Here is a 72089-nt window from a genome sequence, read left to right as displayed (position 1 = left end):
ACAGCAGAGCGTGTGACCCTGGCCCACTCACTGAAGAAGTTTGTTGAGTTGCTGCTGACAGACAGGGTTGGCCAGCAGGAAACTGCAGGCTGGGGCGCTGAGGAAACTGGCTAGGACGTGCTGGGCTACCGCTGAGACCCTGGGCTGCAGCTCACAAGGCTGCTGATAGAGCTCAATTGGAAGACTCTCCCCCACACCATAGGGGTGCTGTTGATGGCAAGATGCTCAGGGGCGATGCTGTAGAAACTCCATGGTAGGTGAGCAGCACTGGGTGTCCCTCAGTGGAAGAAAGGGAGGGAGGGAGGGAGAGAGAGACGGAGAGAGGGGTGAGAAAATAAAGAGAAAGAAAAGAGAGGAAGAAAAGAGAGGATAAAGGAAAAAAAGAAAAGGAAAGCACGCTGGAACCAGGAAGAGACTCCTTCCGTCCCTCCAGTGCCCTCTACTGGTAAAGCTTAACACCGTATCAGCTGGCAAAGGAGAAGCGCTAGAATACCCAGTATCACAAAACAGGGCAGTGAAGGGTAAATTTGGAGCTGCGGTGTTATAAATTAATAAGTGGCACAGATACACAGCTTACTTTTTTCACTTAGTATCTTAGGGAATCCTCCATCTTGATACATATAGATCTATCTTATTCTTTTAGTAATTGCGTAATGTTCTGCATGCCTTAATTTCATTCATTGATAGACATTTGGGTTGTTATCAGGTTTTCGCTGCCATAGTGAACATCTTTATACGTAGTACCCTGTAGACATGGCAATTATTTCTTTAGGGTTAGTTTCTAGAAGTGAAATTGCTGGATTAAGAACATGTTTTAAACCTTGTAGATATAATACAAATTGATTCTTCCACTTGTTGTATATAACAATGTTAGTTTTGTCAAGTATTCACCAAAATGGATACTATAATTCTTTTTTTGCTAATCTGATGAGCAGAAAATTATATTGTTATTTTAATTTGTATTTTCATGATATTGAGTATCTTTTCATATGTTTTGGACATTTCTATTTCTCATTCTGTGAATGTTGTTTTTTTTTTTTCAGCTTATTATGGGGGTACAAAAGTTTAGGTTATGTATATTGCCCATTCCCCACGCCCCCCCAGTCAGAGCTTCAAGCGTGTCCATTCCCCAGACAGTGCACATTGCACTCATTATGTAGGTATACACCATCCCCTCCCCCCACCCCGCACATCTGTGAACGTTGTTTTTTAATTACAAAAGTAATTTCTGTAATAATTCAGTGTCAAAGTATATAAATGAAAATGATAATAGCTAACATGTAATGAGCATTAACTATGTGCCAGGCACTATTCTGAAGGTGTTACATAGATTAATTTAAGCATACTCAATCACTGTCATCTGAAGTAACTCCTGTTAACAGTTGGGTGTGTTGACTGGGTTCGGTGGCTCATGCCTGCCATCCTAGCACTCTGGGAGGCCAATGCAGGAGGATCACTTGAGCTCAGGAGTTGGAGACCAGCCTGAACAAGAGTGAGACCCCAGTCTCTGCTAAAAACAGAAAGTTTTTAGCTACTCAGGAGGCAGGAGGATCACATTTCATTAGTTGCATCACTTTGTAATTGTTCTCAAGTCATAAATTGGCCAATAATATAAAAAATATTAATTATCCAAGAATATCACTAACTTCCTGAGCACAATACTTTTTTCTCTTCTTTATCATATCTAGTACAGCATTCTCTCCATTCATATTATAGGTATTCAGTAAATTCTTATTAATTTACCAATTTTGATTCATTACTTTAAAAAATGCAAAATCATATCATGTAAATATCTACCCATGCGTTTTTTCTATCCCTATCGGCATTACTTACAATTTCTCCCTGTGGGATTTTCAGGTTTCTTAGTATTGTCTCTGCTTCCTTTAATTTATCCTTACAGTTGATACCAAAGTTTCCTACATTACCTTTCCTTTCATTACCTTCCCCATAACATGTCATGACCTAAATTTTGACGATTACTTCTTTTTTCAGTCTGGATCAAGATCAAGATTGCTGCAGGCTTTGTCAGCTTCTCTTTGGTTCACCCCTGCTGCTCTTAAGAAAGTGAGAACAAGAGCGCGAGTGGCAGGCTTCAGTTTCAGTCCTTACAAGATTTTGTTTTGCCTCTTCCATGAAGCTTCCCCCAGACTGATTATTGAAAAGCTACAGCTAATTGCCTCTCTTTTCCTATCTCATTTGCATGAGATTGCCAAGTTGTAATCTCTCCAGTACCATATCTAATTATGTACTCACTCTTGCCTTAATTAAAATGTATTTAAATCACAGAATTAGAAGTTGGAGAGGACCTTGGGAATACAATGGGCCTTCCAGTTAAATGTGGTTGAACTAGCACATTCACTTATCTCTACTGCCTATCCAAAGCCCTCTAAAATATGTTCAAGATGCATAAACCCACCAGGACAAAGAAACTGGGTAAGAAAATAACAGTGACCACATTTTGGAAGTTGTAAAGTAGATGGAAGAATGGAAACTGAACTAGCAGAGTGGTAACCCACTAAACTATTAATGAGGGAAGCCCAGGGCGAGCCAATTCTCAGAACCCCAGAAAAGCTTAGTCATTAGAGGTACTAGGTGTCTCTGAAAGGGGGAAAGTGATATAAAAATAGGAGCCATAGCTGTGGACAGGGATACTGTACTGAAAATGTGAATTAGATGAAAGTCAGTATTACACAGAGACAACCCAGCCCCCTTCCAATTCAGCTCTGAGAATTCTGCAGCCAGGCTTACTCTCTTCAACCCACAGGCAATTGGAAATTTCCTCTTTGGGAAAACTTTCCAGCCCACGACGGGGGCGGGGGGGGGGGGTACCCTCCAAGCTTAGTAAGATCATCCTATACTAACCAGCCCACCTTCTACCCTGCCTCACCCCTACTGGTTGGTCTCATTGTTCTTTTTTGTTCAAATTTCATTTTATTGGTAAGAACACTTAACACGAGATCTACCCTCTTAACTAATTTTTAAGTATATGATACATTTTTGCTGCCTATAGGAACAATGTTGTGCAGCAGATCTCTAGAGCTTATTCATCTTATTTAACTTTATGCCTGTGATTAGTCATTGCTCTTAAATGGATGGCCAAGGATCACCTTCAGACAATCAAGGAATTTCTCCAGCATGAAAGATAAAATGAACAAAATGAAACTCAGAGGAAATAAAGGCAGTGAATTTAGAAAGAAAACATGTTTTAAAAAACCCTACTATCTATTCTTGTCGCTAAGAAAAGATGTTCTATCTCCCCTCCCCCTAAAGCAAGGAAGCTTTAAAAAAGAACTTTCAGAAGAAAAAAGACTCTTGGAAATTGAAACTACTACAGTAGAAATAAAAATTTTGAATGGGTACAGTGATTCACACCTGTAATCTTAGCACTTTGGGAGGCCAAGGTGGCAGAACTGCTTGAGGCCAGGAGTTTGAGACCTTGTCTCTACAAAAAGAAAAATAGAAAAATTAGCCAGGCATGGTGGTGGCCACCTCTAGTCCCTAGTTACTTGGGAGACTGAGGCAGGAGGATTGCTTGAGTCCAGGAGTTTGAGGTTGCAGTGATCACACCTCAGACAATGGAGCAAGACTTTGTCTCAAAAAAAAAAAAAAAAGGAAGAAATTCAATAGAAGGAAGGAAAATGAGGCAAGGAGACCTCTGAAAACTAAAACCATGTACACCCACACAACTTACCGTTTATATTTACAAGACTTTATTCTTTCAGTCTCATCGCCAATATCATTTTGTTATTACAGGGAACTCTCTCAAAAAAAGGATGCAAATAACTTTATTCTGAGATCTCCCCCCAAAAAACATTAAAATGAACATCAAACTGTCCAATTTACCAATCGATAGCATTAAGCAACAGTTCACTGCCCAAGAGTCTTTGGACCCCTCGCCTCAGAATTCTTGCTTGGTGTGTTCACCAACCCTAAACTATTATCCTTGTCCAATCCTGATCAAGCCCTAGCACTGAAAAGACCTGCCTTAAGCCAGGCTTCAAAACTTCATGAACATCTTAAACGTTTCCCTTCTCCCTCTGAGAGGCTACTAAGGCTCTGTCATTAGTACTCTTCCTTACTTCAGTAGGAATAAACTTACCTTGGTTTAGTCAACGGGTTGTTTTGGTTATATTGGTGGAGCCAAAATCACCACCTTTCAAAAAGTAGTATGAAAAAGACAGATGGGGAGAAATGGGAGAATAATGATAAGCAAGTTAAAAGATCAGAGATCTAACATCTGAATAATAGAAATTCCAAAAAGAGAAAGAGAAAATGGTGGGGAAAAAAATATTAAAGAAATAATACGAGAAAAATTTTCAGAACTGAAAGACATACATTTTCAGAATAGATGACATGATGACTCAAAGGAGACCCACACCAAGCTTAAAAATCATTGCAAAATTTCAGAAAAATTGAGACCTATAGAAAGCAGAGGTAAAAGTTCCTGGTTGCCTGAAGTTAAGACTATTGCCACCAGATGGCAGGAATGCCCTAAAGGCTGTAATTCTAAGTTTTTGTTGTTGTTGTTTAGTTTTTCCTTCATTTTTTTTTCTTTCTTCCTTTCTTTTTTTTTACTGCTGCCAGCTGAAACTAGTTGATCCTTCATATCTTTCCAAAGCTTTAGAAAAAGTTTTCTAATTTGGATTCTCTCTATCTAGTAGTGAGGCTCGGTCAGAGCTCTGACTGATTTCTTCTTAAAAGGCTCTACTAAAAGGTCACCATGCAATCAGCCTGGAGAAATAAGTATATTCTCTCTAAGGAAATGGCTTATGTGGCTCTGAGGGAAAAAAGACTTTTAAAAGAAGGGACTCTGAGTGTAATGTCTATTGTGGACAGAAGAACTTCTGTCGTGTAGGGATTCTATAAAGCATTCATTCATTCGTTCATCTCCTCAAGTTTTATTGATGCCTACAAAAACAAAAACAAATGGAAATTGAACCCCCCTCCTCAATTCCCTCCTTTCATATTAAAAAAAAGAAAAAGAAAAAAAGAAGTTAGACATGGACTTTGTCTTCATGCACCTTAAATTCTGCAGAGAGAAACATCCACTAAATAAATATGTTAATACATACATGTAAAAACAAGTATATATATAACTATATATATATATACATACATATATATTTAACTAAATTTTGGTAAGTGCTATGAAAAACTAGGTACTCAGAGAAGAAGAGACCAATTAGGTCTCTTTGAGGAATTTGCTAGACGTTAGAGTGGACGTAAACAGACCAGGTAGGAAGCTACTGCAGCCGTCTAGGTAGGAGCTGACTTGGATGAGGGTGAAGCTTAGGGAAAGAGAAGTGGGTGAATCCAAGAGAGGTTAAAGATAGAATCGACATGGTCATTGTCTGGATCTGGGAGGTCAGAGAGCAGATGCATTAAGGGTGACTCCCAAGTCTCCGGAGCAGGCCAAGTGGCTGGGCTGCTGTGGTTGCTGTTTTCCAAGGTGGAGAAGGCTTGGGGAAGACGAGCTTTTGGAGGAGAGGATGGTGGACAGAATCAAGAGTTCAGCATGGAATGTTAATTAAATTGGTCTTTCTCCCCCTTCTTCTCCCTATGAACTGCTGGAAGGCACTATTTCTCCAAAACAGTGCAGCCCATGGGGGACCTCCCAAGTAGATGACGGATACCCCTTCTGTGCCTCTTCCAGGCTTCTTGTGAAGCCACGCCCAGCCTGGTAACACATCACCTGTCTTACTTTCCATTCTTGCCTTGCTCCCATTTTGCACTCCCAATGCCTTGGGTTTGCACCTCCCAAATAAAACATCAGCATTTAGTTCTTGTTTTTAGGCTGTGTTTTCTAGATGACTTGATGAGGACATTATACAAGGGCAGATAAGGATGGCTCTCCTCCTCCCTCCTATCCCAGGACAACCAAGCACCAGATATTAAGGGGTTTATCCTGCCGACTTTCCCTTGGGGTCCAGGGGAGAATGACTATCCTGGTAACTCAGCCAGGTAGTTTAGAACCTCGTTTCTAGACTCAGCAGACCATTTTACTGGCCAGCAAGCTAATAGTGAGACAAGAACTTGGCCAGGCTATCAAGTCAGAGCTGAGATCCCACCAGCATCTGTCTGCTCCAGAGGTAGTCTCTCCCCTAAGGGATGGTGCCTTCTCTAGGTGTTTCCTGGACCCAGTCTGGTGCCAAGCACAGCCAGGTGGTAGCCACAGAGAGATTAATCAGGTCTAGTGTCTGTGCTCAAAGGACCATCTTGGTCTAGGGGCTAAGAAGTCCCACTAGGAGCAGTGGCCATGGGGAGGAGATGCCACTAAAGGGAGGGTCAGGAAGGCTTTCTGGAGGAGGTGACCCTGGAGCCCACTAGGAGAGTGTAACATCTAGTAGTCCCTCAAATGTTGAAATAAACTGAGCAGGTGAATGAAGAGGGAAGAGGACTCCAGGCAGAGAATACTGGACCTGGCAACTGCTCAGAGGAGAGTCAGCCTGCAAGTTTCCATTCTTCAACAAATGTTTTCTGAGCTCACATTACAGAGAGCACTGAGGCTGTGGGGACCCATGGTGAGGAGCACAGAGACAACTAAGGGATGTGTCAGGGAAGACAGACCTCTCAACGAGGTGCCGGAGTCAGACCTGAAGGACTCACGAGGGTTAGCTTACCTCCCGTATCCTGGACATAAACCCTTGGCCATGCCCTCTGCTGGACACTAAGGATTCAGAGGTGAATGACACTTGCCTCTGTTGTGGAGCAGAAAGGTCATGTACAAAAATTCTGAATGTGCTCAGTGCTGCCAAGGAGACGGGCCGGCCCTCTGCAGGCTCGAGCTTATTCTGGGCCACTGGGGAAGCTCCACAGCCTCAGCTGTGCCTGTCTCCACCCTCCTACCCCTACCCTGACCCCATTCTGCTTGGCTGCCTCGGTCTATGTTGCTAGTGGCCCCAGTGTGCCAGAGGTGGACATCTGGGTTCCTTCCACCGGAGCTCCAAGTGAGGGAAGTGGGCATGATTTAAAAAACAGGGGCAGAGAGGACTTATTTGCAATCCATTTGCTGGCCCCAGGGATTGAGGTCTTGAGTGCCCCACATCTCTGTCATTCCCATTGGGTCTTGTCCATGGAGCAGGCCATCTCAGGTTTGATGGGCCTTGGCTGGTTTCTGTCCCCCACCCCACCTGGCTCACATACAGGCCTGCAGGTGGGGTCAGCAGACCAGATGCTTGTTGTTGGAATGTAAGATGAGAGGTCTGGTTCATGACTTTTGCTGAGGAATGGACATGGAGAGGAGCCAAAGTGGGGAAGGGTGTGCGATGTGCACTACAGTGGTGGGCGAAACAGGCCCCTGCCCTTGTGGAGGTCACAGTCTATCGGAGGAGAGATGTTATTGGTAACATACAAAGTGTTGGGAAGACAAATATTGGGGACTTGCTGTCATAGGACATGGGATTCAGGAAGGCATTTTTTGGAAACTGTGGTTTGAGTTCAGAATCAAAGATAACTAGAAGTTAGGCAAATAAAGGAGGTGAGGTGGTGATTGGAAGAGAGAGAAACCTGTCTTTATCCTGAGATTACACTATGCTAGGCAGTGCTAAACCTTTCCCAGTGTCACCCAAGGTGGGATAGTGGATGGATAAGACATGTGGACTCACAAGTTAGACTAGCAGATTTTGAATCCTGCCGCTGCCATTTCCTGGCTGTGTGGCCTCGGGCAACTCACTCCTCTCTCTGCCGCTTGTGATAGAAAGGAGGTGGAGAGATAGATTCAAGCTGAAGAGAGACAAGGTTAATTACAGTTAAAAGTGTTTTCTTTTGGCCAGGCACAATGGCTCACACCTGTAACCTTGGCACTTCGGGAGGCCCAGGTGGGAGGATCGCTTGAGCTCAGGAGTTCGAGAGTTTGAGACCAGCCTGAGTAAGAGTGAGACCCACTCTCTATATCTCTACTAAAAATAGAAAAATTAGCTGGGCATCGTGACTTGCACCTGTAGTCCCAAATGCTCGGGAGGCTGAGGCAGGAGGATCCCTTGAGCCCGGGAGTTTGAGGTTGCTGTGAGCTATGATGATGCCACTGCCCTCCACCTGGGGCAACCAAGTGAGACTCTGTATCAAAAAAAAAAAAAAAAAAAAAAAAAAAGTGTTGTCCTTGGCTGCAGTGCCATGTTGGGATTGTTTTTTTTTTTATTTTTTTGAGACAGAGTCTTGCTGTGTTACCCGGGTTAGAGAGCCGTGGCACCAGCCTAGCTCACAGCAACCTCAAACTCCTGGGAGTACTGGCCACTGCACCCAGCCGCCATCTTGGGATTGAATTAGAGCAGGGGTTTAAGGGAGATGAAGGGATTTTAGTGTTTCAGGTGAGTCAAGGTGGGTTGAGTCAGGGTGAGACCCTGGAAGTAGGCAGAGGTAGAAAGCGGTAATTAATTGGATTTGGTTGGTGAGGGAGTGGTCAAGGGTGACTCCCAGGTTTCTGGCTTGTGTTATTATAAGTAACACAGAAGAAGAATGAATGAAGTTCATTTATTTTCCATCTATTGTGATATCTATCATACATGCAAAAATATTTTGTGTTTATATATTCAATTTGAAGAAGAATAATAAAATAAATACTTATTTATCCCTTAGGTCACTTAAGAAAAAGAATTCACTAATACACTTAAAACCTTTGAGTTCCTCATCTTTCTCCCCAGAGGTAACCACTATCCTGAATTTTGGTTAATCATTGAACTTTTTCAATCCAAAGGTTTATAGTCAGAAAAAATTTGGAAAAAAAAATTTTAAGTTTATGATTATAAATAAAAGCATACTTAGAAAACCACATTATTTTTTACTGTAGTGTAACATGCACTCTAAGTAAAAACAGTGTGCTTACTGCAGCCTTGAGACAAGTCCTCTCGCTTCCGCTTCCCACCAGATTGCTACTCCTAAGCGTTTCTCATGTGAAAAATCTGACACTCCCACTGCTCAAGAGCGTTGACAAAATGTGGTTGAAGAGTGGGAGCCAAGGCCTGGCGAAGGCCGCCGCATTCCTCTGAAAGCTGAGCCTCGTCTTTCCTAACTCCCACGGGCTATGTTGTTTTCGTGCTGGCGGTCTGTTCTCTGGATTTGCGGAGGACTCGTCTTTATTTATCTTTCTGTGTGATTCTTGTTTTCCTGATTCAAAGCTTGTTATTTAATAAACTTTTTGGGAAAATGATATGTCTGAAGCCCTGTGAAAAGTCCCCCTTGAACTTTTGCCTGAAATGCTAGGTAAGGAGAAAGTCGGGCTGCACCTGGATCTGGACTCGGTTGGAAATTCTTGCAAAACAATGCAGATATGGGATATTCAAACAAACGATTCTGGGAAGCTTTTTAAGTAGAAAGTTTTGCTTCAAAGCTTTGGGGGAGGGTAGTTTGGAAACAACATATCACAGTTACACCCCAATCTCAATAATAAAATGTGTAAAATAGTTTTCCTTTGGTCAGAAAGAGATTGCTGTAAAAAAAAAAAATAGTTGTCCTATTTATTATTTCCCCCCAATTCAAAACATTTTGTCCTAGTCCCAATTTTTTTTCATAAAAATTATATCTGCATGATAGTGTAATCAGTCAAAAGAACAAAAGAAGAGATTAAAATATTGAAAAGGAGGTGGTAAAATTGTCATTATTTGCAGATGACATTATCATTCATATACCTGGGAAGCCTAAGGGAAACAACTCAAAAGTGGATTAGAAGTAATAGGAGCATTCACTAAGGCAGGCATTGCAAAATTATGTAAAATTTAATAGGATTTTTATATTCCAACAAAACCAGTTTAAAAATATCACAGGTAAAATTATTTTAAGCACAAATCAAAACAACAATAATAAGAAATCCTAAAGGAAGAATTTCTCATTTTTGTGCAATCTAGACCCCTCAGGCTAAGATGGCTTACATGGTCTTAGAGCTGAATAGTTTGCATACAACCCACAGCTGAACTTCCCTGGAAATAATGCATGACTTCTTCAAGGAAGAGGAGGGTGAGTTCTTGATCTCTTTTAACACTTCCACTAGGCAAATACTGTGGACGTTTGGTCATATTGATCGTACCTCTCTTAATCTTACGTAAGACGTTTTCAATAGTGACATCCACATACAACTTTGTTCTGTCCTTGAAAGCACTAAAGGGCAAGTGTGTTTCAACTTTCTAACAGAAACATTAAATAGCAAGTAAGCATTAACAAAGAAAGATGTGTGACTTCTCACGTGCATTCTGCAAACATTGTACATACTTTTTCCTTATTGTGATACATACACACATTTTCTGGGAAGGATCACACAAATCCTGGTGAAAATTTCTTAATAATCTTATAATTTGTTAACTCCATCTTCTTACTAAAAGAAAATTTAAAAAAATTACATGGTAATGATGGAGAGTTTGCCTAGGGTTTCTCATAACATTAATCTGCTAAAAATTTGAAAATATAGTTTTAAAAAAATACAGGAAAGAATATAGAAGGACACAAAATGGCCCATAATCCCACTCCCCAGAAAAGTTTATTGACAAAAAAATTTAATACATGAATGAAAATTCAGATATTCCAACAGCTTTTTAGAAAAAAATTACACATTTAATGTATATTTGGTATACAATGTGGTCTAATTTTAGAAAATGTATGTGGGGAAAATGTATCTTAGAATTGATGAATTATGTTATTTCTTTCAAGTCATTTTTTCTTTGTGTATCAGTAAAAATGGATTTGAATACAGAAGAGAATGTCACAGAGGGCAATTTAGGAAAAAAAAAAAACCTCTATAAATACAGGATAAAATATGAATACATTGTTCAGTTAGTGGTATATGACAAACTAGTAGAACATTTAGAGATTAAGAGAAAGTTTATAATGTATAAGAATTTCTGAGGTATTTTCAGCACTCAATAGTATATCAAAGTATACTAAAATACTATGTCTAATCTTAAGTGCCAGATAGGACCATACTTGCAAGCTTGGACTACAGTTTTCTTTTGGAATCTTTATCATCAGAATCAATTCTGGGTTTGTAGCATTTCAGTGGCTAGGTAAACAGATTCAGGAATAAGAAATTTATGGTCATGCTGCAAAGAAATGGTTTTGGAATATTTAGAGAATAGAAGATGAGATTCAAAAGAATAGATCATGAATCTCATGATAATAACGTACGTAGTCTTCCCATTCAACAAAAAGGGGAATTAGATATTCTAACGCTAAATGGTCCGGAGTGAGACATGCAAGGGATTCTAAGAGAAGGCCATATCAGTATGGTATGATATTGTTAGAATCATCTGCTGCTGGGTCCTCTATCCCTGATATTTCCAGTCCTTGAGCCAAGGTATTAATTTAATCCACATATCAACATTACTAGATACTAATTTTGATTTCACAGCAGAGATGTTCCTCTCCTAAGCAAGCAACTCAGGCAATTTGGCTCCAAAATTCAGAGTCTCAATCACTATGAGGAACTTGAAGAAAACTGATACACAGCAAGCAGAAAAAAAGTTAGAAAAAGAAAACTGCCTATAATTAATATGCCTGTAAAGATAAGGGAAGAATTACATTTCTGAAAATAGAACAGGAAGCCATTAAAAGAGAGAAATATTTGAGAGCCAAAAGATGCACTTAGGGACTTCCATTTCCAGCCATGAAGGAGTAACAGGGACCACATTTAACCTACTGCCATAAACAACTAGAAAACAAGACAAAATATATGAAACAATAGTTTGCAGACATTGGACAAGAGGCAGTGTAGCACTATGGTACACGAGAGAAGTGAAAAAAAGGAAGGCTGCAATAGCCTTAGCACACACTTCCAGGAGGCAGTTTCCACGCTCCAGCACAGGGAGAGAGCATCCAGAGCCTGGAGGTCTCACAGAGTTAGGAAGGCCAAGGAGGCTAGCATCTGTGGGGCAGAACACTGGAAAAAGAATGCTGCACAGAGAGCAAGCTCTAGAGACCTGCAGACGAACCCCTTCTAGTCCTTAGTGGAGTACTGGTCTATGCATGTGTTAGAGGAAACTACTTAAGGCCCAGGAAAGGATCACAAGAGAGCAGTAGCCATAATCTTTCCAGAACTGACACTGGGCTAGGAATATTTCATGTTCTTACATGCTGGAGTGCACATAATACACAGTGTACATAATGCACACCAGGTATCAACCTCAGAAGGATATCACCTAAGTAGTGGAGATAAATTAGCTTTAGATTAAAGGTTGCTTTGTAATCACTCTAACAAAAAGGAAGCTTCAAAAGAATCAAACCGATTCCAAGTTCAACTCTTTAAAGGAATAAATAAAATCTAGCACCAACGATGTAAATTACATGATGTTTGGCATAAAATAAAAAGTTTGCAGACATGCAAAAAGCATAAAAGTATGACCCATAACTGGGAAAATAAAACCTAGTGAATAGAAACAAATCCAGAAGTGACAGAGATAATGGAATTGGCATTTAAGGACATTAAAACAGATATTATAAATATGCTCCATGAGAGGAAACCATAAAATATATTTCGGAACAAGGAATGTTGCCAAGAATAAAGGTGGACATTTGATAATGACAAAGGAGTCAATTTATCAAGAAGACATAACACTCCTGTATGTGTATGCAGCTAATAAGAGAGCTTCAAAATACAGGAAGAAAAACTGATAGACTGAAAGACATAGGCAAATCCACAATTATATTTGAAGATTTCATCACTCTTCTCTCAGAAATTGAGAGAAGAAGTAGAAAAAAGCAGCAAGGTTATAAAAAACTTAAAAAATAGTAACAAATTTGACCTAATTGTCATTCATAGAACATTCTACCCAGCAGCAGAATTTACATTCTTTTCAAGTATACAGAGGACATTCACCAAGATGCACTATTTTCTGGACCATAACGCAAATCTCAATAAATATAAAAAGACTGAAATAATGCAAAGTATTTTTCTCCCCACAAAAAGTTAAACTAGAAATCAATGCTAGAAATATATCTGAAAAAAATCCTAGATATTTAAAAAGTAAGTACCACACTTCTAAATAATGAATGGGTCAAAGAAAAAAAATCAGAAGGGACATTAGAAAACATTTTCAACTGAATTTAAATGATATAACATATCAAAATATGTGCTATACATCTAAAGCAGTGCTGGAAGGATATTTATAGCACTAAATTCTTATTAGAAAAGAAAAATCTCAAAAAGGACACTCTTAGAAAACAAAAATATGCAAGCAGAAATTAAAAATTCAGTAGAAACAGAAGAAATCCAAGAAAACAAGATCAAAAGTCAAAGAGATGGAAAATAAGAAATAAAAGTAAAGAAATTAGTAGGCCAATACAGGAAATACAACATCTATATATCTCCCAAAAGAGAGAACAGAAAACTGTGGAGGAGAAACTTGTTTAATAGTTAAGAAATATTTCACAGAAATGAAAGACATGAATTTCCAATTCGATAGGACCCATTGAGAACCCAACACAATGGATCAAAAAAAGATTCACAGCAAAGCATATTATAAAATTTCAGAACATTGGAGATAGAAAGAACCTAACAGAGAGGAAAATAAAATCACCAGAAAGGATAAAGAATCTAAATGGTATCTGACTTCTTAATAGCAACTCTGGTAGTAGAGGCCAATGGAGAAATGTTTTTTAAAATAAAATTTTAAAACAAAAAATTTTTAATTTACATTTTATTTGGGTTGAAACAAGCTGTACAAATTGATATTTCTCAAAAATAACAGCCATATTTTATATTATTTATACATAAGCCACAAAACACTTATTTTAGTACATTTTTCAGATTTTAAATTTCAGATTTTACATCTAGGTGAGGAAGTAGACATGGTCATGAAAAAAGACAGAAGAAAACAGACACATCAGTTGTCAGTATCCAGGGCTTCTGAATTTGTCTTGACCATGAAACTAAAGTTGTTAAACATATACCTGATAAAAAAGTTGGCTGGGTAAGGTGGCTCAAGCCTGTAATCCTAGCACTTTGGGAGGCTGAGGTGGGAGGATCGCTTGAGCTCATGAGTTGGAGACCAGCCTGAACAAGAGAGAGACATCATCTTTACTAAAAATAGAATAATTAGCCAGGTGTGGTGGCGAGCACCTGTAGTCCCAGCTACTCGGGAAGCTGAGACAGGAGGATCGCTTAAGCCAAGAGTTTGAGGTTGCAGTGAGCTATGATGACACCACTGCACTCTAGCCAGGGCAACAGAGGGAGACTCTGTCTCAAAAAAACCAAACCAAAACAAAAAAACATACCTGATCAAAAAGCTTATGACGCAGGCAGATGTAGTCTCAACAAAGGAATGCAAACAGCAACAAGTAGAAGTGGAATACCAATTCCAGGCTCTTCCCCTTACACTTGTTCCTTTAGGTTCACTTGATGAAGACCAAACCTACACTGACACCCTTGTTCGTAAGGGAGCTCACAGTGTCTTTCTGGCAATTCCCTTAACTGTGCATTACAGATTTTTAACAGTATACTTCAAAGTCCTACTAGAGAAAGGTCAATTGTAAGATTCATTGTAACGTCATATAAAATGTATTCCTTCCTCCCACACCTCCCCAAAATTTATTTCTTCAAAGTACTGATAACTCAATATAACTGGATCCACAGTGAGACTAAATGCTGTGTCTAAAATGACTTTAAAGCAATCCCAGAGTGTCAGAACCAGGGTATGAAGAAATGAAATGCAGCACTTTCTGTGCTATCTTCTGGAAAAACAGATAGGTCGGTCTTCAAAGTGTGAGTGTTCAAACAGCAGTTGTTTAAACAGGTGGATTATCAATGGCTAATGGATTCAATCGGAAGCCTATAGGCAAAGATAGTGATTGTGACCTATGTACATCTTCCAGTTTTTCCTCCAAATATCCAATATAGTAGAAAACCTATTTAAAACATTCTCTTAGATATTTTCAGTGGTTTCTGAATCACCTGTAGGAAGCTCTGAGTTGTAGAGAGTGATACATGCATCTACTGTCAAATTCAGATCATGTTTTATATCAAAATTTATGTTAAGCAAAAACCAAGTTGTTTAACCTTTGGTCTGTCAAAGTGTTCCTGAGCTGTGCTTTGAGATGCCTCCGTCTATTTTCGTAGTGTTCATTCTCAATCTTCATCACAGCAAGAATACATAGGGCTTTCAGCAATGCACAAACATTAGGGAAAAACTTGATGTAAGGTGGATGGAGGGCTTCATGGATGGTGGGTGGAAGCCCTACCTCTTCTCCCCTGCGTTTCCACTTGATCCTCCAACAATGGAGCCTGGCTGAGAGCATGTCAAGATTGGCTCAGTCACTTCTGTGCAAGTCAGCTCTGTTTCTCTGATGTGTTGGATTTGAGCTGTTCCGCGATAGATGGTACCAGAGATAAGCACATGTGAGCTTTGAAGTGCTGTTCTGAAAATAAATCTTTAAGTTCCAGAGCCGTGTGCTCCACCGTTGGAGCACTTAAGGACTCTGTATAGTGACTCTCAAAGCTTAGTTGAGATTCTAGGTTACCTTGCTGAGCTCTGCAGGATTTCCCAGGGAGTTTTATTTGAATATCAAGTTTGGTTATTGAATTTATGCCTTCCTGAAATTCATGATGAGCTTTAATATTTTCCAACGCCTCATTAGTGATACAATAGTGCAGCCAAGCTGCTGGCTGCAAAGAAAACATGGGAGATTTGCCCCCTGGAGATTTTTTCCAAAAGGCTCTTGTAAAAGGACATTTTTAAGAACAACAATGATAAAAATGATATCCAAATACGTTAATGCACTGCACAGTACAAATAATCAGCCAGTTATATGGTTATTTCTTCTAATAGTTATGTCATCATTTCTATCATCTAAACATAAAACTAGTGTTTGCAGAGATTCACTAAAATTGCAGAGAGCATCGTGCCTGCCTGTCCATTGAGAATATAGATTTTCCTGAGTTCATTAATCCTTTCTTCATGATTCTGAGAAAGGACAGAAATTACATAGTCAAGTTCTAAAAGCACTTGTGATGTGGATAAATAAAAGAACAAACTTCCTCAATCCTTCCCAATACAACACATACTCTCCTAAAATAGGCACTGATTTTGCCAACCACAAATTTAAGGCACAGGAAGAGCAGAGTGTGTGGATAGCTTGGGGATGTTTCCGTAGAAGTCTTGAAGCAGCAATTTCGATTTTCAGAGAAAATCTCCTGGACATAATGTACGCCCGGCTGCAGCAGTCCTCCACGTTTCGGCCCCACTTGTAGTATTTGTAGTGTGAAATGACACAACCAAAATGTCTGCGTCAGCTTCATAAGGCCTGATGCCCACATATTCCTCCCTCAGGTATGAAATTCATCGACAGACCTCACCGCCCTTGGCTGGTGTTCTTACTCTGCTGTGTCCCTTGGGGCATTGGTGATCATGAAGAAGTGAGAATCTCTCACTTGCCTGAGGGTTTCTTCCTGAACGCAGCTCTCTAGCAGCTGTTCCCGCTGTGTTTTCTCACACAGCAGTCTGGTAACTGTCCTGGTCTCGAAGCACTTTCTCACGACCTCTTCCCCAGGACTTCTGTGGCACCCCCGAGGTGCTGGAAAGTTATCAGGAATAAAGAGAACTTTCTGGATTTCATCAGCTCCACGTCCAGCCAGGGGTAGGTTTTGTTTTCTCATAAGAATCAGAATTGAAATAAAGGTTTTAGGTACTTTTTGTTTTCCTGTCTTCAAGGGTTAAAAATAAAATGTCTTCATCTCATTCTTCTCCTCCCTTCTGTGTTGGGCTTCTGAGCACGGCTGCTGTTTGTTTCTCTCCGTTTTCGTTTCTGTTCAGAAGTTTCATCATTTTTTGGTTTGGTTTGGTTTCAGTGTCCTGATTTCATCTTCACTCAGTTCTTTTTGATTGGCTATTATACTAGAGTGTTTATGTTATTCGTATGAACAAGACATTACAAGTTCCTTTGAATTTATGACTCATTAAAAAAGCATAAATTGTTTTTGACAAAAAGTATAAACATTTTCAATTGAATTCTTTAACCCCAGCTTTCTTTTTCTGACACTTTTAGCTTCCCATGTTGCTCTTAGGTTGTTAGCCTGTGTTCTAGTTATCTATGGCTACGTAACAAACCACCTCTAATGCAGTTAGCAACATAAAAACAACAATGATTTTATTATCCTTACAGAATTCAGATAGGGCATGATGTGGATGTTTTATCTCTGTTCCGTGCTATCCAGGGCCTCAGCTGGGAAGACTCAAATGCTGATGGTTGACTTGAAAGGCTAGAAATGGAATTATCTAGAGGCTTCTTCACTCACACATATCCAGTGCCTGGGCCCGGCTGACAGAAAGGCTGCGCTCAGCTGGGGCTGTTGACCTGAGAACCTATACGAAGTCTCTCTCCATGGCTTGGGCTTCCCACAGAATGGTGGCCAAGTTCCAAGAGGGAGTTTCCTGACAGTGAGTGCTCCAAGAGACGCAGGCAAGCTGTGTGGCCTTTTATGACCTAGTCTCAGAAGTCACCTAGCATCACTTCTTCCATACTCTATTGCAGGGATCAGCAAACTATGGCCCAATGCCAAATCCATCTGCCATGTGTTTTTATAAATAAAGTTTTATTGGGACACAGCCATGTCCATTCTTTTACATATTGTCACACTGCAATTCGCACTACAATAGCAGAATCAAGTAGTTGCAATAGAGACTATGTGGTTTGCAAAGTCTAAAATGTTTCCTGTCTGGCTCTTTACAGAAATAGTTTGCTGAGCCCTGCTCTATTGGTTAAAGCAATCACAAACCTGCCCTGTGCCCCCTGGGGAGGGAATAGACTCTCCACCTTTTGTGGAAGGTGTGTCAAAGAAGGTGCAGCCACTTAAAAAAAAAATCACCACATGCGCTGTTTGCCTCTCAGATTTTGATCTTTGTTTGATTTTTAATTTTATAAACTATTTAAAATAGCTCTTCTATTTGAATGTATTCTAAAGTTGCTTCTGTTAGAAAAAGTTAAGAAGTGGAAGTCAACTGTGTTATTTCAAGTTATATTCTTTTGAAACTTGCCTGTGTCAGCTCCTGTGGGTAAACATTTAGGTGAAAATTCTTCCAAAGAAAGGTTAGAAAGTTAACTTGTGTTCAGAGTTAATACCAAGGACAAAGACCTTTAGTTTCTTTAAAATAAAAAAAAAAAAAGGTAAATGGTAAATAATTGTTGAAACAGTTAAATCTTACTTGGTCAACAAGTTTCAGGTTATGTAAATCATTACTTATTGATGAAAACTTTTTACTTAAATTTGCTATATTGGTACCATTTGAATTAAATCCCCAATTTCCTCATCTATAGAATGAAGGGGTTGGGTGGTCCGTGGTTCTCAAGCCTGGCTGCATAGTCAAACCATGGGGATCCTAGACCCCTACCCTAGTAATCAAATCAGAGCCTCCGTGGGTGGAGCCACCACAGGTTTTAAAAGCTCCTCACGTGATTTTAATATACAGCCAGGACAGAGAAATATGTGGTTAGGTGATTGTAAGCTCTTCGCAGAGAGTAAAATTCTGTAGTTCTGTGATTGTAAAGGGGGATGTGAAAATGGGAAGTTTTCCCAAATATTTTTCATGTTTCCCAAATATATGCTGCTTATGCTACTGAGAAAATTATTTGGAATGAAAGTCTGTATGTTTTAATATAACTAGCAAGACTTCAATGTCTCATGGTCATTTGGACTAGCTGAGTTAGCCAGAACCTAAGTGAAATGTTTTGATTTTACCTATCTTTCGACCTACTGATTGTTGCAGTCATTTCACACTATACATTTACTCTGAAGCAGACCTTGTATTTTGTTTTTTTGCTAATGAACATGCTAGTATGACACCTTTTCAGTATAATATTGATGCATGTCTGCAAATATGTATTAATGCAGTGTTATTTGTCATCCCAGGTTGAAGAGCAGCAGTGATGTTGACGGAAAGGCCTGTGCAACTGACTGTGAATAAGAGCCAATTTCGAATTAAAAAATAGAAAAAAAGAAACAGATTTCTATGATCCTTTTATGGAACTCAGTTTAGAGGAATAGCTAATACTGTGTCTTTCCTTCACTTTCTATAATTCTTGCTGCAGACTGATAATTTACCATCACAGTCATAGAGCAAACAAAGAGGCTTGGCTTTCATTACAACAGAGGAAGAAAAATACTAATCTCGAAAAAAAAAATGAATTCAGCTTCTGTGTTTGGATAAAAAGTCTACACAATGAGATAGATGCTGAGTCCATAAATGGCCTCAGGCGACAATCCACAAGTAGAAAATCGAGTTAACTCTATATGGTGATAGCAATGGAGCAGTTTCTTCTGAGCTCATTCGAGTGGCTATCTCTGCACTGAGGAACCTTGGGAAGGATCTGGGAAGGAACCCAACATAAAATAAGTTCCAGGGATATTGAATGAAGCCAAAGCAAAACCTGTGCTCAGGCAGTAAATTGACCCATATGACCAGTATATAGTTCTTGGGATTAATTTAAGCAGAAGAGACAATACATTTTATTGTGTTTATTTTGCCATCTTTCTTGCAGATTGCCTGGTTAATGGAGCTTATATTGAGCACAGTAGCCACAGAAACTCTGAGTGCAGCAGGAAACTTTCTTGTGGGTGTGAGTAGCGTGTATCTTTTTCACTAATCTCAGATATTTCTGTAAACACATTTCCGAGTTCCCAAAGCTTTGCTCTGGGTGGATATAGAAGGTTTCTCAATAATTTTCTTGTAAAAACTTTCTAAAATGGCAGAAACTCATCCTTGTTTGTCAGTTCACTTAAGGCTTTCCTGATTGAATACCTGATTTTCCCAATTCAGCTTCCCACACTAGAGTAACTTGCTCCTTCTATGTCTGGGGTTGTTTCACGAGCAGAATAGCAAGTGCTCTTTATTTTGTGGTGGCCCATGTCCTGACCCTGATTATCTTTCTTATTTGTAAATTGAGACATCTTACTGACCTGTCCATTGAAGACTGATGATCTCTGAGATCCCTGCCTTGATGGCTGTTGACTTTGCCGTCATTGCAGGAAGTGTGATGGGTGCCGTGTGTCTTTTGGGAAAAGAACTACTTGGTTTTTGTTTTTGTTTTGTTTTGTTTTGAGACAGAGTCTCACTCTGTTGTCCAGGCTAGAGTGCAGTGGTGTCATTATAGTTCACTGCAACCTCCAACTCCTGGGCTCAAATCATCCTCCTGCCTCAGCCTCCCAAGTATTAATAGCTGGGACTGTAGGCATGCACCACCACTCCTGGCTAATTTAAAAAATTTTTTTTATAGAGACAGGGTCTTGCTATGTTGCTCAGGCTGGTCTTGAACTTCTGGCTCAAGTGACCCACTGAGAAAACTTAAAATTTCTATTAATAATATAACACATTAAGCATGTAATATGGTTATTTACCTGTCCCTTCCAGAGTATTGAATTTGGAACATGTATGTAGGCATTTCCATACTGGTTTTAGTTTTAATAAGCACTTTGATCTTTTGGGAGAAGACCGAAATAAAAGCATGAGAACCCACGGGAATTTCCAGTTGAATTTCTAGAACACAAGTACCCTAATTATGGTGTTCTTTTGGTCCAGTCTAATTCATCCCCAGAAACATTGCCTGAGTATCAATAACTATTCTCAAGGGAGCCTAACTGTCTAGTACAGTATATTCCAGAAGCCACCAACACTAGGATGTTAAGGAATCTCTTCAGCATCCCTGGCCTGCCATCCCATCCTAATCCTGGGGGGAGATTGGGGAGCGTGAGTCTGTCCACAGATGTTAGGCTGACTAAGGGATCTCTTACGCCTTCAGGGTGGACACAGAAGATTAGCTTTTGGTCAATAGGTTCCCTTTGGTCTGGTGTTAGTTATTAAGGAGAATTCTAGTGGGACAGTATTACTCTAGGCCACTTAAGCATTTCTTTTTCCTATAATGAATTCCAGAACATTCCATTTGGCTCAGAATACTTGGAGCTTAGTTGAGATAGCTGCATGATACAATAGTTTCCCCACCTCTGCCCCTGTCTCCTCAAATGTGTGTTAACCAAGGACCTATGTACTCCCCAAGGCTGCCAAAAGACACAGATCCTGTTGTAGCAGTGCTTATCTAATACAGATAATGTTTCTTTAATTCTACCAGTCAAATTTTACTCTACCCAAATGAAGAGAATAAACAAGCATTACTAGGTAATGGGACTAGTATTCCCACTGTCTAAAGTAAAATTTCATTCTTGCTTGATATGCTAACACTAGGAATGATATGACAAGACTCAGATGTAGTTATAGGAAACGCCTCAAGAAAATATATTGGAATCATGTTTTTTCAAGTTTATAAAATAAAGTTTATCAATTTTTTTCTCCTCTAATATTTATTGAGCACAGTGCCAATTTATTTTCAGATGTCATCCCAGACATAGTAGGGAGTGGCAGAGCATTGTACCAACCAGAGATTTTAGCACAATACACCAATCCCTATCCCACTGACCTTGCAGATTGCTTCCTCATTGTCAATTGCTGCCTTTGAAATGGCTGCCCCTTATCCCTTACCTTATGGAAACTCATCTGCCCAGACGTGGAAGAGTCCAAATTCAGGATAAAAAGTAGGAAAATGGTAAAGGAAGATAACAGCTTTCACATTCCACTTCACATTTGTATCCCATTATAATAAAAACGTTCTTTATTGGCACAGCATTTCTGACATTTTACCATATTCATCTTTGGGTAGAATCCTCTTTTCCTCATTATTTCTAGAATAATCATTCTTGTCAGACACTGTGGACAGGCACTTGGCCCTGAATTCTACTACTTTTTCTTAACTTTTTCTGTGTAGGGTATTGCAGGGTTTTCTAGCTGAGTTGTTTATAAGCCTGTGGAATCTTAATAGTGTTCAGAAAATGTGCAATTAAGAATAATATCTAATACTAACAACAGGGAGGCACAGAACCTCTTGGAAGCTGCTACCAAGGGAGCATCGAGCCTTTTGTAGCTAAGATGCTGGGGATTCAATTTCTCTGAATAACCAGTTTGTGGCTTATCAGCAGCTGTCTCAATATAAGAATAAACACCTCTCTGGAACAGAAGAATGGACAGGAAATGAATAACAGTACTTTCCTGCAAGTAATCTGCCCAAAGAAGCATACAAAGTTGCATCCCTACCAGCTGATGTTAAGACTAAAATACGGGGGAGAACTACGTAATTCCTTCCAATGTAACATAGAAAGCAACACTACATTGTTCAGAAATGAAGACAGATCTTAGGGTTTCCTTCTGCCCTGACAGCTCTGAAGTCTATGTTGTTAAAATTAGCTTTTAGTCTCTTCTTTCCTAATGTTATTACTCTCTCATTAAAGTAGCTTGTTTGTGAGGGTGCTGGATAGTTCACAAAACGTCTGAAACTACTTTTGCTTAAATAAATATAGAAATTATAGTAAAATCTAGAAAACTACCTGGCGTATTCTAATTTCTTAAACTGTAAGTAATTTGTGTGTGTGTGTGTGTGTGTGTGTGTGTGTGTGTAGACAGGCCAGGGGGTCTCACTATGTTGCCCAGGCTGGTCTTGATCTCCTGGCCTTCAGTGATCCTCCTGCCTTATCCTCCTAAAGTGTTGGGATTACGGGTGAGAGCTGCCATGTCTGGCTTTAAACTGTAAGTAATTATAAATAACAGAGGATTTATGGGATTCAAGAAGATGGAATCTCACAAATGCCAAACCAACTGTTTAGATTTCACAGACAAGCTTGATGGCAACTGGTAAGTTAAATTTCAATTATAGACAGTAATTTTATTCTTTCATATTTTAGCAAAGCTTCTATAAAAAGGTTGACTAATTTGAATTTGAATTTTTTCTTGTTTCAGCCCCTGCTGAAAGTGCTAATGAGCACTAACATTTTTACAAGTAAGTGAAGAGCAAAGAGAAAGAGGAAAGAAGAAGTTGCCACAGACCTGACAGTTAGCCCTTTAGAACTGATAACACATTCCTTTCCTAGGCAGTCCACTCCACCCTAGAGAATTAGGGATTTTATTGGCTCCAAAAATATCACATAATAATTTTCAAATTCATAGTGTAAAGAAGGCCAGTTTCCCTAGCCTGCCAATAAAGGACAGAATAGCTATTCTTATCTCTGACAGTTTCTCATCCTTTAATTTGTGGGTTTTTTTTTTTACTATTACAAAAGTTTATTTAACAAAAAGTTTAATATGAAAATGCACATGACCTGATTTTGACGTCATAGTGAAACAGGCTCTTTGGAGAAGGGGACATGGATTTCTCTGCTAAACAGTCATTATTTTTACTCATTCCAAGGCCTCTAACATGATGATACTCTTTCCTCACATTACCACCATTCCAATATTGTTCCTGTGCCTGCTAGTTGCCATCTCCACACATTCATCCAACACAAGATTGATAAAGGGATCAAATCCCTGCAATATTCCTTGGACATGTCTGTCTCCATTTAATTTCTTTCTTTCTTTCTTTCTTTCTTTCTTTTTTTTTTTTTTTTTGCGATGGAGTCCCGCTCTTTTGCCCTGGCTAGAGTGCCGTGGCGTCAGCCTAGCTCACAGCAACCTCAAACTCCTGGGCTGAAGCGATCCTACCGCCTCAGCCTCCCGAGTAGCTGGGACTACAGGCTTGTGCCACCATGCCCGGCTCATTTTTTCTATATATATTTTTAGATGTCCATATAATTTCATTCTATTTTTAGTAGAGACGGGGTCTCTCTCTTGCTCAGGCTGGTCTCGAACTCCTGACCTCGAGCCATCCTCCCACCTCGGCCTCCCAGAATGCTGGGGATGCTTTCATTCTTTACAAACAAATCTCCCACTAAGGTGTCTTCACTTTTTTCCCTAACTAAATATACCCATTTATAAAATTGGTATTTTAGAATACCAGCTACTCGGGAGGCTGAGGCAGGAGGATCGCTTGAGCCCAGGAGTTTGAGGTTGCTGTGAGCTAGGCTGATGCCACAGCACTCTAGCCCAGGCAACAGAGTGAGACTTTGTCTTAAAAACGGAAAAAAAAAAAGAAGGAAAAAAAAAAAAAAAAGAAGAAGAAAAAAAAAGAAGAAAAAAAAGAAGGAAAAAAAAGAAAAAAAAAGAATGAAAGCATCAATACTAGATTTATAAAAATGAGTAGGAACTGGGGGAATAGAAATAGAAATGGTGTCAGTTCCCTACACACTTGATAAACAGATGAATACAGGATTTGTAATGGAAGGTAGAACTAAAGAATGTTTTCTTCTGGCTTGGTCAATTGCCAAAAAAAAAATATGTGTTGTTCTTCATTGAAAGTTTTCTTCTGATTGATAATCAGAAGAAATCAGAAGAAGAGAAACAAGTGAGGAAGAGATAGCAATTAGATGTTCAGAAGGAATATATTCACAGGTTTGAACTTTAGCTATCTCATGATAGGTTTTGGCTTAGCTTTGCAAAGCTAGCATTTCTGAAGTTGTTTTATTTCCACCTAGATATTAATTAAGCTATCTCTAGATGCCATTCTCACAGACAATGGTTAACTAGGTCAAAGATTGGTATGCGTTTGATTTTTTAAAAATAGTATTCTGCTAAATGAGCTAAACACAAATAATTACTAGAATTACCCCTAAGTTGAAAGAATTATACACAATTACAAGAAGTTTCAAATAAGATACACTTAGGTATAATTAATTATATCCCATAGTTACTTTGAAATATCATTGATCATTGCTTATTCTAGTGTTATCCTACTTACTTCATTTTACCCAAACCTTAAGTAGAAGAAAATTTTCAAATTCACCCTGAACTCTTCTTGAGTTTGGTCTTCGGAAGGTCCTAGTCACAGTTCTGGGATCTTCAGCCGTTTTGTCAAGTATCAAAACCTCCTGTCTCTTTCATTGAGGCTTTACCAGGGTTAGGCTGGTATCTGCTAAGCTTAAATAAGCTTTATGTGACCTTTCCCAGGGCACCTGATTATGTCGCTGAGTCTCTGAGTTGTTTTCCTTCCTCAGCCAAAGAAGAAACAGGAAGCACACGCCATCTCGACTGCCTTTGTGATGGTTAATTTTATGTGTCAGCTTGGCTAGCTATGGTGCACAGTTGTTTGGTGAAACACCAGTCTCGATGCCGCTGTGAAGGTATTTTTAACATTTAAACCGGTAGACTTTGAATGAAGCAGATTTCCCTCCATAACGTGGGTGAATCTCATCCAGTCAGCTGAAGGCCTTGACAGCAAAGACTGAGGTTTCCTGAAGGAGAAGAAACTCTCCTCAAAGCCGCAGCACAGAACCCCTGCCTGTTTCCAGGCTGCCTGGCCTGCTCTGCACACTTTGGACTCAGGACTGTAGCCTCAGCTCTTACCTGAATTTCCAGCCTGCTGACCTGGCCTAGAAATTTTAGACTTGCCAGCCCCCGCAATTATATCAACCAATTCCTGAAAAATCTCTCTCTCTCTCTCTCATATATATGTGTGTGTGTGTGTGTGTGTGTGTGTAATATATATATGTGAAATATATATATATATATTTCCTATCGGTTCTGTTTTTCTGGAGAACTGTGACTAATATAACCTTTCTAATAAGAAAGTTATTACTCTATTTTTATTTTTAGCGTTTTTTTCCCCTTGGAAGTAGAATCTGCAAGCATTTCTTCGTGGGTTCGTGGGTTTCCTTAGCTCTAACAGATTGTGCCAATTCTTATTTTTTTTAAAGAAACTTATCATTCATTTATCTTTTCAAGAAAAGAACATTCCAAAATTGCATTTAATAGAAAGTAATGTTAAAACATAAATATAAAGTGATTTCTACATACCTTGTCACAATTTTTTTTTTCAGATGGAGCTTTTAAAAACATTTTAAGTTCTTGAGGATATCTATTAGGTAACATCCATCTCCTTTTTTCAGAATATAGTTAACTATATTTGGTGGATTATGGATTGGGAAGAAGAAGGGTTATTTGAATGAATTTAAGACACAAAGACTATAAGACTGATGATAAGAATGACCATATATCTTAGAGTTGTATGATGTGACAAATACAAAAATTTTTAAAAAGAGAAAAAAGAATGATGAGACAGTACAAATGCCAGTTTACAAGAGAGAAAGGAAAGATGGTAATACTATAAGTTAAGAATCCTTTGGGAATTTCTCCTAGTCAGCGGTAGTATACAGAGCACACAACTGCCTAAGTTCCTTCTAATCTCCTTTGTAGCTTGTAGCCTCGGTGGTGTCCCGCCGGAAAAGTGACTTTTCCGAGACTGTCATAGATGTCTTCTTCACTGGTGCTTGTGTATCTCTAACGCTTGTGCGGCAGGTAGATGTTTCTTTGAGTCTTGGTAATGGAAACACATAGATACATGACTTAGTCCTTAAGGAATAAAAAGGAACCCACCCAGTTTCCAAAGGGGAGAAGAGTTCAGAATAATCAGCAACGTTTTTTTTTTTTTTTGAGTACCCATCATATGCAAAACACTTTACTCAGGCTTTTTGGAGTAGTCAAAAAAGAAAAAAAAAAAGCAAAGAAAAGAAAATACAGCTCATATCTTCAAAGATATTACAGAGGGGCTGATTTTTAAAAAGTGGAAGACACATGGTATTTAAAGAACTCCTGGAGGGACTTAGAAACTCTAAATCCTACCTGTGGCAGTAGTTTTCCCCATTACTCTCATTTCTTTGGAATCCTCTATGTCCCCAGAGGAGCTGAAGTCACCTCTTTCTTTCTTCAATACAAGTGTCCAGCAGCAACTATGACAACTATGTGTGCTGCAAAGAACTTTTCCAGAGCCACAAAATTCCCTCTCAGTACTTTCTGGGGAAATTTAACTATTTGAAAGTAGAGAATAAAAGAAACGTGCATGAAAGTATTTGGGAGTTCATAATGTTATGTGTAAAAGGAAATGTGATATCCAGCCTTGTGTTTTCACTTCATGATAGGTTTTGGCTTAGATATGTCAAAGTATTAGGTTGGTGCAAAAGTAATTGCGGTTTTGAACCGTGAATTTTAAATCATTATAATTAGGTTCAAACACATCTTTATGAATCACAATGGGAACGATTACAATCAACACATTTTTGCCAACAAGAAATAAGTTTGTTTATTCCGGTAGTGTAAAAATCTGTGCTTCAGCACAATTCACAATAGCAAAGAAGTGGAAACAACCCAAATGCCCATCAATACATGATTGGATTAGTAAACTGTGGTATATGTATACCATGGAATATTACTCAGCTATAAGGAATGATGAAGATACGACATCTCTATGGTTCTCCTGGAGAGAGTTGGAACCCATTATATTAAGTGAAGTATCCCAAGAATGGAAAAACAAGCATCACATGTACTCACCAGAAAATTGGTTTCCCTGATCACCACCTAAATACAAATCTGGGAACGACACCAATCGGACATCAGACTGAGGTGGGGGGTCGGGGAGGGGATGGGGGTATGCCTACACAATGAGTGCATTGTGCACCGTTTGGGGAGTGGTAACACTTGAAGGTGCTGACTTGGGAAAGGGGGGGTGGGGAAAAAAATATGAAACTGTTGTTTTTAACTTGCACTGTTCACTTAATAATTTATCATGAATATTTCCCATATTATTTCATATCATTGTACAAGAAATAATGTATACATTATGAGGACATACTGTAACTAACAAGATATACTGTTAGACTCTTTGATTCTGTAAAATTAAATTGTTATTAATGATAAAAAAATTTAATTTCATTTTATGACATGAAAATATCAAAATAATAAATCTTGAAGAGAATATCAAAAAAAAAAAAAAAGAAAAAAATCTGTGCTTCAGGATTCTGTGAACTCTTGGAAAGCATTTTCTGCATCCTGCTGGTTGTGGAAGTGTTTTCCCTGTAAAAAGTTGTTGAGATGCTTGAAGAAGTGGTGGTTGGTTGGTGAGCGGTCAGGTGAATATAGCAGATGAAGCAAAATTCGTTCAACTTTTGAAGCATTGGTAGTGTGACTTGCGGTCGGACAGGCATTATGAAGAACTGGGCCCTTTCTGTTTTGTTTTGTTTTTCTTTTCCAACAATATTTTTTTTTTTATTTCATCTTGTTATGGGGGATACAGAATTGCAGGTTACATACGTTGCTCCTGTACCGCCTTTCCCCCCAAGGGCCCTTTCTGTTGACCAACACTGGCTGCAGGCATTGCAGTTTTTGGTGCATCTCATCAGTTTGCTGAGCATGCTTCTCAGATGGAATGATTTCGCTGGGATTCAGAAAGCTGTGGTGGATCAGAACAGCGGCAGCCCACCAAACAGTGACCATGACCCTTTTTTGGTGCAAATTTGGCTTTGGGAAGTGCTTTGAAGCTTCTCTGTCCAACCACTGAGCTGGTCATTGCCGGTTGTTTTATAAAATCCACTTTTCGTCACATGTCGCGATCCGACCGAGAAATGTTCATTTTTCCATACAGAAGAGAAGACAACACTTCAAAACAATGATTATTTTTATTTTCGGTCAGCTCATGAAGCACACTTTTCAAGCTTTTTCACTTTCCACTTTGCTTTAAATACCGAATAACCATAGAATGGTTGACGTTGAGTTCTTTGGCAACTTCTTCTGTAGTTTTTAAGAGGAATAGCTTCGATGATTGGTCTCAGTTGGTCGTTGTCAACTTCCGATGGCCACCACTGTGCTCTTCACCTTCAAGGCTCTCTTCTCCTTTGCAAAACTTCTTGAACCACCACTGCACTGTACGTTCCTTAGCAGTTCCTGGGCCAAATGTGTTGTTGATGTTGCAAGTTGTCTCTGCTGCTTTACCACCTGTTTTGAACTCGAAGAAGAAAATTGCTCGAATTATTTTGTCTAACATCATTTCTATAGTCTAAAATAAACATAAAATAAACAGCAAGTAATAAGTCATTAGCAAAAAAACATAAAGCAAGAAATGAGCATTAAAATGATATATAACATAACCACACTTATTTAAGAATGTATTCCAATATCAAAGGGCAAATTTCAACAATGCTAAAACAGAAATTACTTTTGCGCCAAAATTTAATAATTAAGCTATCACTAGGTGCCATTCTCACAGACGGTGGTTGATTGGGTCAAAGATCGACATGCTTTTGATTTTTTAAAAATAGTACCTTCTTCCTACTGGAACTAGTTTGAATATTTGTCACACAGTTAGTAGAAGTTGCTGATCTGAAGAGAAGTTTCCTCATCTGTCCAAAGAGTGATTACAACTAGTAGTTGAAGCTTGGCATTTCCAGAGAGGAAGAGGTAACAGCAACCATTTTGTAACTTATAGACAGTAGTGAGAATTCTGGCCCTTTGTCTTGAAGCATTATATTAAGCAGATTTTGACTTTTCTCTTTCAGCATTTTATTTAACATCACTCACCCTTTTTACTTGCCTGGCCTCTGAGAAAACATGGACTTCCATGCAAAAGCTCTTAGCAACTGCTGTGGCACCTTCAGTCACAGTTCCTGCTCACCACAGGGAGGCCAAGTCCCTGACCCACACACCTGAAGTGATAGAGCTGCCACAGAAACAGGGAGTAGGCGTCCTTTGTCTCCAGTGTGCTCTGGGTTGCACCACTTTGATACACACTGTGAGAATGACTCAACCTCTTCCCCCTGAAGTCCCGGCCTTTGAGCAGTTACCTTTCCTAACGGGAAGGTGAGCACCTGCAAAGAGATCACACACTGTAGAAATATATTAAAGGTGAGTTTCCCTGCAGAGAATGACTCTAAAATGTGACAGATGGCCCATCTAAATAATCTGTAAATGAAATAAAGACCTTGATTGACCAGATGTTGGTAGACTCTGGACAGAGGAATGTGGGGAAGAGAAGAAACTATATGGAGACTGGGTGTCTTTATTAGGAGAGGGGAAATTTAGCTGACCAGTAACTGGTACTTAGAAGTGTATGTATAAGGCCGGGCGCGGTGGCTCACGCCTGTAATCCTAGCACTCTGGGAGGCCGAGGCGGGTGGATCGCTGGAGGTCAGGAGTTCGAGACCAGCCTGAGCAAGAGTGAGACCCCGTCTCTACTAAAAATAGAAAGAAATTATATGGACAACTAAAAATATATATAGAAAAATTAGCCGGGCATAGTGGCGCATGCCTGTAGTCCCAGCTACTCGGGAGGCTGAGGCAGGAGGATCGCTTGAGCCCAGGAGTTTGAGGTTGCTGTGAGCTAGGCTGACGCCACGGCACTCACTCTAGCCTGGGCAACAGAGTGAGACTCTGTCTCAAAAAAAAAAAAAAAAAAAAGAAGTGTATGTATAGGCCAAGAGAGTAACATTTACCCAGGTATAAGAGAAACTTCAGAGCCTTGCTGACTTTTGGTCGTACATAAAAAGCAGATTTTCTGTCTCACAAGAGCCCCTTTCAAATCCTAGTCACATTTTACTCATACTACTGCAAATAAATTTGCCTTAGTCAGTTGCTGTTAGAGCAGAGTTTCTAGTGGCCGTCGGGTAGTGGATGAAGGCTGTAATTCTAAATAAAATGGTTAGGGAAGGACAATTTTTTTTTGAGACAAGGTTTCACTCCATTGCCTGGGGTAGAGTGCAGTGGTGTCATCATAGCTCACAGCAACCTCAAACTCTTGAGCTCAAGCGATCCTCCTGCCTCAGCCTCCTGAGTAGCTGGGACTACAGGTGCATGCTGCCATGCCCACCTAATTTTTTTTTCTATTTTTTGTAGAATCAGGGTCCCACTATCTTGTGTGGGCTGCTCTTGAACTCCTGACCTCAAGAGACCCTGCCTTAGTCTCCCAAAGTGCTAGGATTACAGGCGGGAGCTACCATGCCCAGCCAGGACTCAGTTTGGGGTGTTCTGGGGCCAGCGGGGAAGGCCCGTGAGGTGGGAGCGAGGTGGGGAAGGAGAATGGGAGGAGATGAAGCTGGAGTGGCAGCGGGCCCAGGGTGTAGAACTTCTGTGAGCACCTTGGATTCCTCTGAGTGAGTTGGGAGCGAGACGAGTGACATGACCTGACCGTGGTTCTAATAGGATCAGGTGCTGAGTCGAGAACAGACTAAAACGGAACAAGTGCAGAAGCAGGGAGACCAGCTAGGAGGCTTTTCCAGGAATCCAGGGGAAGGATCCTCCGATCAGGATGGGAGCCACAGAGGTGGTGAGAAGTGATTGGATTCTGGATATATTTCAAATGTAGACAGATTTGCTGGTGGATTAGATGTGAAGTGTGAGAGAATGAGAAGAGTCAAAGATGAGTCACCCCGAGCCACTGGAGGAATGGAATTACCTTAACTAAACAGAGGAAGACTCAGGGACAGGCAAGTTTTGGGAAAAAGATCGGAAGTTCAATTTGGGATGTGCCTACAGGACATGCAAGTAGAGATGTTGAGTAGGCAGTGGAACACGCGTGTGTAACAGTGTAACAACTCAGGACTGGAGAGGTAAGTTTGCGAGTCCTGTACGTGGTAGTGAAAGACAGGGGACTGAATGAGATTCCCAAGGGAGAAAATGGACATAGAGTCTAAGAAAAAGAGCCAAAGACCAAGCCCTGGAGCACTCTTACGTTTAAGGTTGGAGAGACGGGAGGAACCAGCAAAAGAGATTGAGAGGTAGCAGCCACTGAGGGAGGAGGGAAGCCAGGAGAGTGGGGTATTCTGAAAACCAGAGGAAGAAAATGTGTTGAGGGGAGAAAAGGGATCAACTGTTGAACATTGCTGATAGGTAAAGTGAGAATGAAGGAAATTTGCCTTGGATTTTGCAATGTGGGCAACATTCGTAACCGTGACGAGGGCAGTTTATGTGGTGAGCTGGGGTGGAGGCCTGAGTGAGCGGACTCGGTAGAGAATGGGAGGAGAGGGATTATAGAGCAGGAGGATAGACAACTATTTGAAGGAATTTTTCTGCAGAGAGAGCAGGAAAAGAGGTAGAAGTAAGGTCAACAGAGGGTTTTTTTTTCTTTAATTTTTAAAGTGGGACAAGTAATGGCATATTTGTATACTAATGGAAATGTCTAGTACAGAGAAAAAACGTTGATGCATGAGAAGAGAGAAGAGAATTGCTGGAGAAATTCTTTTCTCAGAATGTCTTACAGAACTGAAGACATTCCAACCTGTGCCAAAATTTGTTCCCATCTTATATACGGTGAAATGCCAGCAATCCTGCCTGTGGCAATAATTTCTGTAGGGGCAGAAGTGGAAAGAATTTTCGAGGTCTTTTTGGAGGCCACAGTCCCTGTATCCTGGAGCCTGAGGGTGGGGTGTGTAGATGAAAATGCTAACCGAAGTCTCTCAGCTTTGACCCAAAGATAAGTCTTTCTGGGCATCCACATAAACCCCACCCAAGCAGCCTTTGTGTGCAATATAGGTTATAATAAGACTTCACTAAAACAAATTTCACCATTTGTGGCCACTGGAAGAGATAAAATCAAAGTTTCCCCTTTCGCCTCAGAGATAATTATTTTCACAGAAAATTAAGAGTGTTTACAAAATTACATGGGAAATTTTACCTCATTTTCCAAAAACATTTGGGCATTAATTTCAATGTATATGCAAATAATCAATTCCAATTTTAGTAGAGACCTGTGGGAAGCCTGTGCTTTCTTATATCAAATCAAATAATATCTTCTCCATTTCACTGAGGTTCTCCATTAGGCAATGCTTTCTTAGCCTATTTTGTATTATTACACTATAGTACTAGAAAACAGTAAAATTGCCTTTTATGTAAAAATATTATTATCAGTCTAATTTTTAAATAACTGAAAAAACTTTCTCCTCCAAGGTACAGTTTAGAGAAGTTTTAAATAATTGATACTTTCCTAAGCACTCCTTAAAAAAAGAAAATCAATTCAATCAAGACTTTTCACTGTTCCACCAAATCACCCCTAACAGCAGAGGAGAGCAAATGTGCACTCCAGAGAGTGCGGGGGTGTGGCCAAAGTGGCCAATGAAATAATAAAATTTCTTTGAAGTCTCCTGTTTAAATATTAAAACCCATTTGAATTTTTCATTTTATACCACAATAATACCATGCTTAAAAATATATTAAAATGTTTTAAATTATCATCTGGGGAGAGGAATGTTGTACTTGTCTCATTGGGTCAACGAAGAAGCTGCTTTTCATGGATTCTGTCCATGCCAGAAAACTGGGCTGACACCAGGTTCGTCATCTAGGTAGTCTTCTCTGTTTTGGAGAAGTTTTGGACTCCGTGTCTCTAAAACCCAGACTCACAAAAATATACTAATAAAATGACAACATTTTTTCACTGCTTTATGAACTATAAAAGGATAAAACTGAGGAAATATTCCTTAGAGAGAAAGTTATGGTACAATATTTTCAGGTTCTTGTGATAGAACATTTTGATAGTTGTATCATCCTGCTTACAGGTAACTTATGTCATGCGATCTGGTCCCTGATCTGGTCAGCCTCTTTAACTGTTTCAGGAAAATTCACCCAAGTTGGAATGTAGTATGTTCTTTGTCGGCACTTCTTTTAAAATGATCTGAGACCACTTGCTAAATCAGGGCCTCTGGATGCAGGGCTCAAGAATCTGCACGTTAGCAAGTCTTCCAGGTGGTTCTGATGCACATTAAAGTGTTTTATACGCTTAAACATCTTCCAGAAGAACATAAGAAGAAAGGGATCAATTTCAGCATAAAGAGAATCAGAAGAAACAATAGAAAAGAAAATCAGAACAGTTTCATGACTTTCTCCAGCAATGATTATCTGACCAGGCAAAAAGTGCTTGCCGAGGGTTGTAGTGGACAATTTACCCCTTGCCACCATCCATTTCCTCCTTCCTTCCAACAGAGTGGAATTCTCTTCATCTCTCTTTCATCCAGTGGTGTGCCCCAAGTGAATCCTATTGCTCCCTAGTCCCAAAGATATTTCCAAGTGATCCCATCCTAATTGCCTGTGACTGGTCAGGAATGGGTAGGTGACACAAATGGCCAATGAGACTCGAGAGGGGTTTTGCTAAGGGGATTCCAGGGAAAGTTTCTGCTTCTACAAAAGAGCTACATAGAAAAAAGTGATGCTGGGATATGACATCAGGAACTGCAGCCTTCCTCTTGCTGCCAGCCTGAGGGTAAGCCAACAATGAGAGAGACAGTGGAAAGATGGAAAAAGAACTTTTCATAATGTAGTGGAGTTTCCCTACCTCTAAACTTCCTAATGTGTGCAAAACGTTTTCTTGTTTACACTGCTTTAAGTAGGGTTTCCATCATGTGTAACCAAAAGGAGCCCAAACGATGCAGGGGTTATCCAGGGTTGATGTTCTAAGAATGTAAATGTAGATGTGGTATGTTAAGGTAGGTGTGACCACAGGAGGAAATGAGAATAAGGTTTGGAAGGAATAAGTTTATTATACTCACAGGTCCCGGAGAAGGGTCACCACATACCACACAGGGCCACTGGGGAAGTGTCAGGTTTTGGTCATGTGGCAGAGAAAAGAGCAGGGAGAAGGTCTAACCATGAGTTTTTCCTGGGGGTTCCTTGGGAAAGGTGAGCAGGGCAGGGTAAAGAGTTTAGGACTGGTTAGTTTTAATAATTCCAGTGGGCTTTGGGCTATTGCAGTGGTCTCTAGTTGCCTGGCACCTGACCCTGGGATGATTTGGGGCAGAGGAAATATTGACTTGGTGTCTGCAAGTTAGATAAGGAGATGATTGGGTGATTGACTTGGTACTGATTGGTTTGTATATGAAAAACATACTCTAAGCCAAGTCCTTTTCTATCTCTAAGAATTAGCTAGCATTGGAAGGGGCAATCTTTCCCTGTCCAGCAAGTTTTTTAAGATGTCAAAACATCATAAAATACAGAAAATAAAAAACATGATTAATACAATTGGGTATTTTCAAAATGAATAATGGCAGTTAAAAGCATAAGATTCCAGAGTGTTAACAAGGGTTATTCAATTGTATGGAGAATCCATTTAAGCTACTAGGGAGAAGCACATTTATCAGAGTCAGCTAAGCGAAAAGAGGGAGATGAGAGATGGGGATAGGGAAAATGAAAGACAATATGTGCAAAATCCCTTCAGCAGAAGAGAGCGTGGCTCTGGGATGGCTAGAATGGAAGGAGGATGGGGGGAGACCAAGGGCTTGGTGACGTGAGCAGGGGGCTTGGTGACATGACCAGATTTCCATACTGAGAGGTCAGTCCGGCTGCTGAGGATTTGGGAAGCTGCGGCAACAGTTCAAGTAAGAGAGAATAGTAGCCTGGATTAGGACAAAAGCAGTGAGGACAAAAGAAATACATGGGTTGGGGATTAATTGGAAGATTTCCTATAGATAATAGTGAAATCATGGGGAATAAAATAGGGGAGGGACCTAATGAAGCATGAGAAGGAAAGGGGGGCCTTGAAAAGGGCCCTAAGGAAGTCTAAGGGTTTAGAGTCCCAGGGGCTGGTAAACTTATACTATAAAGGGCCAGACAGTAAGTATTTTAGGCCCTGTAGCCAATGGCCCAAATCAAGATATTTTGTGGGTACTTACATAACAAAGAGAAAACAAATTTCCATTAAGCTTTTACTGATAAAATTCAAAATATAATAATAATAATAATTGAGAATAATTTTTTTGCAATATAGGTCTACTAATGAGAAAAATCGAATTTTCTTTTGGGAGATAATATTTTGCTTAATTTGTGTTCAAAGTTAGTGTTCCCTCTCATCAAAATAAATTGCAAATGTTCATCCATTAATCTTATGTGTAAGGAGGTTTTACATCTTTCTATATTTGAAATGTCTTTTCGCGCAGACGGGTACTGCTAAATGCTGATTATCACTTCATGAACATATCTCAGTTGAGCATATTCATTTCTTGGAAAGGCATTTATATTAATAGAATTCTATTAGATTCTTCTTTTGATAGTTGATTTTCTGTTTGTCATTACATTGCAGATAAATCACTTTCAATAGAAGGTTAAAATGGACTTTGAAATATGGAAATTTCCTTCGTACTTACATTGAGGTCTGAAAAACACTGCTGGAACTGTAATTTGAGCACAGAAAATATATCTGTTGCAAATGGATAATGGAGATCTTGCATTTTGTTTTAACTTTTGATAGTATGGGAAGTGCATAAAGCAACTTGATATTACTTGTGATTGAAATGACTTTAGTTGTTTTCTAAATGACTACCATATGCTGGGCACAGTCGCTCACGCCTATAATCCCAGCACTTTGGGAGGCTGAGGCAGAAGGATTGTTTGAGCCCAGGAGCTCGAGACCAGCCTGAGAAACATAGCAAGAACCTGTCTCTACAAAGTATTTTTAAAAACTAGCCAGGCACGACATCGCATGCCTGTAGTCTCAGCTACTTGGGAGGCTGAGGCAGGATTGAGGTTGCAGTGAGCTATGATTGCACCACTGCACTTCAGCCTAGGTGACAAATAAGACTCTATCTCTGAAAACAATAAAAAAAAAAATGGCTACTATTAATACCATACTACAAGTTTTGCGTATAAGTACTGTTTTGCCTCATAATTTCAGGTTGAATTTATTAAGAAATATCAAGTCCACAGCAAAAGCTAATTTCCAAAGTTGTTAATAGTGGTTGAGGGCAGTTCTTTTCTTTCAGAAAAATTTTAATCTCAGCCCTGACCTCAAAAAATTGCAACAACACTTTGCCATTGCTAAGCTAATGAACTGCTGTGTGGGAGGGCAAGTCAGGATAGCCACACAATTCTTCAGACACTTTAGAATCAGTATTGATTCCTTAACAGTCCACAAAGGAGCAGTATTGGTAACACATGTTGATTCCTAAAGAACCAAGGAAAACCACTCAGAATCATCTGGGTTGTTGTTTAATTGACTATTGATGTTGCTCCCAATGTCCTCAACTCTTACAGAAACTTCATACCCAAAGGCTAACACTAATTTTAAACAGTTTGTTTTTTCTGGACACATTTCTTCAGCTGTTGCAAACAAACATGATTTAGTTAACTCATTAATACTTGGCTTTCCTTGCTTGGCTAACAAATGAGCCAGTAGGATACGTACATTGGTCAAAGCCTTATTTTCATTTTTAATTTTTGTGAAGAAATTTTCCTATAATAAGATATTCCATTTTAAATTTTCTATTTTTTCTGATAATTGCTTTCCTGTGAGTTGGATATGTTGTGATGTGGTAATGTCAAGATATATGGTATTCTTTTAGCACACCTATAATGTCATTATATAACAAACACAATGCTTTTTCATTTAATCTAATCAAAATGATCCACACTCCACTATGTCTTAGAAGCATGACATTTGACATCTAGTTTTCTTGTTTTGACATGATGGGTATGGACTAGTAATAAAAAAAAACATGGGTAACGTGATACATGAGACACTTGAAACACCGTCAAGTTGTAACTGTCACTATGATTTGTGGTGCACCACAGCGAAGCAGTGATAGCACCATATAACGTTGCTCTCACAACTACTCAACTCTGTCATTGTAGCACAAAAGCAACTATAGACAATATGTACATGAATAAATGTGGCTGTGTTCCAACAAAACGTTATTTATGGACACCACAATTTGAATTTCATGTAATTTTCATGTGTCATGAAATATTCTTCTTTTAATTTCTTAAAGAATGTAAAACCCATTTTTAGTTTGAAGGACTTGTTAAAAACAAGTGGCAACAAAGCACAATCAGCAAAGAAAAAAGAAAGAAAGAAAGAAAGAAAGAAAGAAAAACAGGTGGCCCACATCTGTAGTCCCGGCTACTGAAGAGGCTGAAGTAGGAGGATCACTTGAGCCCTGGAGTTCAAGGCTGCAGTGCACGTGATTGTGCCTGTGAATAGCCACTCCCTTCCAGCCTGGGCAACACAGCGAGACCTCATCTCTACAAAAGAAGAGAAAAATTAACTGCATGTGGTGGCACATACCTGTAGTCCCAGCTACTTGGGAGGCTAAGGCAGGCAGATTTCTGCAGCCTGGGAATTTGAGGTTGCAAGGAGCTATGATGACACCACTGCACCCTAGCCCAGGCAACAGAGCAAGACCTTGTCTCAAAAAAAAAAAAAAAAAATATATATATATACACACACACACACACACACACACACATATATATAAGTGGATTGAATAGTGAGTGGAAGGTGAGAAATGGACAAAGTATAAGCAAGCTTTTTGTGAAATTTGTCTCTGAAAGTGAGGGAAGAAATTATGTCATTTAAGAGAGGATTTTTGGTTAAAATAGGAGACTTGAACATGAACACAATCTCTATTTTCTCTTTTAATAAGGAAAATAATATCTATCTTGAAGTTTCTTAGAAAGGTCAAATGAAGTAAAATAGAATGCAGCCTGGCATATAGTAGGTTCTCAATAACAGAGATTAATTAATTTTCATATACACTTACTTGTAAAAAACAACAGAGTTTATTGCTTCCCATATGATTTTGTTATTTGGTTCCTGAATGAACTATCTTCAAAATCAAGATTTCATCCTCCTACTAAGGTGTTTTGGAGGTTGTTAAATACGTAAGTTAGCCAGTTGGTCAAGCTATTATAATTTCAGTAGTTTTGATTTTGTAACTTCCTCAACTTTCCTCCTTCTAGACTGAATTCTAATCACTAGGCTATCTTCACATGGGAGCCACTTCATCCCTTGGATATCATTGTCTTTTTAAAATCGTACTACAAATGACTGTACAAACGAATCATACAAATCATACACTAATTTGCTGTATTAGTGGATTTTTATCCTTATTAGTTTTTTTATTAATAATATAATTTTCTCCTGTAAGTCATACATAGAATGACCACAGGACCCAGAAATTCCACTCCTAGGTATCTACCCTAAGAGAAATGAAAACATATGTCCACTCAGAAACCTATACAACTTACAACTGCAGAAGTCTGTAGCCTGTTATTCCATTAGGACCATATAATTCTAAAATGAAATAAAATTAGAAATGTCAGCTACCTACATTCATGCCAACTGGAGTCTCCTGTAAAAGCTCACAGCTATTATCAATGGTGGCCTGTAGGCCTTTGAACTAGAAAAGCACCAAATGCTGCTATCTAGTATACTCCTTTTGCTATCTAGTATACACCTACAGCCTCGGTATTGAGCATTTACAAAACAGCCCCAATACCAAAGGATAAAAGACTAGATTAAGACCTGAAGTGCCCAGCATATTATGGGTGACATCAGAAAAGCATTTCAACAAGGAGGACAAGGTCCAAAGAAGTTCAATTCTAAAATGGAAATGGTAGACACAGGAGCATGCTACTGGGAATTTCCATGGGAGGAATGCATTGTATTTACAAGCTAGCACCCTCTTTCCCCTAGGACTGACTACAGAGCCTGCCCAAGAAGACTTGCCTGCTGTTATTGTTGATGGTCCCTTCCTGTTGACCAGTTACCCAAGGAAGCCTGTCAATCAGCTTGGTTTATAGATGGTGGTTCCAGAATCAAGGACCATGGCTTAGTATGGAAAACAGCTGTTCTAATTCCAGCATGTGGCAAAATCCTTATGGAAGAAAATAAGAACAAGTCAACCCAATGAGCTGAATTACTAGCTGTGTCTCTGGCAGTGAAAAAAATGAACACAAATTAAAACTACAAGGCATATATGTGGGTTTATAATGATTCTTGGCCCACTGACAATGAGTGTATAAGTTCGTCTAGCAAATGTGCACTAGAAAACTGAGCAAGAGAAGGGACCTCCTCTGCCCCTGTGTATGGTACTGCTTTTTGGAAATCTTTATGGAAACTGTGAATGCAAGTAAAAGTAGGACATGGTGGTGCTTCACAAATAAACCATATGCCAGGGTCTGAGGTGCCAAGTTGACGCTCTAGTTCAACCTAGGTCCACTCATTCAGTGGACACGGGAAACTCAAGCAGTGCAATCATGGGCTAAATGATGACATGCCACTGGCCCCTACTGACGCTCAAACTCATAATAAAACACACCTTATTTGCCAACAAGAAAGGCAGCATTTGCAGTTCTCCTGGAGAAAGCATTCCCAGGGAAAATGTCCATCATATAGCTAGCAAGTAAATTCCATTGTTTCTTAATCTATTGTTTGGGAGGCTTACATTGTTAGGACTTGACACACATTCTAGGTTTGGTGTCATACTCAATGGCTAGTCAGTGCTGCTAACACTATTGAAGGACTCAATAATAACAACAGTATAGCTACGTGTGTGTGTGTGTGTGTGTGTGTGTGTGTAACCGTTTGGTCCAACTAGTTACATTTCATCAGATGAAGACACTCAGCACACTGCCTACAACATGGGCAAAGAACATCACGTTTGATAGGTTTATGATATTACTTTTCACCCTCAAAATAATGGGTTAATAGAAAATTGGAGGCCGGGCGCAGTGGCTCATGCCTGTAATCCTAGCACTCTGGGAGGCCAACGTGGGAGGATCACTTGAGGTCAGGGGTTCAAAACCAGCCTGAACAAAAGTGACACTCTGTCTCTGCTAAAAATAGAAAAAATTAGCTGGGTGTGGCGGCACATGCCTGCAGTCCTAGATACTCTGGAGGCTGAGACAGGAGGATCGCTTGAGCCCAGGAATTTGAGGTTGCTGTGAGCTAGGCTGATACCACAACACTCAAGCCCAGGCAACAAAGCAAGACTCTGTCTCAAAAAAAAAAAAAAAAAAGAAAAAAAATTGGAAATTTAAAACAGCTGCTTTAAAAAGTGAGGGTAACAAAGGATCGAAGGGCTTGTTCACAAACACAGCATTGTGTCTTGCAACTTAACATGAGGGGATTAAGGGTGGGTCTCCATTAGCTAATTATGTAAAATTAATATTGTAGAAGCTAGCAAAACTTATAACACTGATATTAATAATCAAATGTATTGGGATATTGAACTAAACGCCCCTCAGGATATTATCTCTATGGAACAGAATTGGCCTGAAGAATATTTTGACTTGAGCAATGATAAGTCAATTACGGTTCTTTTTTTTTTTTGAGACAGAGTCTCGCTTTGTTGCCTGGGCTAGAGTGAGTGCCATGGCGTCAGCCTAGCTCACAGCAACCTCAAACTCCTGGGCTTAAGCAATCCTCCTGCCTCAGCCTCCCGAGTAGCTGGGACTACAGGCATGTGCCACCATGCCCAGCTAATTTTTTCTATATATTTTTAGTTGGCCAGATAATTTCTTTCTATTTTTAGTAGAGACGGGGTCTCGCTCTTGCTCAGGCTGGTCTCGAACTCCTGACCTTGAGCGATCCACCCGCCTCGGCCTCCCAGAGTGCTAGGATTACAGGGGTGAGCCACCGCACCCAGCCCACAATTACAGTTCTTAATCACTCAACAGGTACACACCACAAAGTACAGATGGCTGTAGATCAGGTAGGCAAATGAACTGCAAAGTTAATTTGAAAATGTGAGAACGTTTATGCTGGAATTTCTGGATGGTTCAGCTGTTTAAATCCAAGCCAGTTGTTACAAATGTGTGCCATCTGAATGTACATTTTGATTATCTATTTGGTAACAGGTTACTGTAAGACAAGTAGGAGCTGTCAAACTAAGGTGATCACTTTGTTGTAAAAAGGCCATGGTCATGGATCAGGGGTGTAGACTGTGCCATGAGGGATTATTTAGAGCATGACTATTTTCGAAGGGAGGGATAAAAAAAACCATACACACGCAAACTCTCTCTCTCCCTCTCTCTCTCTGCTAGAGTTATAAGGAAGATAATTGGTGTAGCAAGTTTCCAAAAGAGAGAAAGATTAGGATCAACAGACAGTATGTGTATCTGTGTGGATCAGACTTGGTCAGAAGGTTCACCTCTTTCTCTATAAATGTTAGAGAAGTGTCCCTTTATAGAAGGCTGAGAAGTGAATGCAAATGATTAGATGAAGGCCTGACTTTCCTTTCCAGAAGCTTAGCTAGTACAGTAGTCACCCCTTATCTGAGGTTTCGCTTTCTGAGGTTTCAGTCACCAGCGGTCAACCATGGTCTGAAAACAGTAAATGGAAAATTCCATAAATAAACAATTCGTAAGTTTTAAACTATGTGCTGTTCTGAGTAGCAGCGAAATCTCTCACCGGCCCACTCTGCCCTTCCCAGGATGTGAATCCTCCCTTTATCTAGTAAGTCCACGCAGTCTACGCTCCTTGCCCTTTAGTTACTTAGTAGCTGTCTCATTACCAAATTGTATGCTGAGGTTGCTAAGAACAAATCTTCTATCTGTGAAATTGTGAAGGAAAAAGAAATTCATGATAGTTTTGCTGTTGCACCTCAAACTGCAAAAGTTATGGCCACAGTGCACTATAAATGCCTAGTTAAGACGGAAAAAGCAATAAATTTGTGAGTGGAAGACATGAACAGAAACGTGTTCCAATTTATGGCAACGTATTGCACCAGATTAACTTAATTAAACCTTATCCTAGGTCTGTGTGTATAGGACAAGACATGGTATATACAAGGGTTGGTACTATCCATAGTTTCAGGCATCCACTGGGGGTCCTGAAACACATCCCTCAAGGATAAGGAGAAGAGAGAAACTTAATCAGAGCACGCAAATATGTATAAATCTGCAAAGGATTGTAAACTTAGGGAACTAATGCCTGGTAGTCTCTATTTTCTCTGTGAAAGATGAGATAGTATGATCAGCTAAGAAAATGTAGTGAAGGTTTGGAACAGCTATTGAGAAGAATGCAGAGGGGTGTGTAACAGAATTGCTGAGTAGCATTTAGGGCCGGTTATATATACACTAAGTGTGCACCAATCCACACAACTGCATCGATTTCCCAAGTAGGATTCAGTCCAAGTGTAGAACTAATAGGTGCTTCTGTGATGGATGAAAAAGGACACCGGGATACAAAGGAGATAAAGATGTTGGCAAGGGAATGGTTGAAACCTGTGACTCATTTCAAAGCACACATACTATGCAGATTTTCAGGAATAAAAACATTCTTTTTCCCTTCTGGGGCCTAGGATTAGTCCTTTACACTCAAATAATATTCAGATAGTTTTGAATGAGTGAATTAATTAACAAAACCAAAATCTGACTTTGCTACACACTTCTGAATACAAGTATTAGGTTTAAATTTGGGATGAACATGTTCATTAATTTAGAGAATTAGAAGTCTGTCCCAAGAGCTACATTCCTATAATTTACTTATACTAAAATAACTAGACTGATGCCAAACTCTAATAAAGTCCAGTCTGGAACACAAAAGTTTATTAGAATAAAAATACATGTACAGTATCCAACAGTAAAATTATTTCGTACCGCCTGTAGGTTTTATCTCCATTAGTTTTTTTTAATGCTTTTAAAGTCTATGCTTTAAATAATTTGCACACCTATCAACAAATCTTAGATTACCAAAGATGCAATGTATCTATCAGATGTTGAATATCAAAATTTAGGGATGGGAACTGATAGTTATATCCCACTACACTAAATATTTCTGTAAATTTTTTGGAAAAAGAGGAAAAGATTAAAATAATTCACTTAAAATGAGGTAAGTTGTATGAAAAGGTTTTTAGTAGCACATAACACCAATGTTGAGATGAAAATATTAAAAATATTCATGGAAAATTCACTTCAACATTTGCACAGTCTAGGTTATTTCTTTAAAAACAAAAAATTGAAAATTACCCAAATTCTTTATTAGAAAAAGACACAATTATCTGGTTCTACTGAGGATCTGTGTACCTTCTAAGTTTTTCTCTCATTTAAAAAAAAAAGAAGTAATACATTCTCAAGTCTACTAAAAAGGAAAAAACAAATTAAGATTAGGACCAACATTTCAAGCTGCCTTTTGGAAAGAAAATTAAAAACAGAGGTAGATGGTTAATTATTAGTTGCCAAGTTACCCAAGTGACTAATTTTTGTCTTGGTACACATTTACCAAAATTTTACACTTGAAGCCAAATAGTAAATAACTTTAGGAGTAGAGAGTAATACCTAGTAGAAGTTACTTCCTTATGTCAAAGAAAAGCAATAAAAAGTAAACCAGGCTTAAGACCCCTGTTAAGGAGATGATTGTTTAAAGCACTACAGCTTATGCACTTTTAAAGCAGGAGAATGAACCTTGCCCCTAAGCTTCTTAGGTGTGTCTGAGGCCAGCCACAAGCTCCGTCAGGCCTGGTCAGTCAAAGTAGGACTGCAGGGTGCCTCGGCGCCGGACATCGCAGGTCCAGCAATGGAAGCCTCCTCCCAGGGAATTGGCATTTCGAATGTTAACCTTAATGGTATTGATACCTGCATGGAAAAAGAGATGTGGTCAGTTAGATAGATTAACATAAAGATTTTCCTACAGAAAGCAAGCCTAAAGACTTGGAGTAATCCCATAGTTCTAATCCTTAAGGCTACCCCAACCCAGAATAGTCTTTTCTCTTTCAATTTTATTTTCACCAACTATATGTCATCTAATCTATTCCACTGCTAACATAAAGTGTTCATCAAAAAGTCAACAGAGACTCTGAAGTTTTGTAAGTTTTGTTCTATTGCATGTTAATTTAGCAAGAAAAGCATAATTTAGCCAACTTGAAAAGTTGACTTCATGTACTCACATATAAAGAGAGTTTATCTGATACAGATTAATTTTACCAGGACACATTAAGGAAACAAGAGAACAGCGCAGGTATTTTAATATTTGGGTTGAACGGTTATATAGGTGCCAAAGATAATCAACTGGCTTAACTGGGTACTATCTGCAATTACAAGGCTGTGATGTGCATGGCCTACTTAACCAACAGTCTTTAGGAAGAATCTGTTGTGTTAAGACATAGTGGGATTTTAAAAAGAAAATCTACGCTCCTCTTTCAAGGAACTCATTATTTTAAGGGGGCAGATAAGCTACAGAGTCACTAAAGGGTCTACTGGTATAGTTGGGGAGAAGGAGGCATGAGTCATTCAGGAAGACTTTCCTACGTAAGTGAGATCGAGTGTGGCTCTGAAGAGTAAGAACATGGTTTAGACAGGGGTAAGAAGTAGATCTGGGATAAGGAGAGGCCTTGTAAACATGAGCAAAAGTTTTCTGACATAACGAAGTATCTATCTTACTCGGATGGCTAGGGACGTATTTATCCTGAATTGGAGGGAATTCATTTGTTTGATCAAGTTTGCTTTAACAAGTTCCCTGTGTCTAAACAGACTTTAATTATTAAAAGTAAAATTGTAAGTTAGATATTTGGTACATTACACTATTTAAAGCTGAGAAACAACAAAATCTTAATAGACAAAGAAAATGAACCCAAGCAACTGGGTTATTTAACAAAAGCCAGGGAAAAAAGTGGCAGAGCATTAGGGGTCCAGTCATTAGGGCTCAATCTAAAACTGACAGGCCGAACTTTTTAAATTGATACTACACTGGCTAAGTCACAGAAGGTTGATAAACTTATTGATAAGGGGGTGTCTCAGGAGCTCAGGATGCATCTTCAACCTCCTGAGGCTATGCTTGTTGAAAACAAAATACTGGACATACGCAAAATAATACCTTAGTACCTCTAAAAGGAATAGAAATTAAATTAGATAAACCATACATCAAACCTAGCATGTCATTTCTTTGATTCTTCTCATCTAACATTTTCATACACAACATATTTCATTTGTTGTACATACCCAGCTTTTCAAACATCTTTTGAATTGGGACTTCATTGGCATCCACCATAACACGTTTTTCATCTAGCATTAAGACATTCATGGAAAGCCATTTGGATGACATCCAGAGTGGATGATCTAAAAATAGCAACAACTGTTAAACTATGTCTACTATCATTTTTGTTTAAAGCAAGGATTTACTTGAAGTGAAGAATATTAAAGTGAACCAGCTCAATTCTTGCAGTTCACTTTCCATGCAAAAACTTATTTTAATCTTAATACAATTTGTCAATAAACGTTATGAATCGATCCATACTCATTACACATTTGGTTTTCATCCTGTTTTCCTTAAAAAGTCATATCTTGGTTTTATGAGATATTGTTTTATTCTGTCTTCTCACTTTCATTTTCTATGGAAGGAAAAGCTGCAAATACAAGTCCCAGCCTTATTCTAGCACTCATAGTTCCAAGCACCACTTTATTCCTTACTGGGGAAACATTTTCTCTAAATCGTTAACATTTGGGCTGCTCTCTATAGGTGCAAGATCCTTGGTCACCAAAGCAATCATTTTGGTCTATAAGTATATAAAAGTAAACATACCATCTGGGATGACTGGTGTTGGAGGAGTCACTATGGTCCATCCTGCTTTCTTGAAAAGATCAATCTGCAATACCAAAAAAACCCAAAGAGGCTTAAATCCATATATATTATTCTTATTATTCTTGGTCTCTGATAGCCATCATCAATCATTAGTAATCCTTTCTGAGAAGCTATCTTCTCAATTGCCAAAATAAAGAAATTAAATTTTCAAAACATTTGGATGACTCTGTCTGAATCCTAATTAAAAATGTATATAAAATCCCCACATTAAAGTTTAAAAGTAACAGAAGTATTACAACTTTTAAAGTTATTCTTGTGCTTTTCTCAGTTTTCAGAGATTTAAAATAGCAAACATACTTTAAGAAACTCTCATTTAAAAAAAGAAAATATTTCCTACTTAGTTATAAGAAAACAAAAATGTGACTATGTCAAACCTGTAGTACATTTCATTGTCTATCACTTTGTATTTATGACAAATGATAGAGATGTATTTTAAAAAAATGTAATTGTCTTTAGTGACATTACAACTCAGCCATCCCTGTGTTCACATACCCACTTAATATTTTGATAAATGGTATTAAAATGAAATGAGTAAGTAATGTTGGTCCTAGGCCTAAAAATAAGGGATAGAAATGAATAGTGACACAGTATAATAGTGGTTTTAAAAAGGTGTGCTGTGGCTTTGCAAGTAACAAAATCACTCACCACCCAACTGGAAGTAGGGGGCCACAGGCAGAAAGTAGGAAGCTGCAGGTGATGGGGACAGACCAGCTGCAGCGCAGTGGCTCTGCTCCTCCCTGCAGGGTGGAGCTGGCCACAGGGAGCCTGACCCACTGGACAGGGAAGACACTCACTGCCCAGTGGCATTGCCCTGGCCATGTAGAGATCATCTTGTTTACAATTCAGCTGCTGTGGAACCACTTCTGCAAGTTATGAGATAATACCACTGTGTTCAATAAAAATACATATATACACACAAACTTGAGGCTTTGACAACAGCAACCAGCCAAAGTCTGATGACACTATACTAATTATCATAGCAACAATGTATACTTCTCAGTGTTGGACACTGTGTAATAAACACACCAGAAGCAATCCAATGTTTGATCATCGAAGGTTGAGCATGGCTGCATTTGTCAGTTAGAACCACTAGGAATCATGGAAGTGCTTAAAATAAAAGTGGCAATTTAGTTGCTAGACTGTATTGCTTTTTCAGAGTCCTAAGAACTCTTTTACCTGGTGACAAGGTCGGTCAGGGTTGGAAAGCACAAGACCAGGTCCGATGATATTGAAGGTGGCATCAATATGCATTGGATTGGGATCTTTAAAGGAGATGATATGCACTCTGTAGTCTGGAGCAAGATGTCTACGCATCCATTCAATGCCCAGGTAGTTTGTAACCTGAAAGGGAGACATATAATCTATAAAGATTTGGTTCTATGTTTAGAAAACTAAAAGTATTTAGGATGAAAATATTTTAATTTGGAAATAAAAAATACAATAATATAGTGTGAAATTTCAGAGGCAGCCTCTATCAACCTGGCTTCTCTGTGCAAAAATATCTCTTCCAGCTCGAATGAAGTCAGCAGCATCAAAGCATGGCTCAAACTCAGTTGTCACAAATTTTCCCTGAGCAGCCAATCTGTGTCTGTCTTCTACAGAATGGATGGGATAATCCTAATTGGAACAAGAATGAACACACACAATGCATTGGTTCATGAGGAAATTATTTATAATGCATACATTATCTTAAAAAATTAGTTCAACATCATTTCCCAAAATACTTACTATTCAGTCCTAGACTGAAACATGCATGGGAATTACACATGATAAACAAACTAAAACAACAACAAAATAAAAAACTAAGCATTACAATAATTTCCTTATACAGTAGTTTCCCGTTATCCATGATTTTGCTTTTCACAGTTCATTACTTGAAGTCAATTGTGGTCTGAAAATATTAAGATAGCTTGAGAGACAGACAGAGAGAGGGAGAGGTGGGGGAGGGGGAACATCATACACATAACTTTTATTATAGTAGATTGTTGTAATTATTCTGTTATTATTGTTATTAATCTTTTACTGTGCCTAACTCATAAACTTTATCATAAGTATGTATGTATAGGAAAAACATAATATGTAATATACAGGGTTCCGTATGATCCATAGTTTCGGGCACCCACTGGGAGTCTGAAACATATCCCCCAAGGATAAGGGGGGACTACTGTACTTAGAAAGGAGTGGTACAAGGGCAGTAATTGATTCTGAAAATATTCCATGACCCACACATTGATTTATGTAGCTATCAATATAAGTATGTATTTATACTGAAAGTTAATAGGATGAAGTCATACTGTTCTTTTAGAAAAGGAATTTGGTCCTGAGCCTAACTCACACCATAAAATGAGACGCCATGCCTCCCCTGCCAAACTTGACTGGGTGTGGCAAAATTAATTCATTATTTACTCCTGTCTGCAAACCTCTAGCAGAAATTTTCATTTTTAAATTTTTCCATAAATGATCAAATAGTAAGCAGTTTAATAAGGGACATATATTTGATTTTACTGTGAATTTAGCCTGTGGACCAGGTTCTTTTTCTAAGAGAAAAAAACAAACTTCAGCCTAGTCAGCCTAGTGACTTCTCTAGTTCCACTAATGACTGGCAGTATGGCAGTAGGCAAATGTTTCTAGCTATAATGGAATGATACTACAGTACTCCCTCATAGGGTTGTTGTGAAGAATAAACAGGATTGAGGACATAAATAAAGAATTAAGCCCAGGACACAGCACAAGGTAAGCGCCAAATAAGCGTTAGCTAATCATTAATAGTATTACTACCATAAGATCATTTAGCTTATTTTCATCATAAAACAACCATTTTTTAAAAATTAGGTGATATTTCCCATTTCTAAAATGCATAATATATACAAGGTATCAGAGACTCTCTCTCTTATTCTTCGTAGATTATTTAGAAAAGTTACTATTAAATTAGTCTATTATTAGGGACTTACCTGGTCATAAAGCTTATCACCCATCGTGGGCTTAGGAGCCGTGGTCCACTTGGCACCACGGTGGAAGTAGTCTTTGATAATTGACCGGTATGCTCGGTACTCAAAGAAGCGCGCACGCCACGCCATGGGAGCCTCGATAATCTCATTTCCCACCACTATCAGGATGTCCCGCGGCATCGCGCTGTATAAACCTGACAGACCGAAAAGTTCCACAACCACCTCAGTGCTGCTAATTTCAAAGACAGAAAAGTCTATATATTAATAATATAATCTCATCCTTAAGTAAAAAAATTACTAAGAGCCCTGTTCATGTGCGTACATACATGATTACATGAAAATGTAAAAAAATCTAATAATACATACTAGATTGTTAATATGAATTATTTGTGGGGGTGGGGAAGCCAAGCGAAAAAAGAAAAAGAAAAAAAATGAAGCAACAACTGCATAAAGAGATCTTGAACCACAAAGCCTTCACCATTTATAAGTTCCTTTCTTCCTAGCCAGAAACAGAGTTCTTGAAAGATTATCAGCAACATAAGGTAAAAATTAGATCAAGAATCATTGTAAAACTATTCATTAGAACACGCAGGCACAAGAACAGTAGTGCAGCAATGTCAGTTAAAAATAGAAATGTTTCTATTCCCCTCTTAATTTCTGTTCTTGAGGAATATTAATGTATTTCACTGTTCTTATGTAAAGAAATGACCATAAAGTTTAGGAAAAACTGTTTCTTTAAAGGAGATTCCACCAGATTTACTATGGAGTTTAGAATGTGCATATCTTAATCATATCAACACAAACCAAATGATTCCCAAATAATTTTTTTCCTCTGGTAAACTTAATTATGAGCATTAACTAATCTTTAAAGTTTTGAAGAATAAGTAAAACAAAGGAATCTCCAAGAAATTCTGAGAGCTTTCTCCTTACATGTTAAGAAAGACATTGAACACTAAGACACTGGTAATTTAGTTACCTAACATCACTTACCCGTAGACTCAAAATCAGGAGTTTTATACTTCAGCGACCAGTCAATGGGGTCAGGCCTCTTCACTGTCACTCCTTCCGTTTTTAAAATATTGCACATTTCTTCAATTTCAGCAACAGCCTTTTTCAAATGATCTTTGGGAAAATAATGGCCTCCATGTTTCTGGTAAAATGGCCAGTACTTTTCATATGTGTTAGCCTAGAAGCAGACAAAGTAAATGAAATACTTATAGGAGAAAAATACAACTCATAGGTTCACAGGCAGGAACAACTCTGTATGACGTAATGGAATTGAGACTACAAGCACGACTTGTTCACCGTCGGTCCCAGCATTGAGCATACTGGCACTCTGGGCAAACACTCCACATTTGTTGAATGAAGAACTCTTAAGTTACCTTCCTATTTTGAGGCCTTTTGCTGCTTCTGCCTGAGATCTCACACCCAACCACTAAGAGCATGTCTGCCCACAGATAAGCTTGGAATCCTCTTGGCCAGTTTGTACCATGCTTTAGGTACAAAACAGTACACAGGCATTCCCGTTAGAGAGTCTCAGTGATATGAAACTAGGGAACAAACAAAATAGCCTAAGAGAATAAAAGCACCTATACTAAGCCAAAGCCATGGGCTATCCACGCATCCCAGAATTCCATGGGATGCTGGAACACAGCACCTCAAGGTATTTTATGGCAAAAAAAAAAAAAAAAAGATATTTTAACCCTGTTAAGGTCAGGAACATACTTTCAAATATGGTTTATATCTCTTAAAAACCCATTATTGATTTTTCTGTTCAACAGAATTAGCACTAGGCAAAATTGTGCAGCTGTGCAAGTCTGCCTTTAGTATTTCCCTGTCAACCTGTCTCACCAACCACATCACTCCTCTCCCCAGTCCATTCGAGCTCTCACCTCTCTTCAGGTTCTTTTGTCACGGAAGAAAATGGTCTGATACACAAATTCACAAATATTTTGTAGCTAAAAAAAATAAAAAACCTTAACAATAGAAAGTTTCCAGGGGTTATGTGTATTTTAAACGACAACCAGATAGAAAACCGTTGATTGCTTTAAAATAGCTCAATCCATTTGCTAAAAGTTACTGTTGAATTAGGGTAGGAACAACAGCTGTAAAATACTGTTTTTCCAAAATGTAAAAATCTAGAAAGATTCTGCATTCAATTTGTTTTGCATGTGTCAAGTTCTCAATTTAAAGAAATATATTGGGAAATGTATGTGATGCATTCTACAATTAAGATACATGAAACAGAACTCTAATCAGAGAATCCAGAATCCAGACTGTAAGGAAAAAGCCTTGGACCTTCATCAAAAGATTTGCAAAGCAAGGTACATTTGCATGTTCTAAGTTAAAAAATGTTTTAAAGTTTTAAATTTAAATTTTTGTTCAAAAATGTTTAAAGCTTGTATTTAAAAAAATGTTTCTTTATACCATGGATTAACTATCCAACTACTAGTACTGATCATGTCAGATAATAGGGTTTCCACCATAAATCAGATAATTTCAGATAGTGGTAAGTACTAGAAAGAAGGGGTAAAACTGGGTAACGGGCTCAAGGGTATCTACTTTAGCTAGTGCTCCCAGCAATGCTGCCTAAGAGACAGGGCAAGTTCTCATATGCTCATTTCACATGCAAGGAACGGGGCTCAGGGAGGTCACATGCTCACTTGCTACTGCACAAGCAGGACTAGAACTCGAATGCTCTGTTACTCTCACAGTGTTCCTAGTACACCAAAGGATGTGGTTAATACACAGGTTTGAACATTTTTATCTTGATATGCAAAAACTTTTAAAACTGGAATTGCTTAACATAGTTTATATTGTTCCCAGTGGATTTTGCTCATCAAGACTGGACTCAATGTCTACATGTCTACTTCTTTAATGTCAAAGGAAATATCTTTTCTAGACTTTGTGTCTCTAGTTCCATTTTTACCTTCCATTTTGACAAATATAAAATATATGAAAGCAGACATGCCTCTTGTTAGTTCAATATCTAGGTTCACATAAGTTAGGCTGGAACACAGCTTGGTTAATAACAAATAAGCCAAAAAACAGGTCTTTAGAAAACATGAACGATGCCAGTGAAGCTCTAAGGTAGGGGTTGGTAAACAAAAGTCCATGGGCCAAATCTGGCCCATTGCCTGTTTTTGTAAATAAAGTTTTATAGGAACATAGGCACACTCATTTGTTTACATATTGTCTGAGGCTGTTTCTGCACTACAATGGCAGAGTTGAGAACTGAGTAGCTGCAACAGAAACTGATGGTCTGCAAAGCCTGAATTATTTATTATCTGGCACTAGACAGAGAAAGTTTGCTGACCCCTGGTCTGAATCACGAATTAGTTCCTTTACTTTTGAAGATGTACAGGCAAACAGCAGGCTCCATTTCTGGCCTATAAAAAATGTTATCAGCATTAAACATTTGAGTAATTTTTAAGACCAATCTACCCTTTCAAAAAACAAAAGCACTCCACTGTTTTCTACTACTAGGAATTTGTGCAGCAGCAACCAGAAAGAGGGGGTAATGACTCTTTATAAATTCTTCTCAGACACATCCTGGTACTACTTATCCATTCACTGTTTCCTCCTTCTCATGCCAGGCACATCTCCTACAATCCACTACAGCACAAGAAGCCTTTGAAAATTTAACCCTGGGTTACAGTGGATGCAGAGTTATGTTGTCTTGCCAGACTCATTCCAAAGAATCCTGCATGACTATTTACTCAGAGTGAAGCGTGCCTTGATAAATATAAAGTAAACTTTCCTGGGAGAAAAAAGTTATTTGAACAAATGTGACTTTTCTTGAATAGCTGATAATCTGGCAAAGGTTGGACAAAGTCCAAATGACAGGGCACATTACATTTTCCAAGAGATAGCTGGAAATTGTTTACATTTCCTTTATAGCACTGCTAAATGAGTTCATGCTCATTTACCAAGTTGTCTGTAAGATAATGAACACTTTATTAGATGCTTAGCATATGATATTTTAAATAATCTGTTGCAGAGATATGGCGGCCTTCCTGGAAACTTTATAGTCTTTCAGAGCCTAAAATCCTTCATAGGGGCTTGGCAAATTAATTTTTAAATACTGTCTTTGGAAGGCTAAGAAAGGACAACAGAAACCTACTTATTATTTATCCAGCTGTAAACTTATATTATCCTTGATTAATATTGTATTTTATAAAAGATCCTTTATCAAGGGCCTTATTTTAAAAAAAGATAAAAGCAAAACAAAAAGCACATATTTGATAGCAAGTATTTACTATGTTTTGCAGAACAAAAGCTATATAGCTTTTAAAGATTGTGCTTCCTAACAACTATGTTCCTCATTCCTTTTCTCAAAATTTCTCTAGCACTTACATCTCCCAACATCTTATGCTCTAACTGCTTAGACAGTTTTACTATTTTATCTTTTATTGTTCCCAAACTGATTAATATATCTGTGTCATTCTTCTCCACTAGAAGGCACAGCCTTGTCTTCTAGGGGTCATGTATGTCTTAGATTTATCTTCTTATCCCTCAACACCAGCCTTAGCACGTGGCATAAAACAGAAATAATAGGATGAATGAAATCAATACTGTAAAAGTTACTAATATCTACAACCAGTACATTCCCAATGGACTTCTGTAATATAACTGGCAAACAGGATCCATGCAACTGTAATGAATTGCAGTTTTGTCCTTTAAAATAGTGAACATGTAACCTTTTACCTTCAGAGTAATCCTGTTAGGTAGATAGCAAATGTCTTAATATCTTTATTTTACTGGGGCCCAGAAATTTCTGGAATCTTGCACAAGGTCAAACAGCTAATTAATTGAGACTAACTATCAAGCTATTATCAAATACCTAATTCAGTCCCAGTCTCCTGACTTGCCACAAACCCATGAAACTACAAAGTCTAATAAAGTCATAAATGAAGAGACAAAGAACTCAAAATAATGTCTGAGAATTCTGATTCCATAAGATCACATGATATAAAAGTCAATAATTTTAAAGATAAGTGGAAGGATAAATTATTGCCTGAATTTGAACTTTAATTTCACCCAGTTAAAATGGTTAGGGGATGGGACAACTTCTTTTCAAGAAAAGACTTGTAAAGACTATGTGTTTTTAAAACATGTGGATGATATGTAAATTAATCTGCTCATCAAATTTCAAACATCAGAACCAAATATAGTTTCATAACAATTAGAAGAAATTATTACTTTTTCTGTTACTCTCTCTCCCAGGTCTAACTTAAGAATCATTTTCTTCAAGAACACTTCCTACGTATCCAGCACTTAGTCATTGCTTTTTTTCCTTAGCTCTCCTGGCACTAAAATTCAACTGCCTGGCCAGTTGATTGGAGTAAGATACTTAGTCTTCATTTCTATATGAACATCATCTCTCTCCAAACAGAAAGGAAGTTCTTTTATGTTAACACCTCTAGAGCCCTGATACACAGTAGGCAATATTTCTGATGACCATGACAATGCTGTTACAGAACTTATTTCCTTAATCCTCATTACAAATAAAAATGTAGATATTCAGGAAGAATTTAAGGACATTGAAGATACATTTGTAACCCATTATTAATGGGAGTTTAGGCTGTGTCTACAATGTAAATGATGCTCCCTTAGATGTAGGACCCTTATACTGTATACAACCTGAACACCAGCCCACCTGACCATAATAATATCACAGATTAAGAACACTAGGAGTTTTTCAAAAGCGAGCTATTACATGTTGCCAGGGAAATACTGAAAGGCTTTGTGAAAGGAGTCTTTGGAGCTACATGGTGGTAAATTTAAACTACAGGTAAGAGGGCACAGGAAGATATGTGGAAGAGATTTAGGTAGAAGCAAAGACACAGGGCTTTCTAGGGAATAGAGAATAATCTAGTTTAGCCATATAAATCATATGGTTATCTTATGAAGTCTTCTGACAACCAGGGTGACATATTAGAGGAGGGGAAAGACATAAACAGGAATGAACATCTGCTAATCTGCCATACTAACACATCTCTAATGTGTTTAAACAGGCAGTCCTGGAAATGCAGACAAGTGCCAGATTGTGAAGGATCCTGAATACCATGAGGACTTCATCCTAAGCAGTGGGAGGCTAGCAGAGTGGAGGAGTGAAGGGAGCAGGATGAGCAGCATGATCAAAATTTGGGTTTAAAAAAATCACTTGAATAGCAGCTGGAAGGTAGTTTGGAGAAAAGAGTAAGTAGGGGAGACCAGTTAGGAGTTAACTGCAATAGTCCAGGCAGCAGATGAGCTTCTGACCTAAGGCAGAGGCAGAAGAATGGAGCCAAGATTCATTTTGACAAAATATGTATTAGATCTTGGAGAATGGATGTGGAGGATGTGACTGAAGGAGAAATAAAAGATGATTCTTTAGTGTTTTAGCTTGATTAAAAAAGAATGCCAAAACTTAAAAGGGAGGAATGAAGAAGGGTCTAGTTTAGCGGGGTGGGTGGCAATTGAACTCTAGATGTACCATGTCTGAGGTCCTGTGGCAATAACCAGTAAGCAGTTTAACATGTTGATTCTGAGGGAGATCTGGACCACAGTGGAGGTGGTGGGTGGGTGGCTGTGAGAATGGCCAAGAGAAGGAGGTCAAATGAAATTCTACTCAACCCCAACATTACAGACTGTGAAGGGAGATCTGAGGAACAGCGAATCCAAGGGAAGAGTTTCAAGAAGGAAGGAATTATCCTTGTGTAAACAGTGTCAAATAACACAGAGGCGTCAAGTAAGATAATTCAAAATTAACCACTGGATTTGGGAGGTCTGGGAGAGTCAGCCAAAGTGAAAGCAGTTATAGAGGAGGCAGTAGCAGAAGCCAGACTGCAGAAGGTAAGGAGGGAACCCACTTTCAGACACATGAATACCCTTGCTTTACCTTCACCTCCACGGTGAATGGTGGAACACAGGCGTTTTCTGCTCTGCCCACGATCACTTCCTCCAAGGGGTCCCATTCATTGTAAGAGGAGACAGGGCAGTCCTTGGGCAGAGGATCAGTGGCCTTGTCGTCAGCTGCACAGGAGTTCTGGGAGGAAGCCGTAGCTGCCTGGGTGCTCTGGAAAGTTCGCTGCACCCATCCTGTTAAGGTTCTTCCAAGCTTCCAAGAACAAAGAAAAGATTAGTGTGCACCCCTATACAATACTTGGAAAGAGGAGGATGAGGAAACAGGATGAAAACTCAGAATAACACTGTCATTTAAAACCCTTTAGGAGAACTTAAACTAAAATGTTAATAGTATAGGTGGGTAGTGGGATTATAGGTGATTTTTTTTAACCTATAAATTCTATCCGTTTATCTATAAATTCTTATCTATTAATTGCTATAACTCTTTAAAGCCCCTCAGAAGAGTGTGTCCCCAGAGACCATACACCCCTTTTATATCTCAGAATGGGTTTCTGCGATCAAGCTTTAAGCAACTCTTCTGCAGATGATGGGTCAACACTCTTCTCAGAAAATGGTAGAAAGCTGGTCTACATCTTCCTGCCAACCCCAGCTGGGGAGGGAGCCTCCTTTCTCCTTCAGTATCAAAGGTTACCAATACTAGGCTTTTTTTTTTTTTTTTTTTTTCCCCTCAAATGAAAATGTGGAAGCATTTGTAAAGGACTTTGTCTTTCAGAATAATCAGCATCAAACCAAAATCTTTTCATCTTTGACACGCACTTCACATTCTTTGGCATGTCAGTTCTGAGACTGACCGGCTGCCATCTGTTTCGTTTTACAGATGGTCCACAGTACCCTAGCCAAGATAAGGATTAACCCGGGCACAAATTTAAACACCCGAAAAGGAGATCTAAGAACTTCAAGAAGCCTTTAAAAAGTGTGGGCCTGTAAAATCTAGAGTAGGGAGCATCCCTCTCAACCACTGAGCAAACCTCAATCCCCCAAATCTCTATTCTTCTCTGTTAAACTGGGGTGGAGATCAAAGCAAGAGGGAGAGTGGCAGCTGTTCAGGAACCGGTTCCTGGGGCAGCCAAACTGTCCAAGCGATTCCAGTCCCAGCAGCAAGGGAGGGTCTGCAGGCGCATGCTGGCACCTCAGGGAAGCTGAGGGCGGGGACTGGGCAGAAACTGCGTGTACAGGCTGAACTGGCCCCCTCTCCTCTCGCAACTCAGGACTCCATGTTACACTTGAAGCGAGCCTGCTCGCTCGCCCTCCGTGCCCATTCCCTTTGATGCCTCTTCTCCCCATCCATCCACTCCACACGCATTTTCCCGAAAGCTCCATGCCCACCCAGGGCTCTGAAACCCAATAACGCCACCCTTTCACTATGAGGAGTCCCCGTCGTCCCCACCCCCTCGCCCCGGGCGGGAAGCTCGGTGGAGAGAACCGAGGTCCAGACAAGGAGGGCGGCGCCCCCGCGCTGTGGGCCACCGCGCCGAGACGCGCAGACAGCAACTGTACCCTAAGGGGTGGGGCCGCAAGGAGAGCCCTCCTGCCCGGGGACGCCGCCAAGTTCCTGGCAGCCAGCAAAGGCTCTGGAAGCTGAGCTTCCGAGGGGGACCAAAAGGCCATTGTCAGGCAATCCTGGCTGGGGAAAGCGAGGGAACGCGGCGGCTCCGGGAAGGAAGCGAGTGCCTCACGCCGCGCGCAGAGCCCAGCGAGGGGGAGGCTCGCGGCCGCCAGACCAGGCCGGTGGTGCACGCACCCGAGACCCGATGTAGTGCACCGCCTCGGCGCCGCGGCTCCCGCCGCGCAGACACCGCACCCGCAGCATCGCCCCGGCCCGGCTGGTCCACGAGCGGAATGTTCCCGGTGCTCGGCCGCGTCCGTGCGAAGCTCCCGAGAGCGCGCCCTGAGCGGGGTGGGCGGGCGCGCGCCGTCCGCGGCCTTTTGTAGCCGCGCCCCGCCCCGGCCGCCCCCCGCCGCCCCATTGGCTGCCGGGAACAGGTGGTGGGGCCGGGGAGCAGGGCCCTCGCCAGCCGCCCGAATTAGGAGCTGTCTGGAGTCGCGGTGGGGCCGGGCGGGCTCCGGGCTTGCCCTTTTTTAGTTTGTCAATCCCCTGCTTGGCTTCTGCTGCGCGCCCGGAGCCCGACCCGGCCGTGGCGTGGCCCAGGAGGCCCACTGGTGTCTCGGGGAAGGGGGGAGGACGCAACTTCTGATGAAGTAAACTTAATGTTATATACATATGTTGTTTTAAATGAGCATTTATGAATTTAAATATGCAAAGCATGAGTACAAGCTTACGTTTAAATTCACGTATATGCACTGTCCCAGTCCCCTCATTTTAGAGTGAACGAAACCACTTAAAGACTAGGTGGCTTCTTCAGGCAACGCCGGTGTGAGGCTGGAGGGGACCAAGGCTGGAACGCCGGTCATCTGCTCCCCACGTTACTGCGCTTTCAATCCACTGGCCTGTTGGGTGTTTGGAACACTTGACATTTCAAATGGTTTTTGGCCCTATGCCCCTGGCTGGAGAAACTCAATCATGAAAATAGAGACAAATGTGGGTCAGATATAAGGGAGGACTACACATAGTTTCCTCCTTCCATTTCATGTATTACAATTTTTATATTTATTTTTAATTTTTTTCTTTTTAAAATCATGTATTACAATTTTTGTTTCAACTTGATTAGGATGCTTTTTTAGAAAAGTATTTCTCTCACAGTGCAGTGTTAATTGTTGTGAATTTGTGCAAAACTAGATAACAGTTTAATGTTTAAGTTCCTAGCAGGAAAGGGGGCAAGAAATTTTTATTTCATTTTTGTACTTACAAAATAGGTAACCATTCATTTCTAATGAGCTGTCTCTTAAATTCTGGTATCTCAAACTTGTTTTCCAGAGATCACTGATGGAAGGCACCAAACAATCAGGACGGCATGGTTGAAAGAGCCTTGGGGAGGGAACTGGGAGAACTGAGTTTAGTCTTGACTCTGTTACAGACTACTTTTTATCTTCCTGAGTTGCAATCTTTATCTGTGGAGTGAGAACAATTGCATTTATTGTCCCTAGCACACTGGGGTTGTTGAGGGGGCCAAAATGAGAGATTGTTCTTGCAGAACTTGATGTGGCACTAAGAGTTATATGAATATGTGGTACTATATTACCACTCTAACAATAAGGATGCCCCCAAAAGTCACAATATGGTGAAAGGAGTAAGTCTAAATTCGTATCTTAGCTCTGCTGCTAACCTGGTGTGTGACCTGGAACCAAATCCCTTGCCCTTTCTAATGAAGGCTTCACATTTCTAGTGAGCGCTTTGGGAAATCTCTGAACATTTCTCAAAATTGAAAAAGTATCAGCTGAGCATGGTGGTTCACACCTGTAATCCTAGCACTCTGGGAAGCCGAGGTGGTAGGATTGCTTGAGGTCAGAAGTTCGAGACCAGCCTGAGCAAGAGTGAGACCCTGTCTCTACTAAAAATAGAAAGAAATTAGATGGTCAACTAAAAATAGAAAAAAAAAAAAGTTAGCCAGGTGTGGTGGAACACGCTTGTAGTCCCAGATACTTGGGAGGCTGAGGCAGGAGCATTGCTTAAGCCCAGGATTTCAGGTTGCTGTGAGCTAGGCTGACGCCATGGCACTCTAGCCCGGGCAACAGAGTGAGACTCTGTCTCAAAACAAACAAACAAACAAACAAACAAAAAAAACCCAAAAACACACAACAGTATCTTCTCTCAACAATAAAATGCAGCCACCTCTGAGGTCTCATTCTCTCAGTGTATTTTGGGTGCCCAGAGATGTGATCCTCCTTAATAAAGGAATTAGGAGTACAGTAAGTACACATCATAAGGCCTTGACATTACCCTATGCCATTTCTGTCTAAGATCTGAGGACATCCTCATGTCACCCATTAAAGACACTATTTTAATTTTGCAGATGTAAGAATTGGGAGTGCCTGGTAATAATGAGGCTAGGGTATCATTAGGTTTTACATAAAGCCATATAGCACACCCTTATCTCCTAGGATCCAGCAGAAAGTGTGTGGATAGAACCACCCAAATCAGTGCTATTGTTATAAAAGAAAATCATATCACTGCCCTTCTCTCCTTTATTTTTTGTTCTCAAAAAAATTCTGTAACAATTTTTGGATTGACCTCATAAATTGAAAGCATAGCCTTCCGTACTAGATTGTTTGTCTAAGACTGGACCAAATCTGCACAGTTCTCTAGTGATACTTGGTAACTCCTTGGTCTGTAGTTGTTGCCTTATTCAGATAAATGGAATACACTGTGAACTCTTGCTGTCCCTTCCTTCGCTGGCAGTAGATAATACCAATAACTTTGATCGAACCAATAATTTTAAGATCTTGATGGTCTCATACTTAGTGGTTACACGTATTCAAGTCTAATAGTAGTATACCCTTGTAGCTTAATTTAAAGGCATAATTTAGGGTAGTGTGGCTACAAAAGGGGATAAAAGGACAAGGAATAGAAAACACATCAGAAGCATGAAAAAAGATTCTTTTCAATTTCTCCCTCATTACTGTTCCTTCAGGGATACAACTCTACCTGCTTCCAACCAACAAAGCACAGAGTTTTTGAGATGTCTCTTGAGAGTAAAATAACACAAAAAACTAATAAAGTCATTGGTTCAACAAAATGAACAACAAAAGAGCCTGCTGTAAGAATTACTTCATTATCATGGTTGACTTCAGAATCTGTGCAAAGGGAGCAAATGTACGTACAGAGTAAGGTGTTCCTAGAACTTAGAGATACAGATACTGTGTGACACTGGTAAACCCGTAAACACACCATCCGCCCCCCCACACACACTGGATGACATTAGCCATCTTCAGAAGTCACCCATTCTATGAGACATTTGTACCTATAGTTTAGGGCTGTGGTCCCCAACCCTGGGCCACGGACCCATTCGGTCTGTGGCCTGTTAGGAACTAGGCCGCAGCTGCTCCCCAGTGCTTGCATCACTGCCTGAGCTCCACCTCCCCCACCAACCCTCGTCCCACCCCACATCTGTGGGAAAATTGTCTTCCATGAAACTAGTCCCTGGTGCCCAAAAAGTTGCGGACCACTGGTTTAAGAGAAGGATATTTCTCAAATTAAATTAGAAAAAAAGATGGTATTACTCAAATTCAAATAAGGTAACTAAAGTGTAGTCCCATAAATGAAATGCAAATAAAGTTAAAATTTTTAAAAAATATCATTTGGGCTGCATTAATATCTTTGTAAGCATACACAAGACACTGACAATGTAAGTTGTCCCTGGGGAAGGGACCTAGGTGGCTGGGGGACAGCAGTGAGATTTTTCACTGTAAACCTTATTGTACTTTTGAATTTTGAACATGTGAATGAATTGCCTAATACATAAACAAAAAATAGATTTTAAAGATGGCATTTACAGAAGTGTGATTGTCAACACGAAGTTTTTTAAAAGGAAGCCTAAGTGCACAATCTATTAGAGTCCATGTATACAGCTCTGTCTAAGGATGGAATGAGAATTTTTCTGTCCCCTGGAAAGGTGAATCCTATTGAGGATAAGAATAATTCCATGGATTTTTATGAAATCTTCAAGACTATTCACCTCGTCCAACTTCTGAGCTCACCAAGCAAGCTTCTCATTCCTAGACTTGGGAAAGGGGTTACCCTACAGGCTGAGCACAAGTGATCTGGTGGCTAGAAAGATAGATCCCTTGTTGTAAAGTATTAAATCAGTATTCTAGTTTATCCCTCAGAATCTGGTGAGTTTAGTAGGTGTAGCTCAGACCTTGCTCTCTGAGTATGTTCCCCTTCTTAATGTCCTCCTTTTCCTGCCTGCCTAGTCAATTCTGGGTAAACTGATGAAATCTACTTTCTAGATCTAAAATGCTGTGGGACTGCCTCATTCCCACAATACCCTGTGTTCTGTGAGCTCACAAGACCTATCACACTGCCCTGGAATTGCCTGCCTATCTGTTTGTCTCTCATTGGGCTGGTGGCTCCTTAAGAACAGGGAGCCTGTTTCATCCACCACTGTATCCCTAGCACAGTGCTTGACATAGCACGGGCCCTCAGTCAACTGTTGTTCAATGCCACACTGAAAGCCCAGGCTAGAATAAACAGACCTTCCTCTTTGATATCTTGCAGTCTTTGATTTCAAATGAATTGTAAAATCTTGTGAAGGCAGCCTCTGCACTGTCTCCTTACAAATCCTTTTTGGATTTTCATTAGTTATGAACAGTTGTGTTATTACTGCCCATCATCTCCCAGTAAGGTGAATTCTTTCATCAGAAGACAAGTGCAAAACAGTAGCTCCAGCTAAGTTAAACCCCAGCTTTCTCCAAGTGTTTAAAATAGTCTCAGCATACGTTAACACTCAAACTGATCTGACTGTAAGAAAACTGAGGAAGAAACATCTGGAATCTGCTCCAAGGGATCTTCTTATTTCTTTCACTTCAGTCTTCAGATACCCTTCTGGAATTTAAAGGTAGTAAACACTATTCTCCTTTGAAGGTCCTGATACACTTAAATTAAAAGGCAAAGGTCAACCCATCTGATAATGTCTTGATATCAGAGTATACAGCAGGCAATTTTTGTTGATGGAAAAACAACTATATTTGTTCCGGCCTCACTTCAGTCTTTTTTTTTTTTTTTTTAAATAACAGCTTTACTGAGATAAAATTCACACAGCATAAAGTTCACCTTTTTAAAGAATACAATTCAGTGGTTTTTAGTATACTCACGGAGTTATGCATCTATCACTGCTATCTAATTACAGAACATTTTTTATCATCCCACAAAGAAACACTATACTCAATGGCAGGCACTCTCCCTACCTGTTCCCTCAAACGCAGGCCCTGGCAACCACTAATTTACTTTCTACTTATTAATTTGACTACTCTGGACTGCTATAGTTTGGATATTTGGCCCTCCAAACCTCATGCTGAAATGTGAATCCCAATGTTAAAAGTGGGGCCTAATATTCCTATTAGGCCATAGGGACAGATCCCTCGTGAATGGCTTGGTGCTGTCCTCACAGTAATGAGCAAGTTCTCTTTCTATTAGTTCTCATGAGAGCTGGTTGTTAAAAAGAGCTTGGCATCCCCCACCCCTACCACATCCTCTCTTACCATGTGATCTCTGCACACGCCAGCTCTCTTTCATCTTCTGACATGAGTGGAAGCAGTCTGAAGCCTTCACTAGAAGCAGATGCTGGTGCCACACTTCTTGTACAGCTTCCAGAACCATGAGCCAAATAAACCTCTTTTCTTTATAAATTACCCAGTCTCAGGTATTCCTTTATAGCAACACAAGAAGACTAAGATATCGGCATTTCATATAAATGGAACCATACAATATGTGGCCTTTTGTGTCTGGCTTCTTTCACTTATGTTTTTAAGGTTCATCCATGTTATAGCATCTATCAATATTTCTTTCCTTCTTAAGGCCACATTATATTCCATTGCACGAATATACCACATTTTTTTAATCTACTCATCAGTTGATGGACATTTGCTTCCATTTTTGGCTATTATGAATAATACTGTAATGAAATTCATGTACAATTTTTCATATGGGCAAATGTTTTCATTTCTCTTGGATATATAGCTAGAAGAATTGCTGTGTCATATGGTAACTCCATGTTTAAAATTCTGAGAAACTAGGAAACTGTTTTCAAAGTGGCTGTACCATTTTTACATTCCCACTAATAATGCATTAGGATTTCAATTTCTCTACTAGCCAACACTTGTTATTGTCTATCTTTTTGGTTATAGCCATTCTAGTGGGTGCAACATGGTATCTCATTGTGGTTTTGATTTACATTTCCCTAATCACTAATGATGATCATCTTTTTATGTGTTTATTGGCTATTTGTACAAGACATCTTCCCTGGGTTACCTCAATCTTAGGAAACATAAAAATTGAAAGACCTTTATTTAAGGAGGAACGGATGCCTATTTTTAGGAACTAACATTCTTTTTTCAAATTAAGACAAAACTAATATTTGCTTAAAAATACAAAGGGGTAATATTTCTTTAAATACATTGCATGGGACATTTGGGTTAAAAAGCCCTTTTATCTTAAAAAACTATGAAAGGTAACATCAGAGATAAATGATCAGAGGAAATGTCTCTTTTAGAATAGATTAGTATGAAGTAAATACAGTTCACTCAAAGAATTAAACAATGGGCTTGTAAAAGACATTATTACCAACATTCCTACCTTTGAAAGAGCCTTTGAGACTTGCTTAGACATCAGCCAATAATGTAATTAAGTCAAATTCACCCTTATGAAAAAAGGTAATATTATTTTAATATAAACTCATATAGAAAAATTCAGTTTCGGCCGGGCGCGGTGGCTCACGCCTGTAATCCTAGCACTCTGGGAGGCCGAGGTGGGTGGATCGTTTGAGCTCAGGAGTTCGAGACCAGCCTGAGCAAGAGCAAGACCCCATCTCTACTAAAAATAGAAAGAAATTATATGGACAGCTAAAAATATATATAGAAAAAATTAGCTGGGCATGGTGGTGCATGCCTGTAGTCCCAACTACTCGGGAGGCTGAGACAGGAGGATCCCTTGAGCTCAGGAGTTTGAGGTTGCTGTGAGCTAGGCTGACGCCATGGCACTCACTCTAGCCTGGGCAACAAAGTGAGACTCTGTCTCAAAAAAAAAAAAAAAAAAAAAAAAAAAGAAAAATTCAGTTTACATAAAAGATAAAAATATGTATGTGTGTGTAGGAAGGTCTTACCACATGGCCCTGTCCCATAACAGTGCTCAATAAATATTTGTTGACTTTACTTAATTTTAAAATCATTTCTACTCTACTTAATAATAGCTAGCATTTCTTAATTACTTACTATGTGTCAGATAAGAGCTTCACATTATCTCATTTACTCATTTATAAAGTATTCTTATAATAATCTTGTTTAGTTGAGAAAACTGAGCCTTACAGAGGTTAAATAAATTGTCCAAAGGCCGGGCGCGGTGGCTCACGCCTGTAATCCTAGCACTCTGGGAGGCCGAGGCGGGTGGATCGCTCAAGGTCAGGAGTTCGAGACCAGCCTGAGCAAGAGCGAGACCCCGTCTCTACTAAAAATAGAAAGAAATTATATGGACAACTAAAAATATATATATAGAAAAATTAGCCGGGCATAGTGGCGCATGCCTGTAGTCCCAGCTACTCGGGAGGCTGAGGCAGGAGGATCGCTTGAGCCCAGGAGTTTGAGGTTGCTGTGAGCTAGGCTGACGCCATGGCACTCACTCTAGCCTGGGCAACAAAGTGAAACTCTGTCTCAAAAAAAAAAAAAAAAAAAAAAAAAAAAAAATTGTCCAAAGTGAAACAGTGGCCAAATGGCTAATAGAGCCAAAATTCAAACCCAGGCCTCTAGGACTCAAAAGCCTGTGCCCTTAACTTCTATGCCACTCGATTTTCTCACAAATTCTCAGGGAAATATCTATTACATGATTCATGGTAAATATATGTAGCACAACTACTTCCAATGCTAGATACTCTCCTGTAAGCTTCATGTTGCGTCATATCCTGCCACTTATCTCTCAAGGGATTTCCAAGTGTTTCTTCCAGGAGCATCTATCATCTGATAGATTGTCCTTCTTAGAATAAAGCTGTATCCATAAAGATTGTGTGGTAATGAGTCTTTCACAAATTGAACTTATGTGCATCAGATATAGCTGAATGCTGAAGGGAGAGAAAGATAAGAACACAGTATGAGGCCCCTAAACAAGATCAGACATGGCTTAGATGCTCTGCTGAGAACTCTACAGAGAGAAGAGAAGGTATTTTAGCACAGGTGCAGCTGTTGCTCCCTGCACTGTAGTCAAAGAAGGAAGAATATCAGGAAGGGGAAGGATGCTTCAGAAGGGTCTGTCCCATTGGGATGGTTCTGGAAATACACTAAATTTCATCCTCACTTGAGTCCAACCTTAAGACTTTTATCAGGAGCCTAAAATACCTCCACCCACCCTGCTGCAAAAGCTGCACCTCACATATCTCTCTAAACTGGCACTTCCCTTTCTTAATCTAACAGCTACTAGCACTGGTCGTGCTGCCCAGGGGTGGGCTGGATATAGACAGCACCCAAGAGTGAGGAAGGCATATTGGCCAATTCCAGAAATGATGCTGGCGGTTCCATGGTGCAATGGTGAGCACTCTAGACCCCGAATTCAGAAATGATGCGGAAGTTAGTGAATCACCATCATTATACTATATAATATCAGTGCCACAAGATGCCTCTGCCCCTAAGCAATTGCTGGTTTTGCAGGAAATATCTTTTTAGCACCTTAGTGATGGAAGGCAGCTGTCGCTGGACCTTCTCCTTCATCTCATTCTTCAGCTCAAACTTCTCTCCCAATATTTTTTCAAATATTTTGTTCAGGCTGACTCCCTATTTACATTTCTAGTCTAGAGCCTCAAAAAAATGCAATAAAATAAGAAACAGATTGAATGACCAACAACTAGAGAATGGTTAAGGAAATTACATCACATTCAGCATTTGGCAAAGTGCTTGGCTTTTAAATGAATAAATTTTTTCCCCCCAAGGGGAGGAGAAGGGGGGAGCAATACATTTTTCTTAATGAATATTTCTTAAGTGAATGAATAAATTTAGGATTTAGATTAAATAAATTTCATCATAGGATGGTCATGCAGTCACTAAGAAGAATGTTTACAAAGAGTTGTTTTTTAAAGACCGTCTCGTTCTGTCAACCTGGCTGGAGCACAGTGGCAACATCATAGCTCACTGCAGCCTCAAACTCTTGGGCTCAAGCTATCCCCCTGCCTCAGCCTCCTGAGTAGCTGGGACTGCAGGTGTCAGCCACCACACCTGACAAGAATTTTTTTTTTAATAAGCTAGGTCAATTCTCATGTTATGATATTAAGGGAAAAAGAACAGAATATGAAATTATACATATAATAGTCTCTCAACCATGCTAAATATATATATATATGCATATAAAGTCCCAGAAATAAATTCACCAAAATTTTAATAGTGATTGTTTTTGCATAGAGATGTAAAAGGTAATCTTTATATTCTTCTTTCTGCATTTCTGTAACTTATATACTTTACTAGATATTATTACATTTACAATCGGGGGGGAAAAGCCTCTAAATGCATTTTTTTTTTTTTTAGAAGCAAAGGGTCCTGTGTATGTTTAGAAAGAACTCTTGCTGTCACAAATAGTTTCCCTTGCAGCTCTGCCCCAAGAAAACTGTAGACAATGCTCTGGGAGAAAACCTCCCACAGCCACCTGGCTCCTCTCAAGTCTACACATGCCATGATCTGGCAGGACGGGGAGATTAGCGTGGGAAAGCACTCCTGCCTGTCTCTCTGTTGTGTACTTTGCCCGGTTCTCTCAGTCTGTGCTTGCTATCTCACTCTTGTCTGTCTCACTTGGTGGTGGAGAACTTTCTAGAATTATCACTCCTAGCAAAAGGCACTTCTCTGGTTGGACTCTGGGAAATGCAGAGGTAACATTTACCAGTTTTCTGCACTGCTCTCTAATATTCCTACTTGCCTTGGACAATATCCCAGGAAAAAGCGCTCATCCGCTCCGCCCGTGATCATTTAAGTGGGAAAACTTCCCCCATAGTCACATTCTCCCTTGCTAAACAAAGGTCTATCCAAACAAAATTATTCAGAATTTGCAAGCTTAGGATTGATGTAGGAGCCAATTTTGAACTTTTTCTTAGGAACTCTTAATTTTTGTTTTTACCATGCTATTCAGAATTTAAAAGCAAAACTAAATACCAAGACTATATATTGCAAGGCCTGAGCTAGAAATAGTCTGCCATAAGATGCAAATAGAATGATCTGAGAGGAATGAGTTTTTTATAAAGGCTTGATTTAGAAATGACAGACTATGACAGCCAACATATTGCCTTTTCTAGAAAGTTATTTTGTTCATGTGACAGCAATTAAGTAACCTCAGGGCACAGATTTCATGCATATCAATATTCCCAAAAGAATGCATCTGCAACATGAGACACTGTATATTTCTGGCCCAGCTCTGTAGCAACAAAATTTCTGACTCAGCAGCCAGTTTATCTCTGGGAAAATCCAATAATTCCCAAATTTTCAGATGTAGCCAATTAATATAAATGTTTACCACTATAGGTCTGATTCCTCACTGACTCTGATTAGATCAAATAGTGCTATTTGATGGTATTCCAATTTTTTTTTTTATGTCCAAAGCTTCTCTAACCTCTCCTGGCAGAGTGAAACAATTTCTCCCTGTGCACCAGTGCACCTTGTTAATATCTTTTATGGGACTTATCACATGGCTATAACAGCTTGTTTATACATCTCTGTCTTTCACCCGACTTCTGGAGAGCAAGGGCTATACCTCCTAACACAGTGCTTACCACTTAATAAATATTTGTGGAATATTTGATTAAGTACCTAATCAAAATTTTATTTTTTCCCCTTAGAATTGATACCATGCTTTAAAACAATATCTAAACTATTTGAAACATGCATATTTATGGAATTTTAGAACTGGGAGGGACCCTATTTTGTAGTTGGGATAACCATGGCCCAGGAAGGCTAGATGACCCGTCCATATTGATCAAACACTGCTGAGATCAATCCTCAGTGCAATTCTCTTTTGGAGAGTTAAGTAAACTTTAGGAAAATGCACTTTGATTTTATACTGTGGGGATTCATATCTGTAAAACTTTAACTTCCAGGTTTAGCAAAATGTGCGATAGCCCTCAAGAAGGGTTTTAAGTGTGGATACTATAGGTCGCTGTTTTGCACAGGTCTGCTTTCTAAACTTGTGGAAGTCTATCTGTACTTCAATATGTTAAAACAATTTTTATGAGTTTGTGGGAATTTTATTTTCTATTGCAGTTTTTTGATTTACACAACAGTTACAAAGTTAGTACAGAGAGTTCCTGTAACTTGTCATCCTATTTCAGTGTCCCCTAATGTTATCATCTTACATAGCCATGGTACATTTGTCAAAACCAAGGAACCAACACTGTGAATTATTATTAATTAAACTCCAGACTTTATTTGGATTTTACCAGTTTTCCCACTAATGTCCTTTTTCTGTTCCAAGATCCAGTCCAGGATACCATACTATATTTGGCGTAATGTCTTCTCTGATCATCTCTGCTCTGTGACAGTATCTTAGTCTTTCTTTGTTTTTTAGGACCTTAATAGTTTTAAGGAATACTACTCAGGTATTTTGTAGATTGTGCTTCAAATTGGGTTTGTTTTATGTTTTCCTCATGATCAGATGGGCATTATGGACTTTTGGAAAAAATATCACAGAGATAAAGTGCCCTTCTCCTCATATCACATCAGGAGGTATATGATATCCTCCTATCACTGGTGGTATTAATGCTGATCATTTGGTTAAGGTAGTGTTTGCCAGGTTTCTCCACCATAAAGTTGGTGTTTTTTCTTTTTCATACTCTCTTCTTTGGAAGTGAGTCTCTAAGACCAACTCCCCTGGAAGGGGAGAGGGATTTATTTACATAGATTTTTTGGAATTCTTCTGTAAGGGAGATTTATCGCTTTTCCTCTTATTTATGGAAATTTTAGTTTAATAAATAATAGCAAGTTTTGAGTTTATGGGAAGTTAAACTAAAATTAAAATTGTGTAAGACAGTAACTTTTGACAGATATAAAATAAGCATATGATGTTAGAATATGAGTTTAAGACATAAAAACCTTTTTAGGTGACATCATAATGGCAAAGACATTTCATCTCAACAAACTTTCCAGGATCACTGAAGCTTATTCCTTTAACATTAAAGTGTTTTAATATATGAACTTCTCCCATTTTTATGGCTGTCTTTCCAAGATGAATCAAATAATTTTTACATTCTTGAACAGAATATACTAAACACAATTTAACCTTTTTACAAAAATTGATCATTGTACTGCAAATCATGGCAGTGATGATGGTTGAACTTGATGAGCTGTAAGGTTTTTTCCAGTCCGAATTTCTACGGCTTAATAACTATCAGGCAAAATTAATGAAGCTATATCCCCAAATAACCAAAGATTTCTTGTTGTTAACTCAAAAGTTTTTACCTTGGAGTGAGGGTACAGTAGTCTCAGGCTTACTTCTAGACCAGAGAGAAGCAATAGGTGTTAGCACAAAGGCACCCAGGGCAGCACATGCAAATCACCACGGAGCTTGTTAAAGGCAGATTCGGAGTCAGGCTAAGATTCTGCATTCCTAACAACCTTGCAGGTGCTGCCAATGCTGCCAGTCCATAGGTCACATGCGAAGTAGCAAGGACCCTGGGAATCCCACAAACCAAGCACCATCATCTGGCTGCTAAGTTCCTGGGGCAACGTGGAGCTTTTCTCTCATGCTGCAAAGTGTTTTGAACAGACATGGAGAAGGAATTAAAAACACATTCCTCTAATAGAAACCAAACAAGAAAGGAAAATGCTTTTCCTAAAAAGAACTACCTTTTAAGGCAAAAATTTCCTTGACTCTATGGTTCTTTTGATGATGAGAGGAAGTATCCAGACCACATCAAAAAGACAATAAGCTAGTTTTATCCTCAGTTTTGTGGAGAGAAGGTCCACTTCTAGAACTTGAAGTTTCTTATCCTAAAATGTACTTGAGGGTTACAGCACAGCATCAATGCACATTTTATAAGATTGCTTCTGCTACTATTTTCTCACAAGCAGAAGGTGGGTTTGTCTGTCAGGATCTAAGCCATAGCAGCCAAACGCTTACTTCCAAATTAAGGTAGTATGACATATGGAATTTACTTATTTAAATATAAAAGGAAGTATATGATTCCTGAGCAAAATGTAGTACCTTTATTAGGGCAACTAATAAAAGATTTCTTGACTGTGAGAAGTCTTTCACATCACTATGCGTATGACTGTAGTCTGTCTGAGACAGTGCCCGTCAGAAATGCAGTCCTCAGGGCAGTGCACCGTGTGTGCAGATCTGGAGATCTGAATTCTAGCCACTGCTTGACCATTAACTACTTGGATAACCTTGGACAGGTCACTTAAATCTCTCCAGGCCTACGTGTACAAACTAGTTCGTCTCAAGGTTTCTTTTAAGTCCTAGTTTTTCACCATTCCATTCTGATACCTTAGGAAGGTTATTTTGTATACATTTCTAAATAATGTTCATCGGTTTTGATAACGCCATTCATAAAGCTGATTCTGCCAACGTTGTGCTTGATACTTGAGCAGTAGCAGCTTGAATGTTATCTTAAACCAAGTAATCAGCAGGAAAAAATGCTGAGATTTTGACCTCATTTCTTGAATAGATATGTTTGTTTGTGCTTGTAAACTAGCCAGAGGTTTAGCTGATATTGTGCAGAATTGTTGCTAAGTTTTCATTTTGCCCAGATAATTACTAAAATCAAAGTTGGTAACATGAATTATACCAGTTGATAAGATTCTGCATTTCTTTTAACTGAGTAACATATTATATTACAGTTGGTATGAGTCAAAACTGACTCTGGCTTCAGTGACTTGTAAAAGGTAAAGAGGAAAACTGCTGGTTGCAGCCTGAACAACTTTAGCTTGGCATAAGTGTATCTGAGACAGTGGTAGGCACCATGGCAGAGTGAAACACAGTACAGCACTGTAGGAAAGAGAGTGGGCTCTGGAGCTGTGCTACCTAGGTTTGAAGCCCATCCCTACAATTTACTAGCCTTATGGCCTTGTGTAACTTATTTAACCCCTCTCCACCTCAGCTTTCTCAAATGTAATAGGGATGATAATAGTATGCACTCTATAGAGTTGTTATGAGGAGTAAATGGATTAATACATGTAAAGCACTTAAATTCTCACTACATGATAGCTATTGTTAGTATCATCATTAGGAACTGAAATGGAGAGAAGGGGAACTAGTCAGGACAGGAAGGCCAGCTTAGTCACATTAAAGAGGGAAAAAACGCTGAGAACAAGTTCAGAAATGGGGAAGAAAGTAGATTCCGTATCTGGTTCCTGCACTGAGCATTCTTTGTACAACTACAACACTCTTGTGTGAAACTCTTCACTGTGTGTGTACAGTGTTTCAAAATCAGTTCATATATATAGTCTCATTTAATTATTATCAATCTACAGAGGTGAAATCTCTTATGTAACCTAGCAAATACCTCTGACTCACAGAACGTCAGGCACAGGACGGACCCTGAAAGCACCAAAGCACAGCACAGAAGAGCACCGCAGGTCACCAGGGAGGTATTATGGGGCCATTTTGTTTCCCAGGATGACTTCACCATACATTGCCCCAAAGCGTTATATTTTATCATCTTCATATCTTCACATTCA

The 72089-nt window shown here is 39.4% G+C and overlaps 1 protein-coding gene and 1 pseudogene across 1 annotated transcript; both read right to left on the bottom strand.

Annotated features, from left to right (window-relative positions):
• Positions 1-23186: 23186 nt before the first annotated feature.
• LOC138397990 (small nuclear ribonucleoprotein G pseudogene) lies at positions 23187-28221 on the bottom strand (annotated as a pseudogene).
• A 15058-nt stretch (positions 28222-43279) lies between these two features.
• Positions 43280-57738, bottom strand: GATM (glycine amidinotransferase). Its single transcript, XM_069460490.1, has 9 exons — positions 57580-57738; positions 55813-56031; positions 49920-50115; positions 48933-49123; positions 47461-47598; positions 47158-47322; positions 45922-45985; positions 45342-45458; positions 43280-43979 (listed from the first exon to the last, which is right to left on the bottom strand). Exons 1-9 carry the CDS (start codon positions 57646-57648, stop codon positions 43867-43869), a joined length of 1272 nt encoding a protein of 423 aa, XP_069316591.1. The 5' UTR covers positions 57649-57738; the 3' UTR covers positions 43280-43866.
• Positions 57739-72089: the final 14351 nt, after the last annotated feature.

The sequence above is a fragment of the Eulemur rufifrons genome, chromosome 2 (assembly GCF_041146395.1).
Source record: "Eulemur rufifrons isolate Redbay chromosome 2, OSU_ERuf_1, whole genome shotgun sequence".
Taxonomy (NCBI): Eukaryota; Metazoa; Chordata; class Mammalia; order Primates; family Lemuridae; genus Eulemur; species Eulemur rufifrons.
This window is presented reverse-complemented; position numbering and strand designations above follow the sequence as displayed.

Bases quoted from the DNA above. Each gene is read 5' to 3' on its own strand.
- GATM (XM_069460490.1), bottom strand. From the start codon at position 57,648: ATGCTGCGGGTGCGGTGTCTGCGCGGCGGGAGCCGCGGCGCCGAGGCG. The intron at 56,032-57,579 runs GTGCGTGCACCA...TGTTCTTGGAAG, and splicing joins TGCACTACATCGGGTCTCGG to CTTGGAAGAACCTTAACAGG. The intron at 43,980-45,341 runs GTATGTACAACA...TTTTCCATGCAG, and splicing joins AAAGATGTTTGAAAAGCTGG to GTATCAATACCATTAAGGTT.